Source organism: Panicum virgatum, chromosome 3N (assembly GCF_016808335.1).
Source record: "Panicum virgatum strain AP13 chromosome 3N, P.virgatum_v5, whole genome shotgun sequence".
NCBI classification, from domain to species: domain Eukaryota; kingdom Viridiplantae; phylum Streptophyta; class Magnoliopsida; order Poales; family Poaceae; genus Panicum; species Panicum virgatum.
Window position 1 is genome coordinate 36,288,117 of NC_053147.1, and position 72,089 is coordinate 36,360,205.

Below are 72,089 nucleotides of genomic sequence, written 5' to 3' on the forward strand. Positions count from 1 at the left end.
AGCGTCATTTGCTCAGATCAAATCGTTCAGTAAGTGAACGTGCAAAAAACACCCTTTTCAACTGTCACAAAGAAAGCATGGGTACCTCACAGGGATATAGGCTACTTAATGTTAGCGAGGGAGGATTTGATAATGTTGGATGCACCTTGAGGGACTTACAAAACTACTATCGTGACCTTAGGAAAAAGATTACAAATGCAGATGCCGAGATGTTTGTTGCACAGTTAGAGAGGAAGAAGAAAATCAATCCAGATTTTTTCTATGATTTCGTTGTGGATGAACATGGCCGGTTGGTGCATGTTTTTTGGGCTGATGCTGTGAGTAGAAAGAACTATTCTCACTTTTGTGATGTGATTTCCTTTTATTCTACATACAGCACGAACCAATATAATATGATCTTTGCACCTTTTACTGTAGTCAATCATCATTTGCAAAATATATTTATTGCTGGTGCTTTTCTTGCAAATGAGAAAATTGAATCATATGAATGGTTATTCAAGACATTCCTAGTTGCGATGGGAGGGGTAGCACCACGTCTTATCATAACTGATGAAGCTGCTAGCATTAGGCAGACAACAAAAGTATTCATAGTGCTCCACAGTTGAAAACATCTTGGCCTGTGGAAAAACAGGGTAGTGTGCTATACACGCATGAGGTGTTCTTATCCTTTCAGAAAAGAGGTTGTTGCTGCTAGAGATCATTGTTGGGTTCAAAATATTGCCCTTTCTGATGAAATGAAAATTGTGACCCTAGGTGATGGAAGAAAGAAAGATAGAGATATTCATGTGATGGAAGAAAGAAAGATAGAGATATTCATGTAAGTATGATGCCAACATGTTCTTGCAAGTTATTTCTGTCAAGGGGATCCCATGCCGCCATATTATTCTGGTTTTATGTGGTGAAAAACAAGTAGAGTTACCGGTTGACTACTTCTTGCAAAGATGGGAGAAAAGGTGCAAAAGGTATTGGAACACATTGGACGACAAGATTCTAGAATCTAATGATCCGGCGATGAGGAAAAAGATAGCAAATGTACACAATAAGTTTGAAGACTTGATAAGAAAAGCCAACAATTCCGAGGAAGGCATGGACTTTTTATTGTCGGGGATTTCTAACCTTGAGGCACCACTGGATCAAATGACATCACCTAATAAACAGTCTAAGCAGAATGAATATGAGGCATTCATCGGTTGCCATATTCCAAATGAAATGACAGTCCATCCACCAACTGATATCTGTTCAAAGGGGAGAAGCAAAAGGATTAAAAAAAGCAAAGAAGTCAATGCTTGCAAAAAGAAGCGAAAGGTTCCCTAGAGCTTTAAGTCTTTAGTTTTTTTTCTGTAAGCGTACTGATTGATGTAAGCATACTGATTAAGCGTGGTGATTTTGAGACGAACTGTCAGGCTGTTTGCATCTAAAAATCAGTTTCCGTTTCAGTCCGAGCAGGCAGGGAGTCGCGATCTGGCAGGGCATCCAAGAGGCAGCGATTCACGAGCGGGCAGGGCGGCATCCACGAGAGAAGTCCTCCGCGCGTCACGAACCGGAACGGAGCGATACCTGGGGGTACGGTTTAATGATTCGATATCATCGAGGGGGTGTTTAGCAAGTATTCAAAGAGAAGATTGCTGATGAGGTGGGGGGGTTTAAGTGCAAAATAGCAGCGACCGTTGGATTGAGATCGAATGCTTCATATTCGCAGATTGCATGATTGCACAGGTAGGCCGATTGCACAGGATATGTCTCCCTTCTGTGAGTGCCCGGCGTTTCCCGGTGTGTACCGCGGCGGCGGGGGCGCGGCCCCGGCGTGCGCGACCGCGCAGAGGAGGTGTGCCCAGCGGTGGCACGCGAGGCACCCGGCGCCGCCATGGTAGGCGGGGCAGGGCGCGCCCGGCGGCGGCGACGGCGGGAGGAGCGAGAGGACGGCGCGGCCGAGGGTGCGCGCACGCCGTAGGCCAGGAGGAGCTCCGGGCTCGCGCGGCCGCGTGAGGCGCGCTGCCGCCGCCGCGCCATTCGTGGGAGGGGCGGCGGGGGGTGAGCGCGATCCCACCGCGGTGGGTAAGGAAAGAGCAGAGGCTAGTGGCAAAAGGCGGGATTTTGAAGTGAAGCGGCGCGTGCGTCGGGAGTGATTTTTTTTTAAAAAAACTCGGTTTTGTCGTCTGGTTTCCATGGATGCCTGGGTGGTGTTAGAAGTGAAAAGTAGGAGAGGTGATGGAATATATTGAATCTCTGTATTGACTGAATCAAAAATCATAATAATTATACATGTCCAAAAAATTAAAGGGTGTCTGTTCCCGAATGGACATGCCTCTTCCGAATATCTCCTTCATGTAATTAAATTACAGAAATTGATCACAATAACACTCCCCTTTGATCAATTTTCTTTTTCTTATGGTCTTATAATCAATTTGCTCTTTTTGTGGTCTTGTAATCAATCGAATAACTCCTTGAAAACCCTATGGGAAAAATCAGGAGATGCAATACAATATATCTCTCCCAAAAACCTTTCAAGAAAAATATGAGAAGAATGTTTGAAAAAACCCTGTGGGAAAAACCAAAGTAATTCTGGTATACTAGGCAAAAAGTCTTAAACCCCAGTGGAAAAAATAAGGAGAAACACCATAATATACAATTACCAATGTTAGTAGACCCTTGAGATAAACCTAAAGTCTTAGTCTAATAACACATTGACCCTATGGTCAATATGCTTCAAATATCATCTTCCAAAACTTCCGGTGGGGAAAACTAGATGATATAGCATATACCTTTGTTGATATTGTCTCATCAAAAACTTTATATGAGAAATCTCAAAAGAAAAAACTCACATAAATAAAAAAGGTACTGTATGTTTCAATATCCTCCACTAAAAACCTCTATGGGAAAAATAGATGATAGGACATAATCTTGTGTTGATATTGCCTCATTAAAAACTTTATTATATGAGAAACCCAAAGGTAAAAACTCATACAAAGAAAAGAGTGCAATATTATATTTTCAACAAATTATTAATCAGAGAGATGAGAGACTCTCCCCCTAAAGTTTGCAAACCTTTTATATCAATATACTCAACACATATGAATTGTGGAATATGGTAGACTTTGTGAAAATCTGAACGAGATTATCACAATACTTAGTTTGCGAATGTTCATATGCCCATATAACCTATGGAATAGAATCATCTTAATGCAAAATATTGCATTAAGTATAACTTGTCTCCATCTAAACAACACAAGCTGCATTACCTTTATAGATAATAACCTTTGATTCAATAAAATCAATACCACATAAGTTTAGTATGTGATATATCATTCTGTCAAGCTATACACATTCATGTGTAGCCTTGTACAATACAATGTCAGAATGATTAATAGAATTAATCATTAAATGTCTACTTAAAGACTATTACAAAATGGTCTTTACATATTCATGTAAAACTTATTTCAATGATCTGAAAGTTTGGGGATCTTATAGATAACTAGAATCATAATATCAACGTAATCGGATCATGGATTGTACCAAGTTCGTAATTTTAAGATATCAAAGATATTCTTAACTTCAATCTACCAATCTTAGGTAGTATAGCGCTGTTATGAGATAGCAAATTATTGCCAAGACAATATCCGGTCGGGAACTATTGCAATATTTATTAGCGCATAAATAGCACAGGGATAATGGACCATATGTTCCAATATCTTGATTCAATCACTATGGCATAAAACAATCCCCCCTCATATGTTTCTATATAGAACCACCATAGGATTCCCCTTCATATTGAATGACTCAATATGATGTGGATATAGATAGCTTTATGTTGACGGCCATTATCTCACGTTTTGAACGTCAACTTCTGTAAGGATCACCATGGTGTCTGACCCTAGAGGGGGAAGGGGTGAATAGAGTCGCTAATTCGCTTTCTAACATAGGACTCAAACTACTTGCATAAGATAAACCTAACACGTCCTACACATGCTAGTTATGACTAAGGTTTATCTATACTACTCTCTACTTACCCCAAAATACTTGCAACTTATAGCTAATCCTAATCAAATTAACTAGGAAAGTAAAGGCACGCAAGATAGAGTAAATGCGGAAACGTAGTACGGTAAGTAAAGTGATAAGGGCAAGAGGGATGCAAACTCCCGAGTAGACACGGTCATGTAATGTGGTTCGGCTCAAACGCCTACGTTCACGGGACACCGAGGCTCTTCCGATCACCGTCTTGCACTAGGCCACCAAGGCGCACCAGCAAGCAAAGGCAAGTGCCCACAAGACACCGAGTCTCGTGCACCGCCACCGTCTCTCTCGGTCACCCGGCCGAAATCCACTATGGAGCTTCTCCACCAAGGAGGGGGTCTCCTCTTGCCCCGTACAAAGTGTCGGCACCGCTCCACACCAAGTCGGAGGGTCGTCGATGGAAATGCTTTGCTTGCCTGGGCAAGACTTCTCTTAAGCTAGCTCTCTCAAGAACTAAGCCTATACAAGTGCACTAAGCACTCTCTCAAAGCTTTTCACAAGCTAGATATGACACTAAGCTTTGCTAGGATGGTTGGAGATGATGATTTGCTTGGGCAACACTTCCTTCAACCTTTTTGGCATCCAACCATATGCAGCAACCGACCTTGGGGGTATATATAGCCCACACACCAAAAAGGTGTGTGGGCTATATATACCCCCAAGGCCTCTCATGCCATATTTCCCAACACATATATTAGTCCCAACGGCTCTTTTGGGGTGTGGGGGCTATATATACCCCCCAAGGCCGGTTGCTGCATATGGTTGGACACCAAAAAGGTTGAAGGAAGTGTTGCCCAAGCAAATCATCGTCTCCAACCATCCTCTCAATGCTTAGTGTCATATCTAGCTCGTGCGAAGCTTTGAGAGAGTGCTTTGTGCACTTGTATAGGCTTAGTTCTTGAGAGAGCTAGCTTAAGAGAAGTCTTGTCAAGGCAATCAAAGCATTTCCGTCGATGACCCTCCGACTTGGTGTGGAACGGTGCCGACACTTTGTACGGGGGAAGAGGAGACCCCCTCCTTGGTGGAGAAGCTCCGTAGTGGATTTCAGCCGGGTGACTGAGAGAGACGGTGGCGGTGCACGAGACTCGGTGTCTTGTGGGCACGTGCCTTTGCTTGCCGGTGCGCCTTGGTGGCCTAGTGCAAGATGGTGATTGGAAGAGCCTCGGTGTCCCGTGGACGTAGGCGTTTGAGCCGAACCACATTACATGATCGTGTCTACTCGGGAGTTTGCATCCCTCTTGCCCTTACCACTTTACTTACCGTATTACGTTTACGCATTTACTCTATCTTGCGTGCCTTTACTTTCCTAGTTAGTTTGATTAGGATTGGCTATAGGTTGCAAGTCTTTTGGGGTAAGTAGAGAGTAGTATAGATAAACCTTAGTCATAACTAGAATGTGCAGGATGTGTTAGGTTTATCTTATGCAAGTAGTTTGAGCCCTAGGTTAGAAAGCGAATTAGCGACCCTATTCACCCCTCCCCCTCTAGGGTCGGACACCCCGGTGATCCTTACAACTTCTCGGAAATAAATTGAGTTTTGCACCATGTTCCATGCATATTTTTTTAATTCTAATAAGTTCCACAAGTTTTGGATGAGTTGTGCTAGCAGGAATCTACTGTCCAAAGATGGTCGAAATCAGAGAAAATCCCGGCCGCCCGGCACATTCCGTGCCGACCGGCCTGACACCTCCACATACATGGGTCCAATAAGTTTACTGGAGCAATGTAACACGTTCATAAGATTCTAGAGTAAGGAAAACATCTCATATCCTGTCGATGGACCCGGAAGGCACAAGGTTCAACCCAAAGACCCACATGTCAGTGCCAAGATCATCAAATGGGGAAACCACCCATTCCAGAGGCAATGTGGAGTGTGGTTGTGCAACGTCGGCGAAGCATATAACCGAGGAGCCCAGAGGCAGGTCGCCCGGCCTACCTCAGGCCACCCAGCCCAAGAAAGAGGCATCCGAGGAAACTACCCAGGGAACCGATGTCCAGGAGCAATCAGGAGCCGTCCACGGAAGGTCGGTGGCCAAATGGCACACCCCTAAGTCGGCCGGCCTAGGGAGGGCCGCCCGGCCCAACTTTGCAGAGACTCGGCTCCCGGCTTCGCGTGGAAGTTAAGCACCGCCTCTACAGTTTCGTGCACCGAGCGCTACCTGAATAACCGGCCTTCTACCGACCTTGGAAGCCTATAAATAGCACTCTCCCCCTCACTTGTAAACACACACTCAAAGGAGCAATTCTCTCTTCTCAAGTCAAGAGTAGGTTAGTAGTTGGGAGTTAGAGTCGAGTCGAGCTTGTCTCGGGGATCTGGAGTCGTCATCGGAGCTCGGTATAAGCTCTTGTATCTTTTCCTTTGACTATTTTAATATAAGTTATCTTTTTTATTTACTTGAGTCAGCTTTACTTTCTGCAAGTATTTATCTTTCCAAGTACTAGTACTTGTCTGCGGGAGTAAGTTTTACCTCTAGTTCAGTTTAAGTTCTCTTCCTTGTTTGTCGGAGTTAGTCTTACGGGTTTTTTCGCCCGTACTAGTGCAACTCAAGTTAGTTCACTTGGTTGAGGGGGATTTCTCTGGAAGGCCTCAAGAGAAATCCTAGTACCGAGAGCAGACGTGGTGTCTAACTCAGTGCTAGCTAGAAAGTGTGTTCCACCCCACTGTACCGCAGTGGTAGGCGGCAAGTGGTGGCAGCCTTGTCCGTCCCTCGTAGTCCACTACATTCGGGTGTTTTCATAGCAGTAGGATTGCCAAAAGTATGTTGGGCCTCTTCTCACCCCTGTCTGCGCCCTTCGCTTAGGCCGCCGAAGTAAGCTCCTGGTCCCAACATCAAGATAGAAGCTTAGATTAGTTCTAGTGAGGCTAGCTCAGTAGTTTAAAAGTGTTTTAGGAGTCCTTTCTCGTTCGTTGTCCTCCCAGCTGCTACCTCTCTAAGGTATAGAATCTCCTGTGTGTCGTGCGGTCATAGACTGGCCATTTACCTCATTAATTATCTGGCTTACCCCTGCTGAATTAGTCGGTCGATAAACTCAGTAAAGGTTGTCACTATAGTTTACGATACACTTTACCATAGTGCTTCCCTGAGGATTTCACGATACCCTGGAATACTCCAAGGTGAAGTGCTACACCAGTGAATTCTGTGCGCATGCAGAATACCTATTCCGATTGAGCATAAGAGACACCAACAAGCATTTTTGGCGCCGTTGCCGGGGAAGCAATTGGCTAAAGTTATCGTATAATTGAGTGGAAAACCTTACTGTTTTATAACCGCTAGTTTTAGCGGGCTTACCATTGCTCTCTCTCTCGTTTATTCGATGCAGAGCAGTGCATGACCGGTTTTGATCTACCATCCAACTTTGATCCGAATCCTCAGAGAATTGGGCGAATTGTGAGACGCCGCGTCATCCCACCCCAGAAGAAACCTACTTGGAATCCTCGTTTGTCAGTCTCAGCACCACCCATGGCCAAGACTCTCAGACAGTATTCGGCCCCGTCCAGCAGCCACATCCCTACTGGACTGAACAATGACCAAGGCAATGATGGCTTTGAGCTCAAATTAGGACTGATAAACATGGTTCATGTGGCAGAACCACCTGAATTATCCCGGCTCAAGTGCGCTGGCCATCACCATAAAGGCAACACCGATACAAACGCACTTCAAATGTTACTATTCTTGGTCTGTTGGGTAACGTCCCGATACAACCACTGGTTCTCAGATCGAACAAGCATACCCCACACGAAGGCGAGTCCAGAGATATTACAACCACATATTTTACAACACAAGCATAGTAACGATTACAACATGTTTTAAAGTACTTATTACAGATCCAAACTTAGTAAAACAGTTATACAAGTCATAAGTTTAACGTTCAGAGTTTAAGCAGCAGAAAGAAAACACGACGGCTGCAACACGTCGCAAAAGGGTACCAATCTAGCCCAAACAAGGTATCACTCGTCAGGGTCATTGCCGGTCGAAGACGGATCCCATTCTACGGACTAGCCAGGAGGCAAAGGGCAGGGCCAAGACAGACTAGCGATCTAGTCTTCAAAACTCATACCTGAAAAAGGTTTCAACATCAAGGCTGAGTATTCTAATACTCAGCAAGATTTAACCGTCAACGGATATACATAGCCCACCTAACTAGAATATATAGGGTTTTGTGAGGCTCTGTTTTTCCTTTTGCTGAAAAGCAATAAAGAGTAGGTCCTTACTTCACATTTTAGCTTTCCATATTCTAGTTGATTAACCATTCTATGTAAGCAACTAATCCTATTCAACCATGGTAGAACTTTAAGCAAACATCAAGATTGATCATAGTAATGTTGCTCTTATTACTCTGTGTGGCAAAGGGATCAAGCAGTCCCAAACCGTGAGAAGCGGACGATTTGAAATGAAATTTGTTAACCTGGCCAGGCAGACCTAACACACAAGTTTGGAACACCGTCGGGTCATTCCCAAACAACCGTTGGCCTTTCTTTCCAGCTTGTGGATAGGGTCACTCTCCCCGACTACAGGGCACCAACCTCGTCCCTGTAGCCGCGGTGTTGCGCAACATAAACATAAATAAAAACCAATCTCTAAGAGAGAGTGAAAGGTATATTCACTCCCCAGTCCAATCGGCTACTAGGCTTACCGCGTACCATATTTACGGCATGTGGCTAGGACGTTCAAAAACTTAACCACCGCTACCACACACCGCGACCTTAGCAAGTTCATCAACACAAACGGGGTCTCACACAAGGTCATGATATCGAACACGAACCCGTCCGTCGTCCTTATATTGAAAGCAGAAAGTAAACAAGCAATTTCTATAGGGCTCGCGAGTGACAGGCAATCACTCGACTTTTACTGGTCCTATAAGCTTAGCAATTATTCGAACTCAGGTCTAGTGTTCAGTACATAGATTTCTAGGATCATGCATCTAGGGTTTCAATTCAAATCCTAAGAACTGTAAATGCACAAGTAAGTAATAACGATAAATTGTAATGATTTGAAATATGGGTTATGTCCTGGGCTTGCCTTCGCGATAGCCGCTAACTAGATTAGCCTTGGGCTCTTCCGAACTTTGGTCCGGGTCTTCAGTCAGTACAGCAGCGTTCAGCTGGGTTTCTTGATCACCTTCTTCGGACTCCGGGATCAGCTCGTATGTCCCGTCCGCTAGAGCAGTCGTATCTATATGTGATGCAAGAATAGTATTACACAAACACACTTCACGATAAAGTTGCAATTTAAAAGATAACAAACATAACTAAGCATATGGACAATCATTTATAGAGTAGTTATTTAACATCTATGACTACACAAAACAACATGGTTAACATCACAAGACAATTTGATTAAACTCACAAAGTAAGTTTCAAATAGTTTATATAACATGTCAAACATGATTTGCAAAGAAATGAGTAACTCAGTACACAAACAGTATTTAAATTCAGCAAAAATTACTTCAAACAGGATGTACATAGAGTAATCTACCTGTAAAATTCATTCCATTTCATGCCACCAATTAATCAGAATAAAACAGTTATTCACACTACACCTAGAGCAAGATAAAATTCTACAGAACAAACTACAGAACTTATGAAGCTCAAAATTTTTCACAACAGGCTTCACATGATTATAAACACCTCATAAAGTTTTCAGAATTTATCTAGCCATAAAACTGAAGTAATAAATTAGACAAAAATAAACCACATATGGCAAAATTAATTAATACAGAAAGTTCTATAGAGATTATGGATCCCAAATTTTGCAGACATGAACATATGACCAAAATAGAGTTCTACGAAAATGCTCAGAATTTTCTAAGCAAGAAAACTATTTATCACAATTAAATCCTATTTAACAAGCATTAAATCAAAAAAATAGTTAAACAGCTCTACAATTTCCCAAACTTGGGTAACAGCAAGACTGTAGCAACCTATGATCATGGAAAAAGTTTCACATACAGAACTTGATTCTTTCTAATAGTACAAATAAATTAGCAAAACTAGTAGATTTAAGAATCTTGAAACTTTGACCTAGCTAATGATGTCAAAAAAATTTCAAATTTTTAGTAGATGCTAACAACACTGCAAGACATAAGGTAGCCAAAAATCAAATGAAGTTACTGGCTAGAAATCCTAGAATAAATAAAGTCTACTATTTATATTCAATTTCGTGGATTAAAATAAAGACAAAAAATGAAGATGTAAATCTAACAAAACTTGTAGTTCTTGTAACAAGGATTCCAAAACATTTGGGTTTGTATTTTTCTGATTTTACTACGAAGTTCTAGACATTTTCAAAGTTCACTAATTTGAATTCTAGAAACAAAAAGAAAAGAGCTGGAAACTTGCTAATAGGCCCCTAGAAAGAAAAGAAAGCTTGCAATGGGATCCCTGGCCGGAGTCAGAGAAGGGGGCGGGTGTTTGACCGGCCGAATCCGGCGACGGCGATCACCGGCGGCGACGATGAAGGGGCGGAGCGGGTCGGGAATGGCGGGTTCACGGCGGCGTCGAGCTCGCCGGCGTGCAGGTGGGCGGCGATGGCGTTCTGGAGGTTCGGAGCGGGGAAGCGGCGAAGGAGTGAGGGGAATGTGTTGCGGGGGTGCTCTAGGTGCTGAGGCGCGTGCGAGTTGGGGGTCCGGGGCATTGCGCTGTGCTGGCCACGGTGACGGCGAGGTGGCGGCCGCGCGGATGACCGGGGTGGCGTGGCGAAGGGAGGGGGCTCCAGAGCGAGGGGAAATGAGCGGTGAAGGGCTGGGGCGCGACGCGTGGGTGCCACGGAGAGCGGGAGGTGGCCGGGACCGGCCCTGAGTGGCGGGGCGGGCGGTGCTGACTGCTGGCGGCGGTGAAGCAGAGAGGGAGGCAGCAGGAAGAAGAAGGGGTGGACCTTTTTGCAATTTCAGAAAATTCTAGGGACCCTACTGTAAAACAACAATAACTTTTAAAATAGGGCTCAAATGAAAAAGTGCCCAACATAAAAGTTGTTCAATTTTTCAAGATCTACAACTTTGATGTTGTGCAAAAATTGATTTGACCAAAGGTTAAAGAGTTATTTTGAAAACAAAGGAAGGATTTTGAATTTAATGGACTTTTGTCTTTTCCATTGCAAATTCAGTTTAATTTCAAACTAAAGTGCAAAATTTTCTCCCAAGCAATGATTACACTGAATTTTACAAATAAACCCTCCACAAAAGAAATATTTTCTCTCCCTACTCAAATTAAACTATAGAAAGGACCTTGCATAAAATCATATTTACACATATAACCTTTTATTTTTACAATAAGATCCTTTTTCAAGCAAAATAAACATATGATGCATAAAATCAATACAATTCTACTGTGCAGACACCTAGGGTGTCACAATCTTCCCACCTAAAAGGAATCTCGCCCCGAGATTACAGGAAGAAAAGGAATAGAAATGTTTGATACCTGAATTTGTTCTAAGAAAGTCGGGAAAGTTTCTTTGGAGAAATTTTTCAGTCTCCCAAGTGGCTTCTTCGTCAGTATGATGATTCCACTGGATTTTGTACATTTTAACTTTCTTCCTTCTAGTACTTCTTAGCGTAAGATAAATCGGGTTCAATCTCGATATCTTGTGGTTCAAGAATCTCAGTGGGCACTTTGATGCACTTCTTGAGTTGAGATTCATGAAAGACATCATGAATGGCGGCCAACTGAGAAGGAAGACGAATTCGGTAAGCAACTGGTCCACAAGTTTCGATGATTTCAAATGGTCCGGTGTATCGGGGTGCCAATTTCCCTTTTACGCCGAAATGTTGAACACCTTTAGTAGGAGATGCTCGCAGATATACGAAATCCCCTACCTTGAACTGTAAAGGGTCTCTTCTTTTGTCGGCATAACTTTTCTGTCTTGATTGGGCTACTTTAAGATTAGCCTGGATAACTCTGACTTTCTCTTCTGACTCAGTAACTAGATCTGGCCCAAATATTTTGCGTTCTCCAGCTTGTGACCAACTCAAAGGAGTTCGACACCTTCAACCGTATAACGATTCAAATGGTGCCATTTGCAAGCTGGATTGATAACTGTTATTATATGAGAACTCTACCAGTGCTAGGCACTTATCCCAGCTCTTGCCATATTGAATAGCACATGCCCTCAACATGTCTTCAAGGATTTGATTGATTGTTTCGGTTTGCCCATCTATTTGTGGATGATAGGCTGAACTACGAATCAATTTGGTTCCAAGGGATTCTTGCAATTGCTCCCAGAAACGTGCAATGAATTGCGCCCCACGATCAGAAATGATCGTCTTTGGAACTCCATGTAGACAAACAATTTGGTCAAGATAGATCTCTACATACTTCTTGGCAGGATAAGTTGTATTCACAGGAATAAAATGAGCTGTCTTGGTGAGTCTATCAACGATTACCCAAATAGAATCATGTTTCTGTGAAGTATTGGGTAAACCAACAATAAAATCCATACTGAGGTCCTCCCATTTACAGGATGGAATGGGTAAAGGTTGGAGAGTACCAGCTACTTTCAAGTGACTAACCTTAACTCTTTGATAGACATCACACTCAGAAACATATTTGGCGATCTCTCTTTTCATTCGAGTCCACCAGAAATTCTGTTTAAGATCCTGGTACATCTTGGTACTACCGGGATGAATAGAAAACTTCGAGAGATGTGCCTCATTAAGGATTTGTTTTCTAAGCTGGTGATTCTTGGGTACAACAAGACAAAATTCAAACCATAATACTCCTTTATGATCCACTCGGAAACACTTGTACTTTGCTTCTCCTTGGGATAACTTTTCCTTGATAATTTTGATACCTTCATCATGTAATTGTGCCATGATGATGCTATCATGAAGTGTAGGCTCGACAGCTATATGGTTCAGACTTCCTTGAGGTATCATTTCTAAATTTAGTTTCATCATTTCCTAGCATAGAGTTTCGTTGAATGGCTCTACCAATAGACAATGTCATTGTGACTTGCGGCTGAGTGCATCCGCAACCACATTAGCCTTTCCTGGATGATAGCGCACTTCTAGATCATAATCCTTTATCAACTCTAGCCAGCGTCTCTATCTCATGTTGAGATCAGCTTGGGTGAAGATATACTTGAGACTCTTATGGTCAGTGTAAATGTTACAATGAGTTCCCATAAGATGATGTCTCCAGAGCTTAAGAGCATCAATGACAGCTGCTAACTCCAGATCATGTGTTGGATAGTTCTTCTCATGATTCCAGAGAGCTCTTGATGCATACGCGATCACCCGGTTGTCTTGCATAAGTACACAACCAAGTCCCGTATCAGAAGCATCACAATAGACATCAAAAGGTTTGGTACTGTCCGGTGTAGCCAACACTGGAGCAATAGTTAATCGTGCTTTGAGAGTTTGAAAAGCTTCTTCACATTTATCATCCCTAACAAAGTTCACTCCTTTCTTTAATAACTCCGTCATAGGTTTGGCTATTCTGGAGAAATCAGGAATGAATCGACGATAGTATCAAGCTAAACCGAGAAAACTGCGAATCTGATGGACCGAAGTAGGAGGTTCCCAATCCATCACTTCTCGCACTTTAGTTGGATCAACTGATATACCTTCAATGGAGATACTATGACCTAAAAATTTCACACTATCCAGCCAAAATTCACATTTGGAGAATTTGGCATAAAGGTGATGATCTCGTAATCGTCGAAGAACGATGCGTATATGCTGAGCATGATATTCTTCATTCTTGGAGTAGATCAAAATGTCATCGATGAACACCACAACAAATTTATCAAGCTCCGGCATGAAAACTAAATTCATCAGGTACATAAAATATGCCGGGGCATTGGTAAGACCAAAAGACATAACCAGATACTCAAAGAGTCCATATCTGGTCGAGAAAGTTGTTTTCGGAATATCACAAGGCTTGATCTTTATTTGATGGTAGCCAGAACGAAGATAGATCTTAGAGAAAACCTTAGCTCCAGCTAACTGATCAAATAGGATATTAATGCGGGGAAGAGGATACTTTTTTTTAATAACAACCGCATTGAGTGGTCGATAATCAACACATAGCCTCAAACTGTTGTCCTTCTTCTTCACAAACAGGGCTGGACATCCCCATGGTGACACACTTGGATGTATAAAACCCTTGTCAAGAAGGTCTTGAAGTTGGATTTTCAATTCTGCCAACTCATTTGGAGGCATTCGGTATGATCTCTTAGAAATAGGGGCGGTACCGGGTTGAAGCTCGATAACGAACTCGATATCTCTATCAGGGGGCATTCTAGGTAAATCATCTAGAAATACATCCGCATACTCACACACAACAGGAATATCTTCAATCTTAACTTCTTTTATGGCATAGGCACAAGAGTTGAAGCACTCTCGTTGTGGTAGATAGAGTATGGTGGCCCCTTGATATGGTGAATCTATCTCGATAGCTCGGGAAGAGATATCTAATAGTACTTTATGTCTAGTCATCCAATCCATGCCCAGAATAACATACATGCCTTCTAAATTCAACAAGATCAAATCTGTTTTTATCAAATTGCTTCCCAACTTAATTATGGAAGACATCCATGAGATACATTTTTCTTGCTCCCAAAATCAATGGTATGTGCAATTATCATACATTGGATATCAAATCAAAATCAGCAGAGTTTAACAAGATGCGGTGTAACACAATATGCATAACACATATTTGCTCAACCAATATAACTCAGAATTGGTCAGCTGTTAGATGACTTCATACTCTTTCATTTCGATATGCATCAAATAGCCTAGAAATGCACTGATGAAGAGATAAAAATTTGGCAAGCAGAAAGATCAAGATTTCCAAATTGGTATCCATTATTTATATTACATCCAAGGTAGTCTTTATAGTACAAGCCTAGCATCATGCTTCCTTACCACATATGCTACAACAAGTGGTACTCCTTCCTAGGGCTATTTTACAACATTTCCTTCCCTATTTACATATACTACAACAGGAAAATCACATGCTAGCTAGGACAAGCCTAAGGTGCCTAGAAGTCGTTGAGGTTGCCCACAGAGGAAGCACTGCCGGAGGAAGAGTCGTCCGGTTGAGGGTTAGGCTCGGAAAGCGCGTGCTCAGAATCTATCTCAGAAACTCCCTCAATCTCCTCTGGGTCTTCTTCTGCTGCTGCAGGCTCGGCTAGAACAACTGGGGGTATTGGCTGCTCATGGAGCATACCAATATGGGTCGTAGCATCATCCAGATCCACTTGGAGCTCATGAACCTACTCCTGAAGAAAACCAATCACCGTGTTGCGCTGCATTATCTTAGCACCATGCTCCAAAACCTGAAGCTCAAACTGTGCAATTGCGTGATCTCTCCCAGCAACAACCTCATTAAGCCCTTGAATCTGAGTGTCTCTCAAACTAAGACCTCGTTGAAAAGTCTGGGCCAAGTCCATCACCTGATCCATGTGCCTCTGCTGAAGGATCTGATAGTGGGACTGGGCATTCAAATACCTAATCACCGCCTAGATAGTCTCCTCAGCTACATCTCCAACTAAGTGTCCAAAGTGGGTGGTCCTGAAGAGCCACTCTGCGTTGCTAGCACTGACTGCCGGAAACAAGCCAATAGGATAAGCGGCTACTTCATCGGGATGATGCTCACAGAAGGTAGTGATAGCTTTGAGAGCTGTTGTCTCAAAAGCGTCCACAAGATGATATCCAACCACCTCAATCTCAATAGGTGGCCACTCCAAGCTGGGGTGCTGAGGAATGGTCATTGTGACTCTGCTCTTCTGAACTCCATCCTCAGAAAACTGTCATCCCTTGTACCGGGGTGGGTCTGGGTAGTGGAAAATACGGGGCGTATCCCACAAAATCCTCGGAAAGCCCTCCCAGTATAGGCAATCAGTATGAGCACATCCATCCTCATCCCAAAAGACATTGTGACAGTTTGCCATCTGAATCAAAAAGATTCAAATGTGAGTTATACGCTTATCTCAAGACTTCTCAAATAAAGATTTTAAGAAGACTGCGGAAAAATGTGATTCTGATTCAAAAGATTATACGATTTCACAAACTCAGGAGGTAAACAACCACAATTGGTACTAGTTCATCATTTGAGACTCTTTGGAACGAAAAGATCATTAGAACATCAAGATGGGGCTAAGGATGAAGGCATGACTCAAATCCATCTTTTCATCCAAGGAAATCTAAATGTTTCAACAAACATGATCCTAATATCAAGTTCAAACTCAACTTATGTTTTACGCATACTAATACATATCCATGAAGATCCACACTAGAAATCCCTTAAAAAGACTCATGAAAAAATTTCAAATTCTAGGAAGCAAATCAAATATATTCACACTATGCATGCACGACCTATTCGCCCTCTCAAGATAAATACTTGCCAACTATTGTTGGGCTTACGCGGTTAGTACGGTGGCATAACATAAATACGTCTCTCCCTATTATATCTAGTAGAGAAATTCTAACTGTTCTTAACTTATCGAATCGCTGTTAATGTACCTGCAGAAGATTGACAGAACATATATATATACATATATATATATATATATGTACATATATATATATGTATATATATATATATGTATATATATCTATATGCATTGAACCTTTCATGCCAGCACTCATGAAAGTGTTCCCATACATTACCGCTCACTATAGAAGCGACAGCCATACACTTTCCGCAGTATGGCCAACGTTAACATACGCCACTGAGATAGCGTATTCACAAATTCCTTTACTCCCAATATAATCGACCGAGGGTCGGTATATTAGCAGTAGCTCAAGTAGGCCACTGCTTGAGCGCAGCGTTCGGCGCATTGCCGACGGGAAGGTCAGACTCCCTCAGCTGATTGAGTACATTTTACTTCCAATATAGTCAACTAATAGTTGATATATTGGGAGTACCTCAAGTAAGCCACTACTTGAGGGCAGCGTTCAGCTCGCATCACCGACGGGAAGGTCAGACTCTCTCAGCTGATTGAGGATCCTTACATTCTTACCTTAGCATAGATGCGTCGTTACAGAAATTAAGGGTTGCTTGTGAGTATGGTTTGACAAAAATATAAAGTGCTGGAAGTCAGATATAATAAGCCATACATAGATAGCCACCTAGTAACTCCCGTAAATTCCCCAGGACTTTACGTTCTATGCATAACCCTTAACGAAACCAACGTAGTTTTTAGAAATACCTTGTTGGTCAAATTTTATACGGAAATCGATTTTTAAGGTTCCAACACCTCTGGTGTACACTTGTAGCTCTGATACCAGCTGTGGCAGAACCACCTGAATTATCCCGGCTCAAGTGCACTGGCCATCACCATAAAGGCAATACCGACACAAACGCACTTCAAACAGAACAATTCTTGGTCTGTCGGGTAACGTCCCGATACAACCACCGGTTCTTGAATCGAACAAGCATACCCCGCACGAGGGCGAGTCCAGAGATATTTCAACCACATATTTTACAACACAAGCATAGTAGTGATTACAACATGTTTCAAAGTACTTATTACAGATCCAAACTTAGTAAAACAGTTATACAAGTCATAAGTTTAACGTTCAGAGTTTAAGCAGCAGAAAGAAAACACGACGGCTACAAAACATCACAAAAGGGTACCAAGCTAGCCCAAGCAAGGTATCACTTGTCAGGGTCATTGCCGGTCGAAGATGGATCCCATTCTACGGACCAGCCAGGAGGCAAAGGGCAGGGCCAAGACAGACTAGCGATCTGGTCCTCAAAACTCATACCTGAAAAAGGTTTCAACAGCAAGGCTGAGTATTCTAATACTCAGCAAGACTTAACCGTCAACGGGTATACATAGCCCACCTAACTAGACTATGCAGGGTTTTGTGAGGCTCTGGTTTTCCTTTTGCTGAAAAGCAATAAAGAGTAGGTCCTTACTTCACATTTTAGCTTTCCATATTCTAGTTGATTAACCATTCTATGTAAGCAAATAATCCTATTCAACCATGGTAGAACTTTAAGCAAACATCAAGATTGATCATAGTAATGTTGCTCTTATTACTCTGTGTGGCAAAGGGATCAAGCAGTCCCAAACCGTGAGAAGCGGACGATTTGAATCGAAATTTGTTAACCTGGCCAGGCAGACCTAACGCACAAGTTTGGAACACCGTCGGGTCGTTCCCAAACAACCGTTGACCTTTCTTTCCGGCTTGTGGATAGGGTCACTCTCCCCGACTACAGGGCACCAACCTCGTCCCAGTAGCCACGGTGTTGCGCAACATAAACATAAATAAAAACCTATCTCTAAGTGAGAGTGAAAGGTATATCCACTCCCCAGTCCAATCGGCTACTAGGCTTACCGCGTACCATATCTACGGCATGTGGCTAGTACGTTCAAAAACTTAACCACCGCAGCCACACACCACGACCTTAGCAAGTTCATCCACACAGATGGGGTCTCACACAAGGTCATGATATCGAACACGAACCCGTCCGTCGTCCTTATATTGAACGCAGAAAGTAAACAAGCAATTCCTATAGAGCTCGCGAGTGACAGGCAATCACTCGACTTTTACCGGTCCTATAAGCTTAGTAATTATTCGAACTCAGGTCTAGTGTTCAGTACATAGGTTCCTAGGATCATGCATCTAGGGTTTCAATTCAAATCCTAAGAACTGTAAATGCACAAGTAAGTAATAACGATAAATTGTAATGATTTGAAATATGGGTTATGTCCGGGGCTTGCCTTCGCGATAGCCGCTAACTAGATTAGCCTTGGGCTCTTCCGAACTTTGGTCCGGGTCTTCAGTCAGTACAGCAGCGTTCAGCTGAGCTTCTTGATCACCTTCTTCAGACTCCGGGATCAGCTCGTATGTCCCGTCCGCTAGAGCAATCGTATCTATATGTGATGCAAGAACAGTATTACACAAACACACTTCACGATAAAGTTGCAATTTAAAAGATAACAAACATAACTAAGCATATGGACAATCTTTATAGAGTAGTTATTTAACATCTATGGCTACACAAAACAACATGGTTAACATCACAAGACAATTTAATTAAACTCACAAAGTAAGTTTCAAATAGTTTATATAACATGTCAAACATGATTTGCAAAGATATGAGTAACTCAGTACACAAACAGTATTTAAATTCAGCAAAAATTACTTCAAACAGGATGTACATAGAGTAATCTACCTGTAAAATTCATTCCATTTCATGCCACCAATTAATCAGAATAAAACAGTTATTCACACTACACCTATAGCAAGATCAAATTCTACAGAACAAACTACAACACTTATGAAGCTCAAAATTTTTCACAACAGGCTTCACATGATTATAAACACCGCATAAATTTTTCACAATTTATATAGGGATAAAACTGAAGTAATAAATTAGACAAAAATAAACCACACATTGCAAAACTAATTAATACAGAAAGTTCTATAGAGATTATGGACCCTAAATTTTGCAGACATGAACATATGACCAATATAGAGTTCTACGAAAATTCTCAGAATTTTCTAAGCAAGGAAACTATTTATCACAATTAAAGCCTATTTAACAAGCATTAAATCAAATAAATAATTAAACAGATCTAAAATTTCCAAAACTTGGCTAACAGCAAGACTGTAGTAACCTATGATCATGGAAAAAGTTTCACACACAGAACTTGATTCTTTCTAACAGTACAAATAAATTAGCAAAACTAGTAGATTTAAGAATCTTGAAACTTTGACCTAGCTAATTATCTCAAAAAGGTTTCAAATTTTTACTAGATGCTAACAACACTAAAAGACATAATCTAGCAAAAAATCACATGAATTTACTAGCTATAACTCCTAGAATAAATAAAGCCTACTATTTCTATTCTATTTCTTGAATTAAAATACAGAACAAAAATGAAGATGTGCATGTAACAAAACTTGTAGTTCTTATAACAAAGATTCCAAAACATTTGGGTTTGTATTTTTTGATTTTTATATGAATTTATAGACATTTTCAAAGTTCACTGATTTGAATTCTAGAAACAAAAAGAAAAGAGCTGGAAACTTGCTAATAGGCCCCTAGAAAGAAAAGAAAGCTTGCAATGGGGTCCCTGGCCGGAGTCAGAGAAGGGGGCGGGTGTTTGACCGGCCGAATCCGGCGACGGCAATCGCCGGCGGCGAGGATGAAGGGGCTGGGGAGGTTCAGGGTGCCAAGCGCTACCTGTTGGTGGGGTTGGGTCGCGGAGGAGGCAGTTGGAAGGGGGTCGTCGACGGCGAGCAGCGGCGGTCGGTCGCACGGAATCGACGGCGAGGTTGCTCCGGTTGGGATTGGGCGAGGAGGAGGGGTCTGCGAGTTGCACGAGGTCGAGGCGGAGCTGATAGTGGGGTCAGCGCGGGCGGAGCGGGTCGGGAATGGCGGGTTCACGGCGGCGTCGAGCTCGCCGGCGTGCAGGTGGGCGGCGATGGCGTTCTGGGGGTTCGGAGCGGGGAAGCGGCGAAGGAGTGAGGGGAATGTGTTGCGGGGGTGCTCTGGGTGCTGAGGCGTGCACGAGTTGGGGGTCCGGGGCATTGCGCTGTGCTGGCCACAGCGACGGCGATGTGGCGGCCGCGCGGATGGCCGGGGTGGCGTGGCGAAGGGAGGGGGCTCCAGAGCGAGGGGAAATGAGCGGTGAAGGGCTGGGGCGCGACATGTGGGTGCCACGGAGAGCAGGAGGTAGCCGGGACCGGCCCTGAGCGGCGGGCGGGCGGCGGTGAAGCAGAGAGGGAGGCAGGAGGAAGAAGGAGTGGACCTTTCTGCAATTTCAGAAAATTCTAGGGACCCTACTGTAAAACAACAATAACTTTTAAACTAGGGCTCAAATGAAAAAGTGCCCGACATGAAAGTTGTTCAATTTTTCAAGATCTACAACTTTGATGTTGTGCAAAAATTGATTTGACCAAATGTTAAAGAGTTATTTTGAAAACAAAGGAAGGATTTTGAATTTAATGGACTTTTGTCTTTTCCATTGCAAATTCAGTTTAATTTCAAACTAAAAAGCAAAATTTTCTGCCAAACAATGATTACACTGAATTTTACAAATGAACCCTCCACAAAAGCAATATTTGCTCTCCCTACTCAAATTAAACTATAGAAAGGACCTTGCATAAAATCATATTTACACAAATAACCTTTTATTTTTACAATAAGATTCTTTTTCAAGCAAAATAAACATATGATGCTTAAAATCAATATAATTCTATTGTGCAGACACCTAGGGTGTCACAGTTCAAGCGAGTCCATTTTGTGGCAAGGCATCAGAGGATGCCAAGGCTCCCCTTCAAAACTTATTGGAAGTGAGCAGCACCATCAACCCCAGAGGTACCACGATGGATAACGTCTGTCTTCGACTGTTCCCGTTCACCTTGCTAGGCAAGGCGAAGACGTGGTTTTACACCACAAGGCAGACTTCACCACATGGGAAGCTTGCTCCAATGCATTCCTGATGAAATATTTCCCGGTGGGCAAAACCAATGCTCTCCGAGGTAAGATCTCTAGATTTCAACAACTTCCGAATGAAACCATTCCGAAAACTTGGGAGAGATTCCAGAAATACATCGCAGCATGCCCCCATCACGGCATGGAGGAATGGCTGATCATTCAGAGTTTCTTCAATGACCTGAACACACCGGCCCAGAACCACATCGATGTAGCATCAGGTGGTTCCTTCCTTTCGCTCAGCGTCAATGCAGCGAAAGCGCTGGTAGAGAAGATTGCTTCCAACCAGAGTTGGAAAGGTGAAAGACAGCAACAACCCCGTAAGGGAATCCACCATATCGATAGTATCGATGTGCTTGCTGCCAAGATGGACCTTCTCATGAAGAGACTGGAGTCTCCGCACTAGGAGGCCAACCAAGTTACGGATTCTTGCATGACATGCGAAACTTGTGGAGAAACTGGATACACGGGCAATTCTTGCCCGATCACTCAGCAGGAAGTTCACTTCGTTGGAGCAAATAACTCCAACAACTCTGGCTTCCGTCCTCAGTAGGATTGGAATTCCAAACCCAACCTCCCTTTCGGTCAGCAGCAAGGTATGAACTTTAATAACAATTTTCAACCTACTTTAAAGGACTTAGTTTATGGCCAGAAGCAAATCAATGATAACATTAGTAAGAAATTTCTTGCTAATGACGAAATTTTGGAATCTTTGGCCGGGCAACTAGAGGGCATAAATTCAGTTATTAAAAACCAGTTGAGCTTCAATAAAATGATCGAAACTCAGATTGCTCAACTAGCCTCATCATGTCCTAACAATAACTCGGGAAAACTTCCTGGGCAACAGGAAGTTCCTCCCAAGGAAAGTGTTAGTGCGGTGACTATGCGGACAGCTAAGTCCACGCAAGAACCACCATACCCTTAAGATGCAGGATCTCGGCGGAAAGCCGTACCTGCCAGCAATACCTCTGCTGCAGACGAAGAACAGGAGGAGGCAGAAGAGTCCAACACAACTGCTACTTAGGAGGAAATGTGGAACCCCCTAGAACTTCACGGAGTTTCATGACACTACTGCCTTACCGTTTCCGGAACAGATAAGGAAGCCGGTGGCCAACGAGCAATTCGGCAAGTTCATCGAGGTAATAAGGAAGTCGTATGTCAATATACCGCTTCTTGACACTATGTAGGTCCCAACCTACACCAAGTATATCAAAGATATACTTGCTAACAAGAGAAGCATGCCCACCACCAGGGTCGTGCAACTCACAGAGGAGTGTAGCGCAGCTATACTCGATCCTCTCCTGGAGAAGAAGAAAGATCTAGGATGCCCCACAATCACATGTTCAATCGGGAGTCAACATTTCTCACACGCTCTTTGCAAACTGGGAGCAAGTGTCTACGTCATGCCTAAAGTAGTTTACGATAAACTAAATTATCATGAGCTTGCCCCTACTGCCATGTGCTTGCAGCTAGCGGACCAAACGGTCCGATACCCAGCGAGAGTTGCAGAGAACGTCCTGGTTAAAACCTGGAACTTCTTTATTCCCGTTGATTTCGTCATCCTCGACATGGAAGTTGATGCCAAGATGCCCCTCATTCTGGAAAGGCCGTTCTTGAGTACTGCAAACGCACACATTGATGTTGGAGCCGGAGAAATTCAGCTCAATATCAATGGGCAGACAGAGAGGTTCACCTTCCGACCGAAGGTCGAACAGTGTTCCCAGGTCAAGACATTCAACCAGAAGAAATCCGAGAAAGATCAGGAGAAGCCATCAACACCCACAATCGATATCCTTGCCGAGCTCTTGGAACGACTAAGAATCGATAGGGAGATCAGAGGGCATAACTACAGGAACGCAAGACAACAAATCCTTCGCAGAGAATTTGAGGAATCAGAGGCGAAAGCGATCAAAACAAAACCCGCCACCAAGAAGGAATGGCGGAGAAAAGTGTCTTCGTCTAGAACTCCATCTGGCGATGACAACAGAACCCGAGGTATGGAGAGTCCCGCTCCGGACTCAAAACCCGAGCTATCGCCATGAGAACCATGGTACGTATCCATTCTTGCATTTGCATTTAGGATAGTTTAAATATTTCTTGCATAATCTTTATTTTTCAAAGTCATGGCATGTCTACAATTCCAAACGAAAATTTAAATTTTGCTTTGCATCAGTTATCTTTGCATATAAAAAAAAGCTGAATTGTAGGCCGACCGGCCCACCTAGGCCGGCCGGCCCTACTCTCTCTCACTTGATCAGGGGGCAGCAGGAATCTGAGACTTTGAGTGCCCAGGGAGCAAAGGAAAGTGGCCACACTCATCGTGCGGAGGGGGAGGGGGGGCAGGCCGGCCGGCCTCATCATGGCTGCCCGGCGCCTCTCCACCGCTCCCATCGTGTCGTCACCAACCGGAGCATGAGCACCTGCAGGTCTAGCACCTAGGCATCGACAGGGAGGAATGGAGACCGCGGGAGGTGCCGCCCGGCAATCCACAGGCCGGCCGGCCTGGCCCCTGCGCGCCTCTATAAAAGCCACTGTGTCATCGTCGTTCGTCGCACTGTCGCTCTGAGTACGCAGGTCACTCTCCTGAGCACACTTTCTCTCTTCCTCTCTCTGTGTTTTCTTGCCTAACGAAGCTCTTAGGAGTTAATTAAGTTAAGAAACTCAAGTGCTAGCCCCACACAGAATAGTAGTAGTGCTGAGATTAGCTCAACACTAATGCAATAAAATTAGTAGTAACTCTCTCCTAAAAATGAAAACTACAAAAATATGTCCCGTTGAATAAACAAGCTCTGAACGAAGAACGATTGTGGTGGATTGATCCCCACAAGAACGACTAACCACTGACCCCTCCGATTATTTTCCCTGCGTATTCTTTGCACTAATCTTTTGCAGGAATCATGTCGCTTTGGGGGAATATCAAGGCAAGGTGAAGAAGCTAGGCTCGTCATCCCGATCCCGGAGTTTGCGAGCGTCATCAGGCTCCCGGGATGACATGTCGGTGGACTCTGTTCACCGACCGTCATGATCCCAGGAAGAAGAGGAGGAAGCCTCTACCTCTCCAGCAGTCCCGAGGCCCCGTCTCAAAATCAGAGTTCTGACTTCAGTCGATCAGATCGTTGTCCGGACTGATTATGAGCGGGACGCCCTCGAGCTGTTGAAGAGGCAGTCGTACGGCCACGCCAAGCGGTTTGATATAGAATTCCTTATGATGACGGGACTCTGCCAGGACATGAACCACACATTCACGTCTGCGGGATGGTCGCATTTCGCCAACATCACCGAACCAGGTTCGCACCTTCTTACCATGGAATTTTTATCTACGCTACATGTCGAAACCGTTGGAAAAGAAACTAAAATCCACTTCCGCTTTTTCAACGAGTTCTTTGAAATGTTACCCAGAGATTTCAGTAATGCACTAGACTTCAGTAAGAAATGCATATTAGAAGCCAATGCATTAGCAGATGATCTTGAGTATGACCGTAGTACTTGGTGGAATGAAATCTCAGACGAACCAGTGAGCAGTAAAAACAGCATAGTCTCCATCACTCGAGAGACAAGAAGCTCGAAAGCACTTGTCACATTTAATATTGGGCAAAGGAATGGGTAAACAATGTGTAAATTTTAGAATTGAGCATTCAAAGTTATGAAACAATCTAAATGAATAAATAATGCACTATAAGTACTAACGGGGTAATCCTAGCTTCTCCAGTAGAGCAACGAACTCCTGGTGGACGGCATGCTTGCACTAGAGCACGGACAACTGTACCACCACCCATGTCAAGATTGTTGCTAGATACAAGGTTTGAGGCTGCCTGACTGTACACATCAGCATCACTACTGTAGAACAGCCACATGAAAGAACAGGATTAATGTACTAAACTACGAAACAACAACAAGAAATAAAGAGAACATTAAATGTAGGCTGCAAGAACCGATAAGCATGAGCCATCCTATGTGATGTCTACAATATAATAATATATAAATAAGCAGAAATAACCTTGTATATACATATAAATAAGGGACCTGATTGTCAAAAATAATTTCAAGGACTAACTGTTTGATAAATATGAACCGGGAAAATAATATAGTGTAGTTTAATGCCTCTTAGCCCTGAATTTATTATATTTGTATATCTCTCAAATGGTGGTGTGATGTCTGGACTTCAAATTTTGTGTGGCATCATACAGTAACTTTATCTATACATGGTGGCTTTTCTGTGATTTTTGAAAAATTTTAGACGGAGTTTTTCACTAGATATGCTCCCTATATAATATGAATACTTGTCTTCACAAGGTTATAATGTTCTATTTAAAATAATACCAACCAAATACACAAGTTAAAAATGAATGTCCAAGGTACACAGGCTTATAGAATGGCAGTCTATTCGTTCCCAATTTACAAAGGATTATGATGTAATTCCCTGGTCAGTCTTGCACAAACAGAAAAGAACACTAATGTGGAATGAAAGCTTGTTCTTTAATTCTAAAACCAAAAGATATTAATAGATATATTTTAAAGCAGTGATTATAAAGGGTAGAAGCTGAAGTTTTGAAATCAATGAACCAATTAATGCCAATTATAACTGAAGTTTTGAAATCAAAATTATATAACAATGGGTCATGTAAGCTGTTAAAAGTCATCTTCAAACAAAGTCCACAAAACTCTGACCATTGTATTTCCATTGCTGTGAAATAATTAAATTCAGGCAGATATAGGGATGTATGCTTAACTTACCCGAGGCACAAACTTTGAAGCTTGTGCTTGTTTTGGAACATATTGGCTCATACTCTTAGGCCCTTGTGCAGAAAGATTACTGGACCGAAAATTACGTTGACCTACTGATGTCATAAACCCAGTATAGCTGCAGCAAAATTCAAAGCAATTACAGGTGAGAAGTAAAGATGTTAATTCAATTAATCATGTAGTGTAGCTGTTATAAAGTAATATATCATGTGTATAACAGGACATACCTTTCATCGCAGTAATCCTTATCAAGATCATCAAATTCATCACCAAGAAGCTCTTCGTAAATTTCCTTTCTTATCAGTTATCACACGATTCTTTTGAGGTGAGCTACAGTTCCCTGAAACTAGAACACATTTCTGTTAAAATGGAAATTCCTTAATGTCCACGGTTATTTATCAATACCAACAGAAATGTAACCAGTCTATATGCAATTTAATTAATTAAATTGCTTCCATCAAATTGAACTCCTGGCTTGTCCATTACAGCTGCAGAGATCAAATAAACTACAAGAAAGAAATGGAAGCAGATGTGGGTATGTAACTTACATGGTAACACATTTGCAGAGCTAAGAATGAAACACACGTCCTGGGATGATGTCACGTCGATTTTGTTAGTGCCAATTGGGGTTACTCACTGGTTCTTGAGGAAGGTCTGCACTAGGGCAGCGATGCGCTGTGCAGAAGCATCGCGGTGGCGAGGTCGCAGAGGTGGTGGGATTCCCGCCGCTTCTGGCACTCACTCGGTCGGTAGTCACGGAGGTGGGCGAGAGGACACAGTACTTTCTCTTGGCGTGCGTGCCTCTGTGCCCCCACCTCCTCTATATAGTGCCGACGCGATAGGGGCCCACAACCGAGTTGGGTTGGGCTCCTCCGACCAGGGAGCCGAGTCAAAGGCCCGACTCGGTCGTTGGACCGAGTCGGTGGAGATCAATATTAACATTCTCCCCCTTGATCTCACCTTTGTACTTTGGACTTAACTCTTTACTTTCTCTTTACTTGCTTTGCTCTTGGTCCTTGTCTCATTGCACATCAGTACGTTGGGCATGTCTCGTCATGACAGTTATCAGTAACCATCAGATTAACAGCCACAATGGACCTTTCTATATTGAAACAAGGGCTTAATTTTTCTTTGGGCCCTTTGTAATCCAGAAATCATAGGCCTTCCGTAAAACCCATGTCGACTTGGGCGGTAGGCCTTTGGTAAGCGGATCCGCAAACACTTGCTTGCTACTTTGATGCTCAATGCAGTCATATGATTCCGGATTTTCTCCTTTGCAACATATAACTCACCATCAATATGTTTGTCAGCACACTTGACATGTTGCCATAGGAGAGAAGATACTTGAATGGTATATTGTTGTTGTCTACCATTATCAACTCCATGTAAAGATTTCTTTAATCATTTAGCCTGTCCTGTAGCCTCATTTCAAGCTATACTTTGGGTATGCATAACCCATGATATCATAACTATTTTTCTTTGGAGCTTTTCCACAATAAAACTCCAAGCGCGAGTGTTAGCTACTACTGTGGGCTTCACTAAACATCTCACCAAAACTCAGTCTTTTTTGCTCTCAACCTTTTGAGAGCATATGTTTCTTTCTACTTAGCATGAGGCCTACAATACTTTGCAAGAATGCAAAATCATTCTCTAACTCTATTCCATTGATCTATTGCTGGATTGGACTCTGCCAAAATATCCCGGATATATGAGCTATGTCAGGGTAGATTCTTTCTTGAGCACTATTTTTGCTTCCAACCAACTGAAGCACATGGAACCCTTTTCTTTCGATCGATCTCACATTGGTTCCTCGAATACTGAAAATTCCAAAATGATTACTCTTGACAATAGGACAGGCGTAGGCTTACTCGCATGCATACTATATTTCTTTAGAGTTCTTTTCTAGGTATGCTCTTTGCGATAGTCCTAATACCCCTTTTCTTTTATCCCAGTGAATTTCCATTCCTAGATCGAATGGGTATTCGCCGAGATTTTTTTTCTTATCAAAATTAGAGGTATAATAACCTTCTTCTTTGAACTTTGTGGGAAAGATATTTTCAATCTTTACACTTTGCATATTTGCAATTTGTTATCTTGCATTTACCTTAACTTTAAAACCCAAAACTTTTCTTTGTTCTCACAAAACTTTAGATACCACTATTCTGTGATCTGATGTCATCAGGTAGTATCCTCATGTTCTTTTCTTTCCACAACAAAAAACATTTGGTTATGTCATGAATGCACTTTCTTGTACAAATCTCCGTTGGGAGATATTGCTCCAACATCCATCTGATACAATTCTAAAAGTGGTATACTACCATTGTCATTATGATTCTAAAAGAATCCTTTCATGAGACTACAAGAATGTCTCATAATAACTTATCCTTTTTCTTTGCATAAAGCCTTTTTCTACAAATCGCGCTTAGCAACTTTCTAATTCCCTCTGGAGTCACATTCTAATCTTGTAGACCCATTATAGCCTACTGTATTGGCTCAGTTAGGAACTTATTCTTTGTTCCAAAATAATTTTGGAACTTGCCTCATGACATCTTCCATGGCTTCTTGCCACTTTGAAGAATAAGCACCTCTCATGACTTCTCCAAATGAGGTGGAATCACCTTCATTTGTACTTCTTCACTTACATACATTTCTTATCCTTTAACAATAGATGGCTAGACATATTGCTTTCTATCTGGGGCTGTTGCCGCTCTTTAATCACAAAAGGCAATTGTCACCTCAACTTCTATCATATTGGAGTGCTCGAAACATTGGAGTGAATGTACGGTTCCACTTCTCTTCAAGCCTTAGTTCTCAACATACTTTACTCCTCCAGATTATCCCATCTATTGTAAATATGAAATATTTTCTTGTTTTTGTTTGGGTTTAGTCTTTCCAAGCCTCATAGGGTGTTTTAAGCACCATCTTTTCTTTTCGGTTGCTTTGAGGCTCAACTATCTTTTCTTTCTGTTGGACCTGAAAACCTTCAGGAGTCTCTTCTTATTTCTATGGTTGGGGTATTAATGTTATGACGGTTGTACTCCCTTTACGTCAAATTCTTCTTTAATACATCAATCTTGCTTTAAAATGCATCGTATTTAACTTTAAGGGGAAATTTCTTTTAAATTTTAATCTTTTGTGTCTTTCTAATCTTTCTCCCCCTCGAAATATGGCACAAAATTTGCTTCCATAATTTTGAAACTATTTTAACACTTGTGAACGAGGAGTCTTTCATTACTTAGTTTATTCACATGATCAAGTCATGCAAAACAATGGGAGTACCATTTCCTCGTTTCATGAAGAGGTCATCAGAGTTCTTCATATTGTTCTCTAACTTTCAAGAACTCATCAGAGTTCTTCATATTGCTATACTTTTGCAAGTCATGCTTGTAATCTTAACTTCTGGTTCATATACCATTTTCTTTTGTCCTTCGACTATTTCCAAGTCACTATCCAACATGACACTATTGAAGTGCATGAGTATTGCTGGGATAGCTTAAAAGGCTCCCCCAGACTTCTTCTCTTTTCTGTGATACTCAAGTAGCATATGAGTCATCACAAACTTTCCCTGCCATGCAGGACATGAATGGCACACATGTTTAATTCAACGTTGGTCAAATTGAACATGCATCTTACTTATTTCAACCATTGTCTTCACTATTGAAGGACAAAAAATCATTTTACAGTGACAAAACCTTATTCACAATGACTAAAACATGCATATATCTGATTAAATCTTCCCGCTGGTTCCAATTTGATCAGAAAGTTTAACAAATTACACTACCATGAAAAAAAAATCGAAGTAGATGCGTCTCTTTTCCTTATCAACCAAAAGGTCTGAATGACGCAAACCCCCTTCTTATTTTTTTTCTTAACCTCAACTTTTCTTTGCTTATTTCTCTCTATTGGGAAGAATTGTATGTCTTAATTTAACGTTGGTCAAAATTAAAAACATACATTTTTCCGGTACTTTCAATTCTATATAACCATTGGGCAGAAATAGAATTAATGACTAGAATAAAATTACAATACCGTCATCATCAACTTTGGTCAGAAAATGACAACATTATAATTAAATTTAATCTTTCTTTTCATTAAGAGCAAAATAATGCTCAACTTGACACTTAAAATGGCAAAATAATGCCAAAAAGTCAACTTGACTTAAAACAACGGAAATCTTTCTGAAACTTAACTTTAAATGTGGCTTTTACCCATAGGGAAAAACTCATCTTATTTTTCTTTATTGCAACGGAAAACTTTTTTCATACCGAAACAATTCTTTGTCTTTCTCTATTCTCTGAAAAATTGATCACGTTGATGCAAAATTTGTCAGAGATTTAACCTTGAATTTAAAACCATAATAAAACTATAATATTGCTATCATCAACATTGGTCAGAAGATAACAATACCATAATTTAACTTTAAATCAAGATCTTTCTATTCCCCTATTTAAATTTTCCCGTTGGTTCCAACTTAAATAGAGAATAAAACTTTTACTTTGCATCGGAAACATGAAAAAATACTCATATTCAGAAGTAAAAACAATTTAAACTTTACTTCTCTCTAAGACAAATTATCCCGTTGGTTCATATTTGAATAAAGATAAAAGGCTATACAAGATTTATCGAAAACTGCATCTGAAAAGATAAACTGTGTACTCTTTTCTACTCAACATGTGGCCCAGCAGGAAAAAAAAAGTAATAAGCCTAGTCGCTCGCGCCCAGCTCGGCGGCCCAACTCAGCCCATTTGCACCAGCGCGCGCGCGGTCCGGTCCAGCAGATTCCAGTGCCTCGCCTGGGCCTTCGGCCCAGCTTAACTCGCGGCGCCCCTTTGCACGTGTGGGCCAACGCGTGCTTGCGCAGCCCAGCAAGTGCTCGGCCCGCTCGGCATCACCCACATGGGCCTCCAGCCCAACGGCGGCCCGGCTCCGCGCCACTCTCCCCCACCCGCTTCGATCTCAGCCGTCCGCTGTGATCCAATGGCCGGGCGTGGATATCGGGCGGTATAAAAGAGCCGGCTGTTCTTTCTCTCTTGGAACCCTAATCCTGTCTCCCTTCTTTCTCGGCTCGATTGCCGGCGGCGCCGCCGGCCTCTTGCTGCCGTGCCGCCCGGTCTGGCTGCCATTCCTTGTCCTTGTCAAGGCCGGCAACCCCGAGCTGCTACTCTTTCTTCTCTCCTCCCCCTTTTCGTCCGCAGCACGCAAAGAGGCGAGCACGGAGTGGCGGCCATCCGTGGCGGCCGGAGGAAGGCGTCGGCGCCGCTGCGGACCCCTTCGCTGGCGTGCGCGTTCCCCGTAGGGAGAGTGCGCCACCGTCGAGCGGCTTCGCGACGGTGCCCTGGACACGAGCCCGCATGCCGGCGACGCCGCCGAGCTGCGGCTATAGTCTTTCTCGCGTGACGGCGGTCGTGCGCCGGTGACTGGGGTCATTCTGCCCCGCACGGCGACGGCCGGCGGTGGTACTAGCTGCGGGATCTAGGTAGGTCCCGCAAGCCTCTTTTTTTGCTAGGGTTTGGGTTACGGTCGGGTTCGATCCCTTCTTTCTGTCTCTATTTCTTTCGATTCTTAACTGAATCCACCTTTCTTTCTTTCTTCCCCAAATTGATCTACTAGATAGATCGGCTAACTGATACCATTGTTAGTGCCAATTGGATCGTCTAGCGGTAGATCAGAGGGGTTACTCACTGGTTCTTGAGGAAGGTCTACACTAGGGCAGCGACATGCTGTGCAGAGGCGTCGCGGTGGCGAGGTCGTAGAGGCGGTGGGCTTCCCGCCACTTCCGGCACTCACTCGGTCGGTAGTCACGGAGGTGGGCGAGAGGACACAATACTCTCTCTTGGCGTGCGTGCCTCTGCGCCCCCACCTCCTCTATATAGTGTCGGCGCGATAGGGGCCCACAACCGATTGGGCTCCTCCGACTAGGGAGCCGAGTCAAAAGCCTGACTCGGTCGTTGGACCGAGTCGGTGGAGATCAATACTAACAGATTTGTCTTTGCTTTCTGTTCAGTTCAAATAATTGCAGAATGTTAATTGCATTAGATTATAAACTAAATTATTCTTCCTATTGTCATTTTGCAACACATTTTTGTAATTCGATTAATTGACCGTCCTCTGAAGATTTCCGCACCTCATGTTCCAGGCTTTGGTATCAGCCCAAAACGCAAAAGAAGTTCTGCACAATCCACAGAACCATTTTTCACTGCAAAGAATAATGGACCCTTAGCTGCAGCGCTGTGTACTGGTGTGAGCCCTAATTTGTTCCCCTGGAAAACTCTTGTGCCATTCTTGAGCAGAAGCCACACAATCCTGCACAATGACAGAAAAAACTAGGATGCAAGAAAGCAACTATCTTATGATTCAATGGATAGGATATGTAATTTCTAAGTTGTGCACCTCAGCTCCTTGGTAAATGAAGCACCACTAAGGCACCAGTGCAGTGTTGTGTTTCCTTCAGAGTTGGCTTCATTGACATCAACATTCCCCATCAAGAGCATCTTCATGACATTCATATCTCCAACCTATACAAGAAATGCTGATCAGCAGGAGTATACAGTTGTAGCGTTAGAAACTTAAGCATGTGATCCATAGCACAATTAGCATACTATAGAATGAACCTAACTTCAGGGGTGGAGTAAGTTTCATTTTTCATGAAAATCAGTTTAGACCCACAAGCACACATTGGATACAAAATTCACATTCCAGTTATAGTAGTAACTAAGAGCGCATGTACATTTTGTAGAAATACATAGTTCAGTCAGATATCAAGAAAAAGTGACATAAAGAACAGCCTCACATATAGAATTTGGAAATAGCTAACCTACTGAAGAAGGCATTAATGTCATACTAACTGAACAGCGGTGAGTGGTACCTTAGCAGCCACCTGTAGAGGCGGTAGTGTTCTCCTGTCATTGTGGTCCCTCCACGATGCCGATCCAAACTGGTTAAGCAGCTGACTCTCACAGAGCAGGGCCTTTCTCCTTTCACTTCCATCACGAGCTGAAGCATCTCCCAATGATAAAGCCTCATCCTCAATGGAGTTGTAGATTGAGCGCTTTGCTCTGACACCCTCTATCACCACACTCACTTGTGACGATATCTTCTCTTCAACAAACAGAAGCAGCATTGCCAATGCAGGGACACTTCTTTCCATGGCAGCAAGCTCCCAAACCACTCTGGTTTTCTCTGCCAGGAGCCTTACGCCATTGAGATCCTACACATAGAGAGAGGTGTCAACCTTGGTTAAAAAGATGCATTTAATCATACAGAATAGCTATGAATGAACAATTCATACAATGCACAAGTGTAATAATGAGGATACGAACACTTTGTTTAAGAAACGATAGAAGATCCTCAATTGGGTTCACCACCCACCAGTTAGTTTGAACTCTGCAAAGATGAGAAAATGCACAGTACAGAACAGTTTTTGCAGCAAATTTGGGGATTGAAGTCAATCGAAGTTATAGGTGGCCAAACGGGCGGCCCGGCCCGGCCCGGCCCGGGCCCGTCTAAGCACGGCCCGTTTAGGCACGACCCGTTTAAGCACGAAAATATTAACGGGCCGTGCCGTGCCTGCCTATGAGCTGAAGTGCCGGCCCAAGCACGGCCCGAAATTAATTTAATCGGGCCAGGCCGACAGCCCGGCGGCCTGAAAATATTTAAATAGAGTTTGATAATGGATAACATAGTATTTAAACGGGCCTATCGTGCTACCCATCGGGCCGCCCTTTTTCGGGCCGTGCCTGGACGCGTCCATGGGCTGACAGTGAGGCCCAGGCACGGCCCGACTATCGTGCCCGTGCCGGCCCGAGCCCAATAATATTCGGGCCCGTACCGTGCTCGGGTCGGGCTAATATGGGCCGGGCTTCGGGCCCCCATGGGTATCGGGCCAAATGGCCATCTATAATCGAAGTCATGCATTACAAGCAATGGAATAGTACATTCGCATACCCCCTGCTCATTAGCGCGATCTCAAGTGGGGGAAGCGGTCTCGTGTCAACCACCCAGAGATCAGTGCAGGCATTCTTGGAGAGTAGCAGCTCTATGCACCTGCCCGAGTGGGTCTCAGCTGCGACGTCGGCGTGAGCTCGTCCCTTGCATCAATGGGAGCCGTTGTGATCCCGCTGCCGCCTTCTAGGAGCAGACTCGCGCACTCCACCGCATTGTGATTGCAAGCGAGGTGGAGCAGCCTCGCGGACATCTCCTGGTCCAGCACCGTCGAGGCGTCGGAGCCCTTGCAGACACGGCACAGGGCCTCCTTCTTGAAGTTCCCCACCGCGGAGAGGAGGAGCGCTGTGTTGTCCTCCGCGTCGGCACGGCAAAAGTTCTCGTGCTTCACGCGCTCCATGCTGGCCCAGGTCCCTGCCCCGCTGGTTTCTTCACTTGAGTTCTGCGAATTCAAAAGACAATTCATTTGAACAAGCTGTATTAGAACAAAACAATGACCAAATTGCTCGACTTGCTTTAGTTGGGACTTGTATTGTATACAAGCATAATAGGCGATCTCTTATTGCAGTATCCCCAAGCAACATACTCCATGATCAACTTCAACTACTACATTTTGTGAACAGTTGATAAAAGGCAAGGTCTGGAAATGGCTGGCTAAAAAATGATAGGCCAGAGTGGGATCTGTGAACAAAATTTGCATGCTGTCCTTGGGTTGCCACTATAAAGACAATTCAGAATGGAATCCGAGAAAAGCATCAGCCACCTTCCGAAAAATTGCTACTCAAGGAACTCACGAAAAAGGTTTAAAACGAACTTCCAAAATTACTCAACTTGAAGTACAGAAAAGAATCCGAAATCACCAAAAGAAAACAAAGATGCAACCAGTCAAGCTGCTCCGGTCCATATACACAAAAACGTAGTAATGCTATAAGAATCCATTTGACGACCCAATGGAGTAAGAACAAGCAGAAGAGGCACGACTGTTCAGGCCATGGTCAAATCACAGACACCACATAGAGCTCGGTCACATAGATGGCCACGGGTCAGGCTCCTAGGAGTACGTAGAAGCGAATGACACGATACGGAAGAGATTTGTGCCAAAGGTTTCTTCTGAATCCGAACGGGAAGCATACGAAACGAATCCCCGAAGGAATCCCAAAAATAGCATGGATGATGGTGGGATCGCATCGAACCGCACTGAAACGTCATTAGCGCGTCAATCTGCCAACCAAAACTCAACAAACCAAGGAAAACTTCTTTCCCAAAAAAAAAACCAAGGAAAACCCGCAAAAAACTGCGAAATCTATTTATCGCGCGCGAGAAATCGCCGCGCCGTCGCAGAAGTGCCCCTCCTCCCCTGTTCACCTTCTTCCTCGCGACAGGGGAGGGGGCACTGCCCCAGCGAGCAAGGGGGAGGGGGAGGGGGCGGGAATGAGTGGTAGGTGGGCGGAGCGGCCGCCGGCGAGGTCGCCGGCGGCCGGGGTGGTGGCGTGAGGCGGCGGAGCTTATGGATCCGGGTTGCTGGGGGCCTCACCGGACTTAGAGGAGGGCTCGGCGGCGCGGGAGCACCGCCGGCCGGCCGAGGCCGGACCCCCGGTGGGCGGTGCCGGCGGCGGGGGCGAGAAGAAGGCGTTGCGGCGGCGGCTGGACGGCGCGACGTCGAGCTCGGTTAGCGTGGCGGCAGTGGATTGCGGTGGCGGAGGTGCTGCGAGCGGCGCCGGAGCCGGGGGAGGCGGGGGCGGCGGGGGAGCGCAGATGCGATGTGCCGTCGATTACTCGCACATGCGAGGAATAGACGCGCCCGAAAAAACCCAAACCCAAAGGAGAGGTGAAGGAATGGACATCACATGGAGAGGGCGATCAGTTTTCATCTCCTCGGTGCTCCCGAGGCTGCCAAATTAATTGTTGCGCAGAAATTTCATCCCGTCTGTCAACACGGCTGCAAAAGCTACCCAGCAGCACCGAAATCGATCGGAGACGGAGTAAACCGCGGCACAGGAAAAAGCAACCAGAGCAATGGCGACGAGTTTTCCATCGAAACCAAGCCGCATCACCGGAAAATGCCGCCATGGAGAGGAGCTCCAACCTCAAACAAATTCCGATGCCAAAAAGCGGGGGCAGAATCCGCCTGGATGAGGTGCGACGGAGGGGTGAAGTAGCACAAATTCGAGAGGAGCAGCAGAGACCGCCGGCGCTCGCGCTGCATGCTTGGAGCTGGGAAGCACACGGCGGCAGCGGAACACGCGAGCGAAGAAGCCGAGCAGAATAGCAAGAGGGCCAACCCAGAAAACCCCAAACCCCGCTGACTACCCGCGGAATCGCAGCATGGAAGAGCGGAACACAAACGCGCACGTACTTGGTCGTCCGCGATCGCAACTCCAAACAAACAAAAAACGAAGAAAAAAGAAGGTGAAAACCAAGCTCATCCACGGCCGCTCGCCTCGGCGAACCATTGTCGGCGGCGTCAGGCAACGCGGCAAGCACGGAAGCGCGCGCCACATTCGCGAGGAAATCCACCCAAAAAAACGCACGCCAGAAGTCGAAACCAGACGCCACGCACGCACGCACACACCAACCCACGACGAAATCACACGAGATGAGAGCAGAACCCCAACGGAGCATGCTTGCGACGGCGAACATCTGGGAGTGTACAGCCGAGCGCGGACGCGCCATTGGTATCTAGCTAGCTAGCTCTTGCGAGCACCCACGCAACAACAACGAGCTCACCTCTCCCATGGATGCTCCCGGCGCGGCGCGGCGCGGCTCTTCCGCCTCGCACCGCACGGGCGCTCGCATCCCCCCCAGAAGCAACTTCGTCGTCCTCTTCCTTGTGCACCCCACGCCCCTCGCCGCTTTGGTGTAGCCCTCCTCCAAAACCGCTTCACGAATCACGACCGTCTCTCTCTGTGTAGTACTGTACTCCACTCACCACGGGGGCAGCAGCCTCTCCTCTCTGCTGCCGCTGCTGTCTCTCTGCCTGTTCTCTCTGATGGTGGCACTGTCTCTACCCACTCCCCGTACCCGTAACCCATCACAGCGTTTGCCCACCTCTCTGCCCTCGCTTTGGCAGGGCTCCGCGAGGTTACATGCAAGGGGAGCGGTAGCCTGCAAAAGCGTGGGAAGGCAGGCAAGGATTGGGGTTTAGGAGTGGGACCCACGTATCGTCCTTGCCAGGCGAGGATTTATGATGACGTCATATGGGTAAGGATGAGAATGGCCAACTAGTACATTGTGCGTTTGTAGTAGAATTGATTGATGATGCATTATTGAAGCATCAACTTCAGGTGTAACTTGTTCTTGATCTCTGTTTGTTTCTGGGCGCATCCGTTTTGCAACTTGTCGTCAACTTGCCATTAGTCGTTTGTACTAACTTTGTATATACGGACTCACTTCTTGGTTCAACAAATATACATAACTCTGTAATTAAAGTGTGCCCTCTCCTAACTAAGCTAATGAAAATTAAACAATGTTGAAGACTTGAAGGTTACCATTGCCATCGCCTATAGGTTAAGACGCTGAGAAAACCAATGTAGACAACTGGGAAACCAACTTTTGGTAAGTTGCACTAGAAGACAACGGTGATTAAAGAATCAGTGAAGTCGCAACAAACGGTTGTGGATTTAGATCATGTCTGGTGTTTACATTAATTAGGGCAGCAGGGCTACTACGCCTAGTCAAATCACATTAGGCATGATAAATATAGGCGAAAAGTTGTGCGCTAAAGTTTTGTAACATGCTACGTCAAGTTGGATTATTTTTTTTTCAAAAAGGCCGTAGGACACAGATGAATCTAGAAAGGATATTCTAGCACCACTTCTTATTTGAAGCAGATGATGAGATAGCCGACTAGAAGGCGCACAGCGGTGGGACGCAGACTGTTCCCACAAACGGTAGTAGCAAGAGAACTATAGAAAGTAGAAAGGCAACTTTGTACTAACACGAATTAAATTCAAACAAAAGTATAAGAACAAAGGAGTACTGGACAGTTTTGTTCGGGTGATCACCAAAACCAGTTTAAAAAAGCGGTTGTGTTGCTTATCAGAAGGGTCGATCCGGCCTAAACTTCCAAATTCTATTGAGATGGTGATCAACATCGCTAGCTCACAAGGCTCCGTTCCGTTGATGCCCGTAACGGCCGGCCGGGTCCAGGGCGTTGGCGTGCGTGCCGAGACAAAAGCAACGCCGGGTGTTGTAGTGGCACGGCCTGTGCCAGTGTCAGGACAGGCGGGCAAGGATACTCTCATCTCTCCCACACCCGTCCCTAGGCTCCTCCGTCCTACTACCCATTTGAATATTTGATTCGTTTCCACTTTCCACTTCTGATCTCGCCTCTCCTCCTCTTCCTCCCAAGCAAAAAGTAGTACCGCCCGTGGTGGATCGACCGAGAAGTAAAATGATCACCTTCCTAATTTGAGTGTAAATAAATAATAAATAATGAATTTGTTTTTACGATAGAGGTTGTAAATACTAATCACTCCCTCATAAAAAGAATGCAATATAGGATTCGTGTCGGCCAAATTTATTAAAGTTTGACCAAGTCTATAATGATTAATATTAATATTTATGTCTCGACCATGATCTATTATTAAAATATATCCCATCATTAATCTATTGATACTAATTTTGTATTATAAATGTTTGATATTTTTTGCACAAATTTTGGTCAAAGTTAAAATTCATTGTCTCATCGAAAAACGAGAATTGTATTTTTTTTGGATGGAGGGAGCATTGAATTAGTAGTGTTTCTTCAAGTCCAAGCACGGTAACAAATCCCCAAAGCTATGTACTACTCATAAGAGCAGTACCAACGCAGCATGTGTACTGTAAAGAAAATATCAACTTTTATCAGACTCTTTTGTACATTGAAACAGGTGCATTGGACAGGCTCGCGCAGCATGACAGTACTCCGTTCAGCCCTGCCATTGACCGGTCCGGCCTAGTTTGATCGCCAGTGTATCGATTCACACATTGTCTGTGTCTGCACATGGTGTCAGCCGACCTGACCGGACCTCGCACATCGCCGGTTGCTGTCCGCTCCAGTTGTTGCCCGTTGGGCAGCCCACTCCCACGCCATTTTGCTTTTCGATGTGGCGCCCTGGCCTAGCACAGTAGTACTAGGGCACTGCCGGTCAGGGACTCAGGGGTCAGGGGAGCTGTTGCAGCAAAGTTGGCAGCCTGGCGCGGTTGTATTTATGTCTGTGTGTAGTACTGTACTCCACTCACCACAGGGGCAGCAGCCTCTCCTCTCTGCTGCTGCTGCTGTCTCTCTGCCCGTTCTCTCTGACAGCGGCACTCTGGCAGGTTCACTGTCTCTACCCACTCCCCGTACCCATAACCCGTCACAGCGTTTGCCCACCTCTCTGCCCTTGCTTTGGCAGGGCTCCGCGAGGTTACATGCAAGGGGAACTGTAGCCTGCAAAAGCGTGGGAGGGCGGGCAGGGACTGGGGATTAGGAGTGGGACCCACGTATCGTCCTTGGCAGGCGAGGATTTATGATGACGTCACATGGGTAAGGAGCCAACTGGTGCATTGTGCGTTTGTGGTAGAATTGATTGATGAGGCATTATTGAAGCAGCAACTTCAGGTGTAACTTGTTGTTGATCTCTATTTGTTCCTGCGCGTGCCCGTTTTGCAACTTGTCGTCAGCTTGCCATTAGTCGTTTGTACTAACTTTGTATATACGGAATCACTTCGTGGTTCAACAAATATACATAACTCTGTAATTAAAGTGTGCCCCCTCCTAACTAATCTAATGAAAATTAAGCAATGGTTAAGACTTGAAGGTTACCATTGCCATCGCCTATGGGTTAAGACACTGAGAAAACCAGTGTAGACAACTGGGAAACCAACTTTTGGTAAGTTGCACTAGAAGACAACGGTGATTAAAGAATTAGTGTAGTCGCAACAAAACGGGTGTGGATTTAGATCATGTCGTGTTTACATTCATTAGGGCGTGATAAATATAGGCGAAAAGTTGTCCGCTATTGTCTTTTAACATGCTACGTCAAATTGGATTGTTTTTTTTTTAAAATAGGCCGTAGCACACAGATGAATCTAGAAAGGATATTCTAGCACTACTTATTTGAAGAAGATGATGAGATAGCTTACTAGAAGGCACACGGCGGTGGGATGCAGACTGTTCCCACAAACGGTAGTAGCAAGAGAACTATAGAAAGTAGAAAGGCAACTTTGTTCTGACACGAATTAAATTCAAACAAAAGTATAAGAACAAAGGAGTACTGGACAGTTTTGTTCGGGTGATCACCAAAACCAGTTTAAAAAAGCGGTCGTGTTGCTTATCAGAAGGGTCAATCCGGCCTAAACTTCCAGATTCGATTGAGATGGTGATCAGCATCGCTAGCTCATAAGGCTCCATTCCGTCGATGCCCGTAACAGCCGGCCAGGCCTGGGGCGTTGGCATGCGTGCCGAGACAAAAGCAGCACCGGGCGTTGCAGTGATACGGCCTGTGCCAGTGTCAGGACAGGCGGGCACGGATACTCTCATCTCTCCCACGCCCATCCCTAGCCTCCTCCGTCCTACTACCCATTTGAATATTTGATTCGTTTCCGCTTTCCACTTCTGATCTCGCCTCTCTGCATCTTCCTCCCAAGCAAAAAGTGGTACTGCCCGTGGTGGATCGGCCGAGAAGTAAAATGATCACCTTCCTAATATGAGTGTAAATAAATAATAAATAATGAATTTATTTTTACGATAGAGGTTGTAAATACTAATCACTTCGTCAAAAAAAGAATGCAATTATAGGATTCGTGTCGGTCAAATTTATTAAAGTTTGACCAAGTCTATAATGATTAATATTAATATTTATGTCTCGACCAAGATCTATTACGAAAATATATCCCATCATTAATCTATTGATACTAATTTTGTATTATAAATGTTTGATATTTTTTGCACAAATTTTGGTCAAAGTTAAAATTCATTGTCTCCTCGAAAAACGAGAATTGTATTTTTTTTGGATGGAGGGAGCATTGAATTAGTAGTGGTTTCTCCAAGTCCAAGCATGGTAACAAATCCCCAAAACTAAGTACTACTCATAAGAGCAGTAGCAATGCAGCATGTGTACTGTAAAGAAAATATCAACCTTTATGAGACTCTTCTGTACATTGAAATAGGTCCGTTGGACAGGCTCGAGCAGCACGACAGTACTCTGCTCAGCCCTGCCATTGACCGTTCTGGCCTAGTTTGATCGCCAGTGTATCGATTCACACATCATCTGTGTCTGCACGTGGCGTCAGCTGATCTGACCGGACCTCGCACATCGCCGGGTGCTATCTGCTCCAACTGTTGCCCATTGGGCAGCCCACTCCCAAGCCATTTTGCTTTCCGGTGAGGCGCCCTGGCCTAGCACAATAGTACTAGGGCGCTGCCGGTCAGGGACTCAGGGGTCAGGGGAGCTATTGCAGCAAAGCTGGCAGCCTGGCGCGGTTGTATTTATGTCTGTGTGTAGTACTGTACTCCACTCACCACGGGGGCAGCAGCCTCTCCTCTCTGCTGCCGCTGTTGTCTCTCTGCCCGTTCTCTCTGGCAATGGCACTCTGGCAGGTTCACTGTCTCTACCCACTCCCCGTACCCATAACCCGTCACAGCGTTTGCTCACCTCTCTGCCCTCGCTTTGGCAGGGCTCTGTGAGGTTACATGCAAGGGGAGCTGTAGCCTGCAAAAGCATGGGAGGGCGGGCAGGGACTGGGGATAAGGAGTGGGACCCACGTATCGTCCTTGGCAGGCGAGGATTTATGATGACGTCACATGGGTAAGGATGAGCATGGCCAGCTGGTGCATTGTGCGTTTGTGGTAGAATTGATTGATGAGGCACTATTGAAGCCGCAACTTCAGGTGTAACTTGTTCTTGATCTCTGTTTGTTCCTGGGCTTGCCCGTTTTGCAACTTGTCATCATTTTGTCATTAGTCGTTTGTACTAACTTTGTATATACGGAATTACTTCGTGGTTCAACAAATATACATAATCTGTAATTAAAGTGTGGCCCCTCCTAACTAAGCTAATGAAAATTAAACAATGTTGAAGACTTGAAGGTTACCATTGCCATCGCCTATGAGTTAAAACACTGAGAAAACCAGTGTAGACAACTGGGAAACCAACTTTTGGTAAGTTGCACTAGAAGACAACGGTGATTAAAGAATTAGTGAAGTCGCAACAAAACGGTTGTGGATTTAGATCATGTCTGGTGTTTACATTCATTAGGGCAACAGTGCTACTACGCCTAGTCAAATCACGTTACATGATAAATATAGGCGAAAAGTTGTGCGCTATTGTTTTGTAACATGCTACGTCAAATTGGATTATTTTTTTTAAAAAAAGGCCGTAGCACACGGATGAATCTAGAAAGGATATTCTAGCACCAGTTCTTATTTGAAGCAGATGATGAGATAGCCGACTAGAAGGCGCACGGCGGTGGGACACAGACTGTTCCCACAAACGGTAGTAGCAAGAGAACTATAGAAAGTAGAAAGGCAACTTTGTTCTGAAACGAATTAAATTCAAACAAAAGTATAAGAACAAAGGAGTACTGGACAGTTTTGTTCGGGTGATCACCAAAACCAGTTCAAAAAAGCAGTCGTGTTGCTTATCAGAAGGGTCGATCCGGCCTAAACTTCCAGATTCCATTGAGATGGTGATCAACATCGCTAGCTCATAAGGCTCCGTTTTGTTGATGCCTGTAACGGCTGGCCGGGCACGGGGCGTTGGCGTGCATGCCGAGACAAAAGCAGCACCGGGCGTCGCAGAGACACGGCCTATGCCAGTGTCAGGACAGGCGGACACGGATACTGTCATCTCTCCCATGCCCGTCCCTAGGCTCCTCCGTCCGACTACCCATTTGAATATTTGATTCGTTTCCACTTTCCACTTCTGATCTCGCCTCTCCGCCTCTTCCTCCCATGCAAAAAGTGGTACCACCCGTGGTGGATCGGTCGAGAAGTAACATGATCACTTCCTAATTTGAGTGTAAATAAATAATAAATAATGAATTTGTTTTTATGATAGACGTTGTAAATACTAATCACTCCGTCAAAAAAAGAATGCAATTATAGGATTCGTGTCAGTCAAATTTATTAAAGTTTGACCAAGTCTATAATGATTAATATTAATATTTATGTCTCGACCAAGATCTATTACGAAAATATATCCCATCATTAACCTTTTGATAATAATTTGGTGTTATAAATGTTTGATATTTTTTGCACAAATTTTGGTCAAAGTTAAAATTCATTGTCTCCTCGAAAGCATTGAATTAGTAGTGGTTTCTCCAAGTCCAAGCACGGTAACGAATCCCCAGAGCTAAGTACTACTCATAAGAGCAGTACCAACGCAGCATGTGTACTGTAAAGAAAATATCAACCTTTATCAGACTCTTCTGTACATTGAAACAGGTGCGTTGGACAGGCTTGAGCAGCACGACAGTACTCTGCTCAGCCCTGGCATTGACCAGTCTGGCCTAGTTTGATCGCCAGTGTATCGATTCACACATCATCTGTGTCTGCACGTGGCGTCAGCCGACCTGACCGGACCTCGTACATCGCCGGGTGCTGTCCGCTGCCGCTGTTGCCCGTTGGGCAGCCCACTCCCAAGCCATTTTGCTTTCCGGTGTGGCGCCCTGGTCTAGCACAGTAGTACTAGGCGCTACCGGTCAGGGACTCAGGGGTCAGGGGAGCTATTGCAGCAAAGCTGGCAGCCTGGCACGGTTGTATTTATATCCGTGTGTAGTACTTGTTGACGGTCATTATTTCATGTTTTTTACCGTCAACTTCTCGGGAATAAATTGAGTTTTGCGCTATGTTCCATGTATATTTTATTTGATTCTAATAAGTTCCACAAGTTTTGGATGAGTTGTGCTTGCAGGTATTCACTGTCCAAAGATGGTCGAAATCAGAGAAAATCCCGGCCGCCCGGCACATTCCGTGCCGACCGGCCTGACACCTCCACATACATGGGTCCAATACTTTCACTGGAGCAATGTGACATGTTCATAGGGTTCCAGAACAAGGTGAACATTTCATAACTTGTCGGTAGACACGGAAGGTACAAGGTTCAACTCAAAGACCCACATGTTAGTGCCAAGATCGTGAAATGGGAAAACCACACATTCCAGAAGCAAAGTGGAGTGTAGTTGTGCAATGTCGGCGAAGCGGAGGGCCGAGGGACTCCGGAGGCAGGCCGCCCGGCCTACCTCAGGCCGCCCGGCCCAAGATAGAAGCATCCGAGGAAACCACCCAGAGAACTGACATCCAGAAGAGATCAGGAGCCGTCCACGGGAGGTCGGTGGCCAGATGGCACACTCCGCCCAGCCCCACCTTGCAGCTTCCCGGCTTCGCGTGGAAGTTAAGCACCGCCTCCACAGTTGCGTGCACATGGCGCTAACAGAATTACCGGCCTTCTACCGACCTTGGAAGCCTATAAATAGCACTCTCCCCCTCATTTGTAAATACACACTCAAAGGAGCAATTCTCTCTTCTCAAGTCTAGAGTAGGTTAGTAGTTGGGAGTTAGAGTCGAGTCGAGCTTGTCTCGAGGATCCGAAGTCGTCATCGGAGTTCGGTAAAGCTCTTGTATCTTTTCCTTTGACTATTTTAATATAAGTTATCTTATTTATTTACTTGTGTCAGCTTTACTTTCCGCAAGTATTTATCTTCCCAAGTACTAGTACTTGTCTGCGGGAGTAAGTTTTACCTCTAGTTCAGTTTAAGTTCTCTTTCTTGCTTGTCGGAGTTAGTCTTACGGGTTTTCTCGCCCGTACTAGTGTAACTAAAGTTAGTTCACTAGGTTGAGGGGGATTTCTCTTGAAGGCCTCAAGAGAAATCCTAGTACCGAAAGCAGACGTGGTGTCTGACTCAGTGCTAGCTAGAAAGTGTGTTCCATCCCACAGTACTGTAGTGGTAAATGGCAAGTGGTAACAGCCTTATCCGTCCCTCGTAGTCCACCATGTTCGGGTGTCTTCATAGCAGTAGGATTGCCAAAAGTATGTTGGGCCCCTTCTCACCCCTGTCTACGCCCTTCGCTTAGGGCGCCAAAGTAAGCTCCTGGTTTTGACATCCAGTTAGAAACATAGATTAGTTCTGGTGAGGTAGCTCAGTAGTTTAGAAGTGTTTCAGAAGTCCTTTCTAGCTCGTTGTTCTCCCAGCTGCTACCTCTCTAAGGTATAGAATCTCCTGTGTGTCACACGGTCATAGCTTGGCCATTTATCTCATCAGTTATCTGGCTTACCCCTGCTGAATTAGTTGGTCGATAACTTCAGTAAGGGTTGTCCCTACAATTTACGATACACTTTACCATAGTACTTCCCTAAGGATTTCACGATACCCTGGAATACTCCAATGTGAAGTGCTACACCGGTGAATTCTGTGCGCTTGCAGAATACCTATTCAGATTGAGCATAAGAGACACCAACTAGCTTTTCTGGCGCCGTTGCCGGGGAAGCAATTGGCTAACGTTATTGTATAATTGAGTGGAAAACCTTACTGTTTTATCACCGCTAGTTTTAGTGGGATTACCATTGCTCTCTCTCTCTCTCGTTTATTCGATGCAGAGCAGTGCATGACCGATTTTGATCTACCATCCAACTTCGATCCGAATCCTCAAAGAATTAGGCGAATTGTGAGACGCCGCGTCGTCTCACCCCAGAAGAAACCCACTTGGAATCCTCGTTTGTCAGTCTCAGCACCACCCATGGCCTAGATTCCCATGCAGTACTCGGCCCCGTCCAGCAGCCACATTCCTACTGGACTGAACAATGACCAAGGCAATGATGGCTTTGAGCTCAAGTCAGGACTGGTTAACATGGTTCAAGCGAGTTCATTCTGTGGCAAGGCATCAGAGGATGCCAACGCTCACCTTCAAAACTTCTTGGAAGTGAGCAACACCATCAACCGCAGAGGTACCATGATGGATAACGCCCATCTTCGACTGTTCCCGTTCTCCTTGCTAGGCAAGGCGAAGACGTGGTTTTACACCAATAAAGCAGACTTCACCACATGGGAAGCTTGCTCCAATACATTCCTGACGAAGTATTTCCCGGTGGGAAAAACCAATGCCCTCCGTGGCAAGATCTCTGGATTTCAACAGCTCCCAGATGAAGCTATTCCGAAAGCTTGGGAGAGATTCCAGGAATACATTGCAGCATGCCCCCACCACAACATGGAGGAATGGCTGATTATTCAGAGTTTCTTCAATGGCCTGAACACACCAGCTCAGAACCACATCGATGCAGCATCAGGTGGTTCCTTCCTTTCACTCAGCATCCCTGAAGCAAAAGCACTGGTAGATAAGATTGCTTCCAACCAAAGTTGGAAAGGTGAAAGGTAGCAAAAGCGCTCAGGTGAAAGGTGAAAGTCGTAACTCTTGCCCGATCACTCAGGAGGAAGCTCATTTATTTGGAGCGAACAACTCCAACAACTCAGGCTTCCATCCTCAGCAGGGTTGGAATTCCAAACCCAACCTCCCCTTCAGTCAGCAGCAAGGTATGAATTTTAATAACAATTTTCAATCCACTTTAAAGGACCTAGTTTATGGCCAGAAACAAATTAATGACAATATTAGTAAGAAATTCCTTGCTAATGACAAAATTTTGGAGTCTTTGGTTGGACTACTAGAGGGAATAAACTCAGTTATTAAAAACCAGTTGAGCTTCAATAAAATGATAGAAACTCAGGTTGCTCAACTAGCCTCATCTTGTCCTAACAATAATTCGGGAAAACTTCCTGGGCAACCGGAAGTTCCTCCGAAGGAAAGTGTTAGTGCGATAACTACGCGGACAGATAAGTCCATGCAAGAACCACCATACCTGAAAGATGCAGGATCTTGGCGGAAAGCCATACCCGCCAGCAATACCTCTGCTGCAGACGAAGACCAGGAGGAGGCAGAAGAGTCCAATACAACTGCTGCCCAGGAGGAAACCGTGGAACCCCCTAGAACTTCATGGGAGTTTCATGACACTACAGCCTTACCATTTCCGGAACGGTTAAGGAAGCCGGTGGCCGACGAGCAATTCGGCAAGTTCGTTGAGGTAATACGGAAGTTGTATGTCAATATACCGCCTCTTGACGCTATGCTGGTCCCAACCTATGCCAAGTACATCAAAGATATACTTGGTAACAAGAGAAGCCTGCCCACCACCGAGGTCGTGCAACTCACAGAGGAGTGTAGCGCAGCTATACTCGATCCTCTCCTGGAGAAGAAGAACGATCCAGGATGCCCCACAATCACATGTTCAATCGGGAGTCAACATTTCTCACACGCTCTGTGTGATCTGGGAGCAAGCGTTAGCATCATACCCAAGGTAGTTTTCAATAAACTAAACTATCATGAGCTTGCCCCTATTGCTCTTTGCTTGCAGCTTGCGGACCAGACAGTCTGTTACCCCATAGGAATTGCAGAGAACATTTCGGTTAAAATCCGGAACTTCTTTATTCCCATTGATTTCATCGTCCTCGACATGGAAGTCGATGCCAAGATGCCTCTCATTCTGGGAAGGCCGTTCTTGAGTACCGCAAATGCACACATTGATGTCGGAGCCAGAGAAATTCAGCTCAACATCAATGGGCAAACAGAGAGGTTCGCCTTCCGACCGAAGGTCGAACAATGTTCCCAGGTCAAAGCATTCAACCAGAAGAAATCCGAGAAAGAGCAGGAGAAGCCATCAACACCCACAATCGATATCCTTGCCGAGCTCTTGGAACAACTGAGAGTCGACAGGGAAATCAGAGTGCATAACTATAGGAACGCAAGACGACGAATCCTTCGCAGAGAATTTGAGGAATCGAAGGCGAAAGCGATCGAAACAAAACCCGCCACCAAGAAGGAATGGCAGAGAAAAGTGTCTTCGTCTGGAACTCCATCCGGCGACGATAATAGAACCCGAGGTATGGAGAGTCCCGCTCCGGACTCAAAACCCGAGCAATCGCCATGAGAACCATGGTATGTATCCATTCTTGCATTTGCATATAGGATAGTTTAAATTCCTTGCATAAATTTTCTGAAGTCATGGCATGTTTACATTTATAAACTAAAGTTTAAATTTTTGTCTCGCATCAAATATTATTACATTGCATATAAAAAAAATGGCCAAAGTGTAGGCCGGCCGGCCCCACTCTCCTTTGTTTGGTCCGGGGGCATCAGGAATCAGAGTCTTGGAGTGCATCAGAAGCTAGGGGAGGAGGCCGACACCTTTCACAGGGGGCAAGCCGGCCGGCCACATCATGGCCGCCCGGCGCCTCTCCTCCACTCATGTCCCGTCACCACCCACCAGAACCTGAGCACCTGCAAGTCTATGAAGTAGGCACTGACATGGAGCAAGGAAGGCCACGAGTGGTGCCGCCCGGTGCCATGAAGGCCGGCCGGTCCTGCCCCTGCGCGCCCCTATAAAAGGCCACCATGCCGTCGTCATTCGTCGCACCTCCGCTCCGAGTACGCAGGTCACTCTCCCGCACTCGAGCTCTCTCTTCCTCTCTCTCTGAGTTTTCTTGCTTAATGAAGCTCTTAGGAGTTAATTAAGTTTAGAAACTCAAGTGCTAGCCCCACAAAAAATAATAGTAGTGCTGAGATTAGCTCGGCACTAATTCAATAAAATTAGTAGTAACCCTCTCCTAAAATGAAAACCACAAAAATATGTTCCGTTGAATAATCAAGCTCTGAACGAAGAACATTTGTGGTGGATTGATCCCCACAAGAACGACTAACCACTGACCCCTCGGATTATTTTTCCCTGCATATTCTCTACACTAATCTTTTGCAGGAGTCATGTCGCTGTGGGGGAACATCAAAGGCAAGGTGAAGAAGCTGGGCTCGTTATCCCAATCCCGGAGTTCGCGAGTGTCATCAGGCTCCCGTGATGACATGTCGGGGGACTCTGTCCGCCGACCGTCACGATCCCAGGAAGAAGAAGAGGAAGCCCATGCCTCTCCAGCAGTCCCGAGGCCCCGTCTCAAAATCAGAGTTCTGATGTCGGTCGATCAGATCATCGTCTGGACTGATTATGAGCGGGATGCCCTCGAGCTGTTGAAGAAGCAGTCGTACGGCCATGCCAAGCGGTTCGATACAAAATTCCTCATGATGACGGGACTCCGCCAGGACATGAACCGCGCGTTCATAGCTGTGGGATGGTCACGCTTCGCCGACATCACCGAACCAGGTTCGCACGTTCTCACCATGGAATTTTTATCAACACTTCATGTCGAAACCGTTGGAAAAGAAACTAAAATTCACTTCCGCTTTTTCAATGAGTTCTTTGAAATGCTACCCAGAGACTTTAATAATGCACTAGGCTTCAGTAAGAAATGCCTATTAGAAGCTAATGCATTAACAGATGATCTTGAATATGACCGTAGTGCTTGGTGGAACGAAATCTCAGATGAACTAGTAAGTAGTAAAAACAGCATAGTCTCCATCCACAATCCAACTCTGAGAGTTCTAGCCAAGTTTCAGGCTATGGTAGTATTTTACCGAGCAGACCTCAGGCTATGTAGCTCCTCGGAGCTCATGTGCCTCTATGCTATGGCAAAGAAGATTCGCTACTCACCTGTCATGGGCATGGTCGCACATTGGCAGAAAATGATCACGTGCAAATCTCCCATCGACATAACCTCACTGGTCACCCACATTGCGCGGTATGTCGGTGTTTTGGAGAATGCACAAGTCACATATCTGCCCGCGACGGATGAGTACTGAACCTTCATTGGTCTGGATCACTTTGTTCACGCGCACATGATGCGTGAAGGTCCCGGGAATTCAGTTTTCATGTGCTATCCGGGGTATGAGAGGGAGTTCGAGCTGCCATGCCCGAAACTCTCGCTCTACTCCGTGAAACATCTAACCCTCCAGATGGAAAAGAAGGAGCCAGCACGCCACAGCACAGCTGGTCCTATGACACGTGGCAGAATTTGGCATGATGCACAGTTGGCCGATGGTGGCACATCACGGCAGGCAGGAGTTTCCCGTCAGGCAGGCACATCCCGCCAGGCAGGGACTTCTCACCAGCCAGGAGCTTCACGGCAGGCCCGTGCTTCTCAGGAAGCCGGACCATCACACGCTGCACCCTCGCCAGATGCCTCAACACAGCCTCATCCAGACACCACTCACATGAGCTTTGAGGAGGCCTACGGGTTTTACGACCAGGGTGGCCAGCCCTCGTACCAGCCAGAGGGTAGCACGGGGTATGGGCACGACCAGGGATTTTACTATCCCTCGTGTATGGGGACCTCCCATGGCCCGCAGGTTGGCCCATATGCGTCAGCACGCTTCGAGTACGATAACCCGCTCACACGGGAGTTGTCAGGCCACACTGCCAGATTGGGCGCCTTAGAGTTACGACAGGAGGAGTTGGGACACAGCCTCGATCACAACACCAGTCTCACACAGAAGAGTTGGGGGATGATATCCTCCATGTCCTATGATTGGCACCATGGTGCGTACTACCCCCGCCACATCCAGACCAGTAGCCCTAGCTTCGTTGTAGCTTGGGGGGGGGGAGAGATCGTCAGTACCCAGGTAAGTCGTCATACCCGCTCGTTCAGTTCAGCCTAGTTAAAAAAAGAGAATTGCCATGCTTAGAATAAATGTGTGGAAATCTGTGCAAACTCTTATCTTGAAAATGATGAATAGTTGCTCTGATTGAGCTTTGCATGTGCCCCGTTTACAGCCTTTTACTCATCTAGTACCAGAACTAGTTGGCACATAATAGGCACAATTAATCTGTTTGTGTGGGAAGCATTAACATGATTTCTAAGTTATTGTGGGATTCGAGATGGCCTACATCGAAATTAACACTGTTACCTCAGTAAGGGAAAATTCTAGGAGTACTATTAAAATATGATAAAAGGTTTCCCTACTGGTTTACATGTCCCATCCAGAGCCGTAATGATATTTCATGCATGAGCTACCACAGGCTATCTTGATTTACTTTGAGCTTTGTCGAATGGTGAGTTCGCTTGAGAAAAGGTACTTGTCATCTACCGGTCTTTCTCCTTTGCATACCCATTTCATTGCTAGCCTCAAAATGTCTGGTAAGACAACTACCTACCCCGGGTATTGTCATCCACTTTCACCAGATAGTTCCACCACAACTCAGCCCAAAATCTCCACTGTGTGCCTATCCATTTCAAAAAGGGTCAGGAAAATCTCTGCAATTACTCCCTCTAAAAATACTAAATTCATGGAGGACATGGGGTTATCTTCTTTAAAAAAAAGAGAGAGAAGAAGTGCCCATGATCTTTAGCAAAAATAGTCCAAAAGAGGAGTTCAATAAAATGACCCACAAATATTTCCAAAAGTGTGAGTCCATTTCTCCCTCATCCCTGAACATTTATGATTCCATAAGATCGGAATTTGATCAAGTACCTACCTCTTGCGAACCACTCTTCGGCTCGGCAACACATGTAATCAAGGTATGTCACACTCTTCCTACCCATAACTCCAGATATCAGCCTTAGATTAGGAAGAAGATGGTCAAGTTTTTGACCTTGGTGAGGAATCATACACCTTGAGCGATTGAGAGTACCTTTAGGGAACCTTAATCATATGCATACTTAAGAAATATTCCGAGAATGAAACTGAATAGGGAAAACAGGAAAATATTCTGGTGAAGGTTGTTCAGTCCTCCAACCGCTCAAGACAAGGGATGGGATGTGAAATAAGCCCCATCAACCAGAACATATAGGTATGAGCCAACTTACTCGAAGTACATACGGATAGAGTAATATGCTGTGCACAAGGTGCCTGTAGAGGGCAAACATCGACACAACTCCTAATCCATCGAGCCTCAGTATTAAGCTTTGCTCGAGGACGAGCAAAAGTATAAGATTGGGGGGGTGTTGACGGCCATTATTTCACATTTTTGACCGTCAACTTCTCGGGAACAAATTGAGTTTTGCACTATGTTCCATGCATATTTTATTCGATTCTAATAAGTTCCACAAGTTTTGGATGAGTTGTGCTTGCAGGTATTCACTGTCCAAAGATGGTCGAAATCAGAGAAAACCCCGGCCGCCCGGCACATTCTTTGCCGACCGGCCTGACACCTCCACATACATGGGTCCAAAACTTTCACTGGAGCAATGTGACATGTTTATATGGTTCCAGAACAAGGAAAACATTTCATATCCTATCGGTGGACCCGGAAAGCACAAGGTTCAACTCAAAGACCCACATGTCAGTGCCAAGATCATCAAATGGGGAAACCACCCATTCTAGAAGCAAAATGGAGTGCTGTTGTGCAACGTCGTCGAAGCGGAGGGCCGCGGGGTGTTGGCACTCCTTAGCCTAACGAATTACTCCGCAAACACATAGAGACCGATTATAGCTTTCACCAGGGAGTATACCTGGGATATCGAATCCAAGGAACGGTAAGGCTTCGACCAAATTTAGAGATCCTCAACCGGACACTACCAGTGAGAAGAAGATAACGGGAAGAGGGCCTAACTTCAGATAACCTACTACTCTGACTAGTTGACGGGCTAACTACTGACTTGATCTGCTTCGGCGGCTGGAAGAGGAAGGACTTCAAAAAGGGATGAGTGGGGAGTCCAACGGCAGCCTGCACTACTGCTATGAAAACACACGAACGTGGTGGACTACAAAAGACGGATAGGGCTGTCACCACCTACCGACTACCACAACGGTTCCGTGGGGTGGAACACAACCTGAGATAACTACCAAGCCTGGGCACCATGCCCACAGCTCTCGAGCTACTTGCTCCTATCGTGTACTTAGATAGAAAGCAACCTCAAATAAGCAGAACTTGCTACTTACGCAGACTCAGGATCCTGCAGATCAAAGTAAGCACTTAACTAGTAACTAAGACAGAAAGTAAAGCTAGCAAGAAACTAAAGTCGGGACAAGGAACTTACTCAAGTATATTCCTCTGAGGTGGATACAAAAGTGGAGTAAGACCGAGAGAACTCGAGTCCGCTCCTTTCAGCTCGGCTTTCACCAGAGCACTCACCTCACTCTCTTTCTACTCAACACAAGAGTGTACAAGAGACTCTATTCTCTATGGAATGGTGTGTGTTACAAGAGGGGTACTGGGCTGAGCGTCAGTTGCACGTAGGTAAGTTCATTGAGCTTGTCTTCCACACCAAGGGAGAGCAGCAAAGGCTGCCAGGTGGGGCCGGCCGGCCTCCCCTAGGACGGCCGACCTGGGGATGTGGCCATGTGGCCACCGCCTTTGCGTGGATGCTCTGGATCTTCTCTCAGAGTCGGTGGAGGTTGCGTAGCTCCAACGGTGACAGTTAGGGGCCGGCCAGCCGAGGCTGGCCGGCCTGGCTCTGGCTCGGCTCAGGCTCATGTTGCTCTGACATGTTGTTCCCACAGTCCACTCTGCTTCACAAGTTGAATTGGGCTCTGGTTTTTCGGGTTGTCACTAGATTGGACCTCAATTCTATTTGGTTCAAGCCTTTCGGCCTTATCTTGTGAAATTTGCCAAACCGACATTGGTGTGACTTGATCTTGGTCTCAAGTCACCCTCCATGAAGTTGCATGATGAGGTGCTGCAGGGGTAGGCCAGCCGGCTGGCCGGCCTGAGGTTCACCCCTTTTTGGCTCAATTTTGCACATGTTGATCCTGGATTCAAACAATCACCAAAACTTGTGGAACTTGTTAATGTTAGTGAAAATTATAGCAATATGGTTCCAAAAGCATGAAATCCGAAGGAATGTTGGTGGTAAAAATCATCGAAATCGACCGCCAACAAGGGGCTCCGGAGGCAGGCTGCCCGGCCTACCTCAGGCTGCCCAGCCCAAGATAGAAGCATCCGAGGAAACCACCCAGAGAACATACAGCCAGAAGAGATCAGGAGCCGTCCACGAGAGGTCGGTGGCCAGATGGCACACCCCTAGGCCGGCCGGCCTATGGAGGGCCGCCCGGCCCCACCTTGCAGCCTCCCGGCTCCCGGCTTCGCGTGGAAGTTAAGCACCACCTCTACAGTTGCGTCGACCTAGCGCTAACAGAATTACCGACCTTCTACCGACCTTGGAAGCCTATAAATAGCACTCTCCCCCTCACTTGTAAACACACACTCAAAGGAACAATTCTCTCTTCTCAAGTCTAGAGTAGGTTAGTAGTTGAGAGTTAGAGTCGAGTCGAGCTTGTCTCGGGGATCCGGAGTCGTCATCGGAGCTCGGTAAAGCTCTTGTATCTTTTCCTTTGACTATTTTAATATAAGTTATCTTCTTTATTTACTTGAGTCAGCTTTACTTTCGGCACATATTTATCTTCCCAAGTAGTAGTACTTGTCTGCGGGAGTAAGTTTTATCTCTAGTTCAGTTTAAGTTCCCTTTCTTGCTTGGCGGAGTTAGTCTTACGGGTTTTCTCGCCCGTACTAGTGTAACTCAAGTTAGTTCACTAGGTTGAGGGGGATTTCTCTTCAAGTCCTCAAGAGAAATCCTAGTACCGAGAGCGGATGTGGTGTCTGACTCAATGCTAGCTAGAAAGTGTGTTCCACCCACGGTACCGTAGTGGTAGGCGTCAAGTGGTGACAGCCTTATCCGTCCCTCGTAGTCCACCACATTCGGGTGTTTTCATAGCAGTAGGATTGCCAAAAGTATGTTGGGCCCCTTCTCACCCCTGTCTGCGCCCTACGCTTAAGCCGCCGAAGTAAGCTCCTAGTTCCGACATCCAGTTAGAAACTTAGATTAGTTCTAGTGAGGCTAGCTCAGTAGTTTAGAAGTGTTTCAGGAGTCCTTTCTCGCTCGTTATCCTCCCAGCTGCTACCTCTATAAGGTATAGAATCTCCTGTGTGTCACACGGTCATAGCTTGGCCATTTATCTCATCAGTTATCTGGCTTACCCCTGCTGAATTAGTCGGTCGATAACTTCAGTAAGGGTTGTCCCTACAATTTACGATACACTTTACCATAGTACTTCCCTGAGGATTTCACGATACCCTGGAATACTCCGAGGTGAAGTGCTACACCGGTGAATTCTGTGTGCTTGCAGAATACCTATTCAGATTGAGCATAAGAGACACCAATAGTATTGTACTCCACTCACCATGGGGGCGGCAGTCTCTCCACTCTGCCGTCGTTGCTGTCTCTCTGCCCGTTCTCTCTGGCAGTGGCACTCTGGCAGGTTCACTGTCTCTACCCACTCCCCGTACTCGTAACCCGTCATAGCGTTTGCCCACCTCTGTGCCCGCGAGGTTACATGCAAGGGGAGCTGTAACCTGCAAAAGTGTGGGAGGGCGGGCAGGGACTGGGGATTAGGAGTGGGACCCAGGTATCATCCTTGGCAGGCAAGGATTTATGATGACATCACATGGGTAAGGATGAGCATGGACAACCGGTGCATTGTGCGTTTGTGGTAGAATTGATTGATGAGGCATTATTGAAGTAGCAACTTCAAGTGTAACTTGGTCTTGATCTCTGTTTGTTCCTGAGCGTGCTCATTTTGCAACATGTCGTCAGCTTGCCATTAGTCGTTTGTACTAACTTTGTATATATGGACTCACTTCGTGGTTCAACAAATATACATAACTCTGTAATTAAAGTGTGCCCTCTCCTAACTAAGCTAATAAAAATTAAACAATGCTGAAGACTTGAAAGTTACCATTGCCATCGCCTATGGGTTAAGACACTGAGAAAACTAGTGTAGACAACTGGGAAACCAACTTTTGGTAAGTTGCACTAGAAGACAACGGTGATTAAAGAATTAGTGAAGTCGCAATAATACAGTTGTGGATTTAGATCATGTCTGGTGTTTACATTCATTAGGACAGCAGGGCTACTAAGCCTATTCAAATCACGTTACATGATAAATATAGGCGAAAAATTGTGCGCTATTGTTTTGTAACATGCAACATCAAATTGGATTATTTCTTAAAAAAAAGGCCGTAGCACACGGATGAATCTAGAAAGGATATTCTAGCACCACTTCTTATTTGAAGCAGATGATGAGATAGCTGACTAGAAGGCGCACAGCGGTGGGACGCAGGCTGTTCCCACAAACGGTAGTAGCTAGAGAACTATAGAAAGTAGAAAGGCAACTTTGTTATGACTCGAATTAAATTCAAACAAAAGTATAAGAACAAAGGAGTACTGGACAGTTTTGTTCGGGTGATCACCAAAACCAGTTTAAAAAAGCGGTCGTCTTGCTTATCAGAGGGGTCGATCCGGCCTAAACTTCCAGATTCCATTGAGATGGTGATCAACATCGCTAGCTCATAAGGCTCCGTTCCGTCGATGCCCGTAACGGCCGGTCGGGCCCGGGGCGTTGGCGTGCGTGCCAAGATAAAAGCAGCGCCGGGTGTCGTAGTGACACGGCCTGTGCCAGTGTCAGGACAGGCGGGCACGGATACTCTCATCTCTCCCACGCCCGTCCCTAGGCTCCTCCGTCCTACTACCCATTTGAATATTTGATTCGTTTCCACTTTCCACTTCTGATCTCTCCTCTCTCCTCTCCGCCTCTTCCTCCCAAGCAAAAAGTGGTACTGCCCATGGTGGATCGGCCCAGAAGTCAAATGATCACCTTCCTAATTTGAGTGTAAATAAATAATAAATAATGAATTTGTTTTTACGATAGAGGTTGTAAATACTAATCACTCCGTCAAAGAAAGAATGCAATTATAGGATTTGTGTCGGTCAAATTTATTAAAGTTTGACCAAGTCTATAATGATTAATATTAATATTTATGTCTCGACCAAGATCTATTACAAAAATATATCCCATCATTAATCTATTGATACTAATTTTGTATTATAAATGTTTGATATTATTTGCACAAATTTTGGCCAAAGTTAAAATTCATTGTCTCCTCGAAAAACGAGAATTGTTTTTTTTTTGCATGGAGGGAGCATTGAATTAGTAGTGGTTTCTCCAAGTCCAAGCATGGTAACAAATCCCCAAAGCTAAGTACTACTCATAAGAGCAGTACCAACACAGTATGTGTACTGTAAAGAAAATATCAAGCTTTATCAGACTCTTCTGTACATTGAAACAGGTGCGTTGGATAGGCTCGAGCAGCACGACAGTACTCTGCTCAGCCCTGCCATTGATCGGTCTGGCCTAGTTTGATCGCCAGTGTATCGATTCACACATCGTCTGTGTCTGCACGTGGCGTCAGCCGACCTGACCGGACCTCGCACATCGCCAGGTGCTGTCCGCTCCCGCTGTTACCCATTGGGCAGCCCACTCCCAAGCCATTTTGCTTTCTGGTGTGGCGCCCTGGCCTAGCACAGTAGTACTAGGGCGCTGCCGGTCAGGGACTCAGCGGTTAGGGGAGCTGTTGCAGGAAAGCTGGCAGCCTGGCACGGTTGTATTTATGTCTGTGTAGTACTGTACTCCACTCACTACGGGTGCAGCAACCTCTCCTCTCTGCTGCCGCTGCTGTCTCTCTGCCCATTCTATCTGGCAGTGGCACTCTAGCAGGTTCACTGTCTCTACCCACTCCCCGTACCCATAACCCATCACAGCGTTTGCCCACCTCTCTGCCCTCGCTTTGGCAGGGCTCCGCGAGGTTACATGCAAGGGGAGCTGTAGCCTGCAAAAGTGTGGGAGGGTGGGCAGGAACTGGGGATTAGGAGTGGGTCCCACATATCGTCCTTGGCAAGCGAGGATTTATAATGACGTCACATGGGTAAGGATGAGCATGGCCAACTGGTGCATTGTGCGTTTGTGGTAGAATTGATTGATGAGGCATTATTGAAGCAGCAACTTCAGGTGTAACGTGTTCTTGATTTCTGTTTGTTCCTGGGCGTGCCCATTTTGCAACTTGTCGTCAGCTTGCCATTAGTCGTTTGTACTAACTTTGTATATACGGACTCACTTCGTGGTTCAACAAATATACATAACTCTGTAATTAAAGTGTGCCCTCTCCTAACTAAGCTAATGAAAATTAAACAATGTTGAAGACTTGAAGGTTACCATTGCCATCGCCTATGGGTTAAGAAACTGAGAAAACTAGTGTAGACAAAAGCAGCGCCGGGCGTCGCAGTGACACGGCTTGTGCCAGTGTCAGGACAGGCGGGCACGGATACTCTCATCTCTCCCACGCCCGTCCCTAGGCTCCTCCGTCCTACTACCCATTTGAATATTTGATTCGTTTCCACTTTCCACTTCTGATTCTCGCCTCTCCGCCTCTTCCTCCCAAGCAAAAAGTGGTACCGCCCGTGGTGGATCGGCTGAGAAGTCAAATGATCACCTTCCTAATTTGAGTGTAAATAAATAATAAATAATGAATTTGTTTTTACGGTAGAGGTTGTAAATACTAATCACTCCATCAAAAGAAGAATGCAATTATAGGATTCATGTCGGTCAAATTTATTAAAGTTTGACCAAGTCTATAATGATTAATATTAATATTTATGTTTCGACCGAGATCTATTATGAAAATATATCCCATCATTAATCTATTGATACTAATTTTGTATTATAAATGTTTGATATTTTTTGCACAAATTTTGGTTAAAGTTGAAATTCATTGTCTCCTCGAAAAATGAGAATTGTATTTTTTTTTTGGATGGAGGGAACATTGAATTAGTAGTGGTTTGTCCAAGTCCAAGCATGGTAACAAATCCCCAAAGCTAAGTACTACTCATAAGAGCAGTACCAACGCAGCATGTGTACTGTAAAAAAATATCAACTTTTATCAGACTCTTCTGTACATTGAAACAGGTGTGTTGGACAGGCTCGAGCAGCACTACAGTACTCTGCTCAGCCCTGCCATTGACCGGTCTGGCCTAGTTTGATAGCCAGTGTATCGATTCACACATCGTCTGTGTCTGCACGTGGCGTCAGCCGACCTGACCGGACCTCGCACATCGCCGCGTGCTTTCCGCTCCCACTGTTGCCCATTGGGCAGCCCACTCCCAAGCCATTTTGCTTTCCGGTGTGGCACCCTGGCTTAGCACAATAGTACTAGGGCGCTGCCGGTCAAGGACATAGGGGTCAGGGGAGCTGTTGCAGGAAAGCTGGCAGCCTGGCGCGGTGGTATTTATGTCTGTGTGTAGTACTGTACTCCACTCACCACTGGGGCTGCACCCTCTCATCTCTGCTGCCGCTGCTGTCTCTCTGCCCGTTCTCTCTGGCAGTGGCACTCTGGCAGGTTCACTGTCTCTACCCACTCCCTGTACCCATAACCCGTCACAGCATTTGCCCACCTCTCTGCCCTCGCTTTGGTAGGGCTCCGAGAGGTTACATGCAAGGGGAGTTGTATCCTGCAAAAGCGTGGGAGGGCGGGCAGGGACTGGGGATTAGGAGTGGGACCCACGTATCAACCTTGGCAGGTGAGGATTTATGATGACGTCACATGGGTAAATGGGTAATGATGAGTATGGCCAACTGGTGCATTGTGTGTTTGTGGTAGAATTGATTGATGAGGCATTATTGAAGCAGCAACTTCAGGTGTAACTTGTTCTTGATCTCTGTTTGTTTGTTCCTGGGCGTGCCCGTTTTGCAACTTGTCGTCAGCTTGCCATTAGTCGTTTGTACTAACTTTGTATATACGGACTCACTTCGTGATTCAACAAATATACATAACTCTGTAATTAAAGTGTGCCCTCTCCTAACTAAGCTAATGAAAATTAAACAATGTTGAAGACTTGAATGTTACCATTGCCATCGCCTATGGGTTAAGACACTGAGAAAACTAGTGTAGACAACTAGGAAACCAACTTTTGGTAAGTTGCACAAGAAAACAACGGTGATTAAAGAATTAGTGAAGTCGCAACAAAACGGTTGTGGATTTAGATGATGTCTGGTGTTTACATTCATTAGGGCATGATAAATATAGGTGATGAGCCCATGGCTCCTCAAATTATTCATGCATGCAAGTCTGGTATTATATCAAATATGATAACTGGTGTTCCGTTGGATTTATCTCGTCTCAAATTTGGAGCTATTCATTTTGTCGAGAAATATAGCAATAGTATGGCGAAATTCACCAGCATGGGTCTGTCATCAAATATTATTTTTAGAGGTGCAACATTCAAGGGAGAGGAAATTATGAAGCCAAAAAAAATATATATCGAGGTTGGTTCCAAGCAGGGCGACATCACTTGAGCTATTGATTGGACGAGAACAATTGAGGAAGTTGCATCATGCATGCTGCTAGTACGGAGGCAACAAATGCTAATAATATCATTTGCATCATGGCCGGAATATTCTAATATTTATGTTACCTAATATATATGTTAGCATTAGCACTAGCAAGTAAGGATAATTTCATATGTGCGTCGGACTTGTATTGGTTGAGTCAGACCAGGATTTAATTAGCTTGTGCCGAGTCCTAGTCTGGTTTGGTCTTGTGTGCCTGCGTGCACCTAAAAGGCCCAGGGACGGCCATGTAAGTTAGATTAGATTGGATTTTATTTGTGTCTCTTGTCTAGGGTTTCTCCTACGAACAGCGAGGCGCCGTCTGATCTCGTCTACCTTGCCGATTCTTCTGGATCGTGATTGCGAGTGTGATCAGGATTGTTTCCTGGGTGCGCTGCTCCGGATTCTTTAGTGGATCCCCATCTTCTGATCGTGGTTCATCGTAGCTACGGGTGGAAGAATTATCTAGGGATTGGTTTGCATCATCTGCTGTAAGCCGATCTCTTCTCTGCTGTTACTGCTTGTGGTGCTGGATCAAATCGAAACATTATTTTCTACTATCTGGTTTGAATTGGTTCATATAAGTTGTCTCAATTTTGGATCTGATAATTATTCTATCGTGAAAGACATTGGCTGCTGCTTGTTATTTTAATTATATACCGATTGATCCCTGATTGGTTGGTGAGATAATTAACATCAATTTATTTGCCGAGAGAGCAAAGTTCGCTGGTTGATTTTTAAACGTGAGTTTGCTACTGGTTGAGCGTGAATAGGATCTTGTGCCAGCCATATCTCTAAAAAAAAAAGAAATACTCAGTGAAACTATTTGTAAGTACCGTGAAAGATTGGGCAAATCTTTTGACAGTGCAGGCGTGTCCTTATCAGTTGGTATCACGAGACAGGTTGCTCACGGTACTCTGCTAATTTTTGGTGATGGATTACTCTTTTGACGTATACCTTGAGTTTGTACCGATCTCCATCAGAATACTATGAGTGGGAGGATGCCATAATAAATTGTTATTCTATTGGTGAATTGCCGTTAAACCAGCTGGCTAATTTGGCAAAACGAAGCTTCTCTATTTCTGTGTCATTATGGTTCCGAAGAATGCAGCTGGAACATGGTGATGACTATTGCACTTCTTGGTATGCAATGAAGGAGGCGTTGCGCCGACGCTTTGCTCCTCCTTTTGAGCCAGAGAAGAATATATTATCAAGTAGTGGGAGTTCTGATTTGGTTGCTTCTAAATTTTCTTCTGCTACACCATTCGAGAAGAATAATTCTACTAACCAGCCGGCTATCATGGGATTGCCTAGTGATATTCCTACAGCCACATCCATTGCTGGAGAAGATGTCCCATTGAATACTAGTATTTCAGATATTTCTTCTCCACTTGAGCAGCAGGCTGGAGTGCCTGAGCAAATCTCTATTGATGAGAGGGTGGATCTTTCTTTAGCAGCAGGGCTGCATGCTACTGATTCTTCTTGTGATACTCAGCCTGACATTAAAATTGATGATAATGATGTTGCATCAAATGGGTTATCTATGATGGCACGGGAAGTTCACAGTGATGGTACTACTATTGATGTGAGAGGGTAGCGATCTAATATATTTCACTCGGAATGCAAAGTTCATGATAAGGTATCCAAATTAATTATTGATGGTGGTAGCTTCACAAATGCTATTAGTTCTGATTTAGTGAATGCTTTATCCTTACCTACACGGAAGCTGCCAAAACCACATTATATGCAGTGGATGATTGAAAGTGGTACACTGAAAATTACTCACAAGACTAGAGTTAAATTTTCCATTGGAAATTATATGGATACAGTAGTTTGTGATGTTGTGCCGATGAGTGCTTGTCATTTATTGTTGGGTCGGCCATGGCAGTTTGATCTTGATGCTACTCATGGTGGTCGTTCCAATAATTATTTGTTTGTGCACAAGGGAGTTCATCATGTGCTCAAACCAATGCCAGTTAGTGCTATTAAGGCTGAGGTATTTGCTACTTCAAAAGTAAAGAAAAAGGTTGCTGCAATAACCCCAAAGCCGAGGACGGCTTTGCTTCAAGAGGGAGAGAATGATACGAATATGAGTTCCCAGATTATTGTTTCGTCTTCACATGACACTTCATCTGCTCTAAAGAATGTTAAGATGCAGGTTGCTTCAGCTGATAATGAACCATTGAGTGAACTCTCAAAGCCACGAACAGTTCTATTTGAAGCTGACAATGATGCTGTGGCAGTCAGGCCTATAATTGCGTCTTCAGAAAATTTCTGTACTCCTCAGAATATTTTGGACAGTGATGTTTTGATTCCTCATATGAATCAGCTGGAATCTAATGCTATTGGTACAAAGGATAAGATCAAAGTTCTTGCAAAAGAAGCTCCTAAATATATTCCAAAGTCGAGCACGGCTTTGTTTCAAGGGAGCGAGGATGATGAGCCCATGGCTCCTCAAATTATTCATGCATGCAAGTCCGGTATTATATCAAATATGATAACTGGTGTTCCGTTGGATTTATCTCGTCTCAAATTTGGAGCTATTCATTTTGTCGAGAAATATAGCAATAGTATGGCGAAATTCACCAGCATGGGTCTGTCATCAAATATTATTTTTAGAGGTGCAACATTCAAGGGAGAGGAAATTATGAAGCCAAAAAAAATATATATCGAGGTTGGTTCCAAGCAGGGCGACATCACTTGAGCTATTGATTGGACGAAGAACAATTGAGGAAGTTGCATCATGCATGCTGCTAGTACGGAGGCAACAAATGCTAATAATATCATTTGCATCATGGCCGGAATATTCTAATATTTATGTTACCTAATATATATGTTAGCATTAGCACTAGCACGTAAGGATAATTTCATATGTGCGTCGGACTTGTATTGGTTGAGTCAGACCAGGATTTAATTAGCTTGTGCCGAGTCCTAGTCTGGTTTGGTCTTGTGTGCCTGCGTGCACCTAAAAGGCCCAGGGACGGCCATGTAAGTTAGATTAGATTGGATTTTATTTGTGTCTCTTGTCTAGGGTTTCTCCTACGAACAGTGAGGCGCCGTCTGATCTTGTCTACCTTGCCGATTCTTCTGGATCGTGATTGTGAGTGTGATCAGGATTGTTTACTGGGTGCGCTGCTCCGGATTCTTTAGTGGATCCCCATCTTCTGATCGTGGTTCATCGTAGCTACGGGTGGAAGAATTATCTAGGGATTGGTTTGCATCATCTGCTGTAAGCCGATCTCTTCTCTGCTGTTACTGCTTGTGGTGCTGGATCAAATCGAAACATTATTTTCTACTATCTGGTTTGAATTGGTTCATATAAGTTGTCTCAATTTTGGATCTGATAATTATTCTATCGTGAAAGACATTGGCTGCTGCTTGTTATTTTAATTATATACCGATTGATCCCTGATTGGTTGGTGAGATAATTAACATCAATTTATTTGCCGAGAGAGCAAAGTTCGCTGGTTGATTTTTAAACGTGAGTTTGCTACTGGTTGAGCGTGAATAGGATCTTGTGCCAGCCATATCTCTAAAAAAAAAAGAAATACTCAGTGAAACTATTTGTAAGTACCGTGAAAGATTGGGCATATCTTTGGACAGTGCAGGCGTGTCCTTATCAATAGGCGAAAAGTTGTCCGCTATTGTTTTGTAACATGCTTCGTCAAATTGGATTTTTTTTTAAAAAAAGGCCGTAGCACACGGATGAATCTAAAAAGGATATTATAGCACCACTTCTTATTTGAAGCAGATGATGAGATAGCTGACTAGAAGGCGCACGGCGGTGGGACGCAGACTGTTCTCACAAATGGTAGTAGCAAGAGAACTATAGAAAGTAGAAAGGCAACTTTGTACTGACACGACTTAAATTCAAACAAAAGTATAAGAACAAAGGAGAACTGGACAGTTTTGTTCGGGTGATCATCAAAACTAGTTTAAAAAAGCAATCATGTTGCTTATCAGAAGGGTCGATCCGGCCTAAACTTCCAGATTCGATTGAGATGGTGATCAACATCGCTAGCTTATAAGGCTCTGTTCCGTCGATGCCCGTAACTGCCGGCCGGGCCCGGGGCGTTGGCGTGCGTGACGAGACAAAAGCAGCGCCGGGCGTCGCAGTGACACGGCCTGTGCCAGTGTCTGGACAGGCGGGCACGGATACTCTCATCTCTCCCACACCTGTCCCTAGGCTCCTCCATCCTACTACCCATTTGAATATTTGATTCGTTTCCACTTTCCACTTCTGATCTCGCCTCTCCGCCTCTTCCTCCCAAGCAAAAAGTGGTACCCCCGTGGTGGATCGGCTGAGAAGTCAAATGATCACCTTCCTAATTTGAGTGTAAATAAATAATAAATAATGAATTTATTTTTACGATAGAGGTTGTAAATACTAATCACTCCGTCAAAAAAAGAATGCAATTACAGGATTCATGTCGGTCAAATTTATTAAAGTTTGACCAAGTCTATAATGATTAATATTAATATTTATGTCTCGACCAAGATCTATTACGAAAATATATCCCATCATTAATCTATTGATACTAATTTTGTATTATAAATGTTTAATATTTTTTGCACAAATTTTGGTCAAAGTTAGAATTCAATGTCCTAATATTTGCAAAAAATATCAAACATTTATAATACAAAATTAGTATCAATAGATTAATGGTGGGATATATTTTCGTATTAGATATTGGTCGAGACATAAATATTAATATTAATCATTATAGACTTGGTCAAACATTAATAAATTTGACCGACACGAATCCTATAATTGCATTCTTTTTTTAACGGAGTGATTAGTATTTACAACCTCTATCAAAAAAAATTCATTATTTATTATTTATTTACACTCAAATTAGGAAGGTGATCATTTCACTTCTCGGCCGATCCACCACGGGCGGTACCACTTTTTGCTTGGGAGGAAGAGGCGGAGAGGCGAGATCAGAAGTGGAAAGTGGAAACGAATCAAATATTCAAATGGATAGTAGGACGGAGGAGCCTAGGAACGGGCGTGGGAGAGATGAGAGTATCCGTGCCCACCTGTCCTAACACTGATACAGGCCATGTCACTGCGACGCTCGGCGCTGCTTTTGTCTTGGCACGCACGCCAACGCCTCGAGCCCGGCCGGCCGTTACGGGCATCGATGGAACGGAGCCTTATGAGCTAGCCATGTTGATCACCATCTCAATAGAATCTGGAAGTTTAGGCCGGATCGACCCTTCTGATAAGCAACACGACCGCTTTTTTTAAACTGGTTTTGGTGATCACCCGAACAAAACTGTCCAGTGCTCCTTTGTTCTTATACTTTTGTTTGAATTTAATTCGTGTTAGAACAAAGTTGCGTTTCTACTTTCTATAGTTCTCTTGCTACTACTGTTTGTGGGAACAGTCTGCGTCCCCCTGCCGTGCGCCTTCTAGTCAGCTATCTCATCATTTGTTTCAAATAAGAAGTGGTGCTAGAATATCCTTTTTAGATTCATCCGTGTGCTACCACTACAAGAAACCATTTATTCCATGACGGAACAATTTCGTCATAGATCGATGAAAATTCGTCATAAAATTGTATTCGTGACATTTTCGAGCAGTGTCATGTATTGAGCATCACAAATTAAATCGGATGACGTTTTCTTCAAAATCGTCACACATCAGCAAAATCTATGACGTTTTTTTTACCGTCATAAAACAATCTTAGGCCCGTGCATCCAAGCCCAAGCCCATCGTTCATGACGAAATTAAACATCACGGATGTATACCACGTGGCGGCCAGCATGACTAGTGATATGGATTGTGATGATGACGTGGCTGGTGACGCGGTTAGTGAAATTAAACGTCACAGACCAATTAAAAATTGAGTCCATCAATTCAATTCAATTTCTCATACCATACACCAGAATGATCATTACATTTTAGAATATATACCAAGGACGTGTTTGGTTTGGGTTGAAAAAAATTTCGCAAATTTTTTTTGTCTTTTTGACCACTAATTTAGAGTATTAAATAAAATCTAATTACAAAACCACCTGCAAGATCCCTGGTAAATTCGCGAGACCAATCTAATTAGATCTTTGATCGTACGATTAGAGGATGGTTACTGTTGCATTTGTCTTTTTGTTACACCCATCCGTGAAAAGATTTCGCAAATAAACTTCGTTTAGAACTTCATGCATGCATTTGTCTTTTTGTGAAAAAATTTCGTGGTCTCAACCAAACACGGCCCAAATTTTAGCAGCCCAAAATAAAAGATATAATCTCAGGTTCACACTGAAAAGAGATACAATAGCCTAGAATACACACCAACAGGACCTGCAGCACAAAAATCCAAGCATCTGATACAAGTAGCAGTTTGATTCCCGAAGCAAAGGAGCAAATGTTCCAGAGCACCAACAGGACCTGCAACATCAACAATAGATCACATAGGTTTTCACGCTCAACTTGCTTCTTGTTCATCTCCTCACTGATCCTCCCCAGTGCTCCGTTTCCTAACAAAAAAATATTAAGAAGCTGATATGAATCGTTCTTTTATAAATTTTACTGTACAAGTGGCATCCTAATTTTACATTGGCAAGGATAAGATCAAATAAGAAATAGACAAATGAAGTAGAGAAACTATGAAGCATAATTTTCAACTTAGGAATACAGAAATAGACAATGCGATGAGATCTTTTCAATAGCGTAGATTTACAATGTCATAACTCCTGATCCCTTCAAGTTTCAACCATAAAGCAAACAAATATGCAGATAAGAAAGGACTGATCACCTGCATGACCGTAAAGCAAAGCAACCAGCAGCTACTTTGTCTCCAAGGCCATTTCATCTAACAGATTACCTGTATGGACACAGATGCATGGAGAGCTACACCACGCCAATGCAATACTGGGTTAGGAAACAATTTGATTCAAAATTAGAACAATGCTGAATAAAAAATGAAGAGGCCAAGTTGATCCATCAATCAACACAGCAGCACACGACAAATGAGATGGATGCCAAGTCGGAGCTAGCAGATCAGCACTAGTTAACAACATTTTATACATTTAAGCATTTAATTAGGACATAACTGCACAAAAATCAGAAAACTGAAGAATCAAAATGCTCAGCCAACTGTTTCTGCATGTCAACTAGGTGCTGACATATAGGACAATGGTTCTGTTTATTCTATACAAAACTAAAACCTCTATGCACTTAATGCCCATCTATTGATTCATTTTGATATAACAAAGTGACCCAAACTAACAGTGTCATGCAGTTCACCATTGACCTGAAAGAAGGAATGCATCAGTCTGAAGTTCATAACCCAAATGGCAGGCAAAAAGTTCAGTCCAATTGCAGAAGAATTTTTACATGTGGAATACTTGTGTGGCTGCCTATCCAATGTTGAACACCGCTACAAAGAAGCTGTAACGGACTGTCCCCAGAGCGAAGGGAAACCCAACCAGGACTGATCCTCCAATGTGCCATAGCTTCAAATGGCCAAATCTGCCAATCTGAAAAATGACATAATCATGCTAGGGCAGTCGCATGCACAAAATACAAGCAGAGTTACTTGTATACTAATCACTAGTAGCATTTTTATTTCGACAGAATAGAAGTGCTATTAAATCTATCATGCCATGTTCAAAAAGAGCAGTAGCATCAAACAAGATCATGACTGAATCGAAACCCTAGGACAAATACTTGCCTTTTTACCTTCAACCGAACCAGCACACAAAGGAACCCCTACAGATCGAGAAATCTTTTAGCCCTTCAGCACATCAGATCAGAAAAAGGGGGGAAACACGAAATCTGCTTAGCATTCAGTCCTACCTGCGGCAAGGCGCGAGCAGGAGGACGGAGCCGGCCTCGAGCAGAGTGCTGCGCCGCACGGGGGAGCGTGCGTGCCCCGCCAGCCGCCGCGCGGGTGGTACCACTCCACCCGTCGCGCTCGCGTGCGCCGAGCAATGGTGCCGCGCCGCCTGGCCCGTGGCGCTGCTGTTGGTCGGGTGGCGGGGACGGGCGCAAGCAGGAGGAGGCATGGCGGGCACCATCATCGATGGGAGCCCATGAGAATCAGGCCAGCCCCCTCACCATGGCACGAATCGGCGGCCACAGCACACAAGGCGGCGCCGAGGACAGGGAGAAGGCCACCACGGGCCCAGAGACAACAGATCCGGGACAGGGGGCGGCGGATCTGGCGACTGGCCACCGGAAGCCGACGAATGCGGCGGCTGGCGGGCGCGACCTCAACGACCTTGGTGCCAACGGGCAGGGGAAGCGGGGGAAGAAGGGAGTGGAGGAAGGGGACAGGAGGAGCGCGCGGCCAGATGGTGGATGGGGAGCGAAACGAAAAGGATAAGGGCAAGGCAGATAGGAAAGGGTGCTGCGTGCGGAATGAATATGGATTTCATGAGCGGGAGTTCTGGCCGCCAAAATTTTTGGCCTTTGACCTCACAGTTTTCACACGGAACTAGAAAGCTGCGGTGCTACTAGCTTCTCTATGAGCTGTGGGCCATCCACTAGTTTACCCGAGTCTTGCAAGCCCAGCCCACTCTGAGCTTCTCAAATCAGATTGGACTTGTTGAAAATGTAAGAAGCTTATCATAATAATTACAATAATATCTAAATTTGGTCAGGAAATTCTAAAAAATTACATAACAACATAATATAGATCCATAAGCTTATCATAAAAATAGATATGCTATTACATTTTAGGTCCATAAGCTTATAATAAAAATTTCATATGATTTTAATAAAGTGACACTATACATTATTCACAAAATGATACATCTCTTGCATAGTTTCATATAACTCAAGTAGGACTTCGAAATTTGAATACCTCATAATATTTTTGAACTTGTACACACCTCGAATTTGAACACAACCTTATGTCCATAATATTAGAGAATACCAAGTTCGAGGCCTTTTTTTTCTTTTTGTAATTTTGTTTTCTCACCTTGTGATGCCTTATTTCTTTTTCTTTTTGTATTTATGTTTTCTCACCTTGTGCTATGACAATAATTCTAAATTTATTAATTGCGACGGATTTGCTAAAACGTCACAGGTTTTGGGCTCGTTCATGATGAAATCAATAAACTGTCACTGTGTTATGGGCCTAATATCCATAGTTGCAGATCTGTGACGATATCTGAAAATGTTACGAAAATTTCGTCAAAAATCGACACAGATTAAATGGTTTCTTGTAGTGTACGGCCTTTAAAAAAAACAATCCAATTTGACGTAGCATGTTACAAAACAATAACGCGCACAACTTTTCGCCTATATTTACCATGCCCTAATGAATGTAAATACAAGACATAATCTAAATCCACAACCATTTTGTTGCGACTTCACTAATTCTTTAATCACCGTTGTCTTCTAGTGCAACATACCCAAAGTTGGTTTCCCAGTTGTCTACACTGGTCTTCTCAGTGTCTTAACCCATAGGCGATGGCAATGGTAACCTTCAATCTTCAAAATTGTTTAATTTTCATTAGCTTAGTTAGTACAAATGACTAATGGCAAGCTGACGACAAGTTGCAAAACGGGCACGCCCAGGAACAAATAGAGATCAAGAACAAGTTACATCTGAAGTTGCTGCTTCAATAAAGCCTCATCAATCAATTCTACCACAAACGCACAATACACCAGTTGGCCATGCTCATCCTTACCCATGTGACGTCATCATAAATCCTCGCCTGCCAAGGACGACAAGTGGGCCCCACACCTAATCCCCGGTCCCTGCCCGCCCTCCCACGCTTTTGCAGGCTACAGCTCCCCTTGCATGTAACCTCGCGGAGCCCTGCCAAAGCGAGGGCAGAGATGTGGGCAAATGTTGTGACGGGTTATGGGTACGGGGAGTGGGTAGAGACAGTGAACTTGCCAAAGTGCCACTGCCAGAGAGAACGGGCAGAGAGACAGCAGAAGCAGCAGAGAGGAGATGCTGCTGCCCCCGTGGTGAGTGGAGTACAGTACTACACACTGACATAAATATAACCGCGCCAGGCTGCCAGCTTTGCTGCAACAGCTCCCCTGAACCCTGAGTCCCTGACCGGCAGCGCCCTGGTACTACTGTGCTAGGCCAGGGCGCCACACTGGAAAGCAAAATGGCTTGGGAGTGGGCTGCGCAACGGGCAACAGCGGGAGCGGACAGCACCCGGCGATGTGCGAGGTCCGGTCAGGTCGGCTGACGCCACGTGCAGACACAGACGATGTGTGAATCGATACACTAGCGATCAAACTAGGCCAGACCGGTCAATGGCTGGGCTGAGCATAGTACTGTCGTGCTGTTCGAGCCTGTCCAACGCACCTGTTTCAATGTACAGAAGAGTCTGATAAAGGTTGATATTTTCTTTACAGTACACATGCTGCGTGGTGCTGCTCTTATGAGTAGTACTTAGCTTTGGGGATTTGTTACCGTGCTTGGACTTGGAGAAACCACTACTAATTCAATGCTCCCTCCATCCAAAAAAAATACAATTCTCGTTTTTCAAGGAGACAATGAATTTTAACTTTGACCAAAATTTGTGCAAAAAATATCAAACATTTATAATACAAAATTAGTATCAATAGATTAAAAATGGGATATATTTTCATTATAGATCTTGGTCGAGACTTAAATATTAATATTAATCATTATAGACTTGGTCAAACTTTAATAAATTTGACTGACACGAATCCTATAATTGCATTTTTTTTTGACGGAGTGATTAGTATTTACAACCTCTATCGTAAAAACAAATTCATTATTTATTATTTATTTACACTCAAATTAGGAAGGTAATCATTTTACTTCTCGGCCTATCCACCACGGGCGGTACCACATTTTACTTGGGAGGAAGAGGCGGAGAGGCGAGATCAGAAGTGGAAAGTGGAAACAAATCAAATATTCAAATGGGTAGTAGGACGGAGGAGCCTAGGGACAGGCGTGGGAGAGATGAGAGTATCTGGGCCCGCCTGTCCTGACACTGGCACAGGCCGTGTCACTGCGATGCCCGGCACTGCTTTTGTCTCGGCACGCACGCCAACGCCCCAGACCCGGCCGGCCGTTACGAGCATCGATGGAACGGAGCCTTATGAGCTAGCGATGTTGATCACCATTTCAATAGAATCTGGAAGTTTAGGCCGGATCGACCATTCTGGTAAGGAACACGACCGCTTTTTCAAACTAGTTTTGGTGATCACCCGAACAAAACTATCCAGTGCTCCTTTGTTCTTATACTTTTGATTGAACTTAATTCGTGTCAGAACAAAGTTGCCTTTCTACTTTCTATAGTTCTCTTGCTACTACCGTTTGTGGGAACAGTCCGCGTCCCACCGCCGTGCGCCTTCTAGTCAACTATCTCATCATCTGCTTCAAATAAGAAGTGGTGCTACAATATCCTTTTTAGATTCATCCGCGTGCTACGGCCTTTTTAAAAAAAACAATCCAATTTGACGTAGCATGTTACAAAACAATAGCGCACAACTTTTCGCCTATATTTATCATGCCCTAATGAATGTAAACACCAGACATCATCTAAATCCACAACCGTTTTGTTGCGACTTCACTAATTCTTTAATCACCGTTGTCTTCTAGTGCAACTTACCAAAAGTTGGTTTCCCAGTTGTCCACACTGGTTTTCTCGGTGTCTTAACCCATAGGCGATGGCAATGGTAACCTTCAAGTCTTCAACATTGTTTAATTTTCATTAGCTTAGTTAGGAGAGGGCACACTTTAATTACAGAGTTATGTATATTTGTTGAACCACGAAGTGAGTCCGTATATACAAAGTTAGTACAAACGACTAATGGCAAGCTGACGACAAGATGCAAAACGGGCACTCCCAGGAACAAACAGAGATCAAGAACAAGTTACACCTGAAGTTGCTGCTTCTATAATGCCTCATCAATCAATTCTACCACAAACGCATAATGCACCAGTTGGCCATGCTCATCCTTACCCAAGCGACGTCATCATAAATCCTCGCCTGCCAAGGA

At 44.5% G+C, this 72,089-nt stretch overlaps 1 protein-coding gene, 2 long non-coding RNA genes, 2 other non-coding genes and 1 pseudogene across 6 annotated transcripts in view; 2 read left to right on the top strand and 4 right to left on the bottom strand.

Annotated features, from left to right (window-relative positions):
• Positions 1-407, top strand: part of LOC120665860 — a 1,330-nt gene extending 923 nt beyond the window's left edge. For both annotated transcript variants that reach the window (XM_039945551.1, XM_039945552.1), the window contains exon 3: positions 1-407. This exon is cut by the window's left edge. The gene's annotated coding sequence lies outside the window, so the exon portion shown is untranslated.
• A 21,035-nt stretch (positions 408-21,442) lies between these two features.
• On the bottom strand, positions 21,443-21,549 carry LOC120668332. Its single transcript, XR_005672423.1, has one exon. It is a non-coding gene; the product is annotated as a small nucleolar RNA R71 (small nucleolar RNA).
• A 4,600-nt stretch (positions 21,550-26,149) lies between these two features.
• On the top strand, positions 26,150-26,630 carry LOC120665862. Its single transcript, XR_005671398.1, has 2 exons — positions 26,150-26,293; positions 26,388-26,630. It is a non-coding gene; the product is annotated as an uncharacterized LOC120665862 (long non-coding RNA).
• A 4,943-nt stretch (positions 26,631-31,573) lies between these two features.
• LOC120665861 lies at positions 31,574-37,061 on the bottom strand (annotated as a pseudogene).
• Positions 37,062-46,153: 9,092 nt separating this feature from the next.
• LOC120668218 lies at positions 46,154-46,260 on the bottom strand. The gene has a single exon (XR_005672316.1). It is a non-coding gene; the product is annotated as a small nucleolar RNA R71 (small nucleolar RNA).
• Positions 46,261-67,201: 20,941 nt separating this feature from the next.
• Positions 67,202-67,543, bottom strand: LOC120668139. The gene is made up of 2 exons (XR_005672251.1): positions 67,490-67,543; positions 67,202-67,395 (listed from the first exon to the last, which is right to left on the bottom strand). It is a non-coding gene; the product is annotated as an uncharacterized LOC120668139 (long non-coding RNA).
• Between the last annotated feature and the right edge of the window lie 4,546 nt (positions 67,544-72,089).